Below are 72,089 nucleotides of genomic sequence, written 5' to 3'. Positions count from 1 at the left end.
TTTGGAGGTACTTTTCTATTTCAATGCTTTTTTATCCCAAAAAGGGAAATTACTTGCTTAATTTAATTTGTTTAATATTCCTGTTTAAAAAATGAGGTTCAATTAAGAGATCTAGAAAAACCATAATGTTCATTTAACAGGAGAATTGAATCTGAGTTCCATGAAGACTTTTTTCCTTTTCCTTTCTGTTATTTTTACCCCCTTTCCTAAATTCAGCTAAGTGAATTACTGATCTTTATTAGATGCTTTAATTACAGGTTGTTAATGGAAATATTACTGAAATTAAACTCAAATGAGTTAACCATGGAATAAACTTAATGTGTCACTGAAAAACCCAAATTTCAATGCACTGTCAATATGGTCAATTGAAAAAGCACCAGAAAATTAGTTCCTTAATTGTGATAGATTGACAAACCCTTTCACCTTTAGCTGGTCTATTTCTGTGGTTTGTATTGTACAAACAACACATGCATGAGTAGAAACCATGGAATTATGAGACTGTCAGAGATAGAAGAGCACATGTAACACAGAATGTTAGACAAGAAAGCATGAACTGTCAGCACTGATAGTGTTATTAGAACAATAGAATGTTGGAACACAGAATGTAGAATGTCAGCCATGAGTAGGACCCTAGAGATCAGCCCCTTCATTTTACAGAGGAGGAAACAGAGTCTCTAAAAGAAAATGAAACTTAGTAAAGGCCATTGGAGCTAGATAAGGAAATGACTGAGACTAGAACACAGGCCTAAAGTTTTTCAATACAATATTCTCTTTAAAAATAAGTGTTTTATTTAAATCTCTTGTAACAAAGCTGTTATTTTTCAATTCAACCCCTACACTCACTTTTAAACTTTTCCTTATGACAAAAAGGACAATAAAACAAATGAATTAACATGTTGGCCCCATACTGGCTTGACCAAGTCTCCTTCTGCCCATACAATCCAGGGTTGTTTCCACAATTCTATTTTGCTTCAAAACATTTTCCCTAAGACATAACAAACTGCATAAATATATGTGGACCAAGGAAACAAGCAAACAGTATTTATTAAGAATATACAATATATTGGGGCGGCTAGGTGGCACAGTGGATAAAGCACCAGCCTTGGAGTCAGGAGTACCTGGGTTCAAATCTGGTCTCAGACACTTAATAATTACCTAGCTGTGTGGCCTTGGGCAAGCCACTTAACCCCGTTTGCCTTGTGAAAACATATATATAAAACAGCACTGGTTAAGTACCATACCACACTATTTGATCTAAACTCACTTCATAAAAACCTTATCTTTGCAAAATACATAAATACCCATGAGTTTTAAAAACACAAGTCTTGAGCCCTACAAACACTCATCTGAAAATCCTAAAACCCTTGCTACATTTATTCATCAAAGGCTTTGTCAACTTCCTAGAAAAGACCACAAACAGCTAAGGAGATGCATAAATAATCTTGGGCTGGGACAAATAGTCCTGGGGAATGTCCAAACAGAAGGCTTTTAAGGTGCTCCATGCTGAGAACTTTCGACCTAATGGATCAAGTTCTTTTCCTACTAAGGCCTTAATCCTAGAACTGAGACCTTTTCCATGAACTCCTTCTTGCTAAAGTCTCATGAAGAGTTTACACAGTTAACTAGTTAATGTCCAAAATCATCATTGAAACCATTTGATTGTAGGTTAGGACAGGAACTTTATACAAACAACTACATTATAGCTACTCAGTCTCATGATGAAATACTACTGTGATTTTAAAAAATATGGATAAACAAGCAAAATTATGAAAAGTGAAATGAGAACATTGTATACAATAACAACAATATTGTTTTAAGAACAACTTTTAGAGACAAAGTTATTTCGACTATTTTAAATACCCAAATTAGCTAAAAAGGACCTATGAAGAAAGATATTATCTGCATTCAGAGAAAGAATAATAGAATATATATATATATATATATATATATATATATATATACATATATATGTGTGTGTGTGTGTGTGTGTGTGTGTGTATGCAATTTTTTATTATACTGTGCCATGGAAATGCTTCTTTTATTTCATAAATTTAAAAAATAAAATAAATAAGATTTAATAAAAAAAAGAATCATAGGATAGAATAGGAAGGTATATCAGAGAACATCTCTCCCAATAAGATAAGGGATCTGAGGCCAAAGGGAAGTTAAAGTGGCAAGAAAACACATAGTGTCAGTGATAAGGTTGGTATGACCAAGTCCTCTTACTTCAGAATTAACACTGTTTCTATTTGTCTGTTCTATTCTTAGGCTTATCAGCAAACTTTTCATTCATTCATCATTATTAGATTCTGGATATAAATACTTTGTTTTAAATGAATCTCTGCATCTACATGAGCCCTAAATTCATGGGGCTCAGAAGTTACAGATTTAGAGATAGAAGAGATCCAACTCTTTTATCCTTTTTTTAAATATGTAAAATCATGCAAAATATATTTCCATACTTTCAAATTTCCAAAAAAACAAGGAAAAAATGAGAAAATTATATTTCAGTATGTAGTCAGAATGTATCAGTTCCCCCCCCCCGGAGTGGGACAGTATTTTTTCATCATGAGTCCTTTGAAATTGCCTTGGATCATTATATTGGTTGGTGAAGCCAAATCTTTCACAGTTGATTATCATTACAACAATCCTATTATTGTACATTTATGATCCCCTTGTTCTTCTCTTTTCATTTTGTATCAATTCATATTGAACTTACCATGTTTTTCTAAAACTACCTGCCTTATCATTTCTCATAATATTTCATTATATCAATAATATTCCATCACAATCATATGCCACAACTTTGTTCAGCCATTCCTCAAGAGATGAGCATCACTTTGATTTCCAGTTTTTGCCACCACAAAAAAAGAGCTACTGTAATTATTCTTGGACATAAAGATGATTTTGTTCCCCTTTGATCCCTTTGGGATATCAGCCTGGGATTAATATTGCTGGGTCAAAAGATATACACAGTTTTATAACCCTTTGTGAATACTTCCAAAATTTTCTAAAGAATGGCAAGACCAATTCAAAGTTTCATCAACATTTGATTAGTACACATGTTTCTCCCTCATCCTGCCAAACATTTGTCATTTCTGAAAGAAAAAAGGTGGTACCTGAGAGTTGATTTAAATTTCATTTTTCTAATCTTTAGTGATTAGAGTATTTTTTGATGTTTTAGATAGCTTTACTTTCTTCTGAAAACTGCCTGTTCATAGCCTTTGACTATCAATTGAGAAATGACTCTTGTTTTTGTAAATTTGACTCAGTTCTACATTGAACTACATTTGTGAAATGAGGTCTCCATGAAAAATTTAGTTCCCCTAATTATTTGTTTTAATTAGGTCTATTTTTGCTTAATCAGATATTATGATAGTTACACCTGAATTTTTTTTAACATCAGCTGAGGCATGTTAGATTCTGCTCCAGAACTTTATTTTTTAACTTTGTGTGTTTCTTTCTGTTTCATATATGTCTTTTGTAAACAACATATTGTTGGATTCTGATTTGTTATCCATTCTATGGTCTGTGTCTATTTTATAGGTGACCTCATCCCATCATATTCATAATTATGATTATTTCTCTTAATCCAATTTCTTCTGTTTCTTCCTCTCTCTTTTTAATCTATCCATCCTAAAACTGACTGCTGTTGCCACTAGAAATTGAAGATCAGAGAGGTTAATTCTGTAAAGGTCACAGAAATAGAAAGTCAGGATTTGAATTTCTTTCTCTTGCTTTTAAACCCAGTATTGTTTCCCTTTAATCATACAGTCTTTCTAGTTTCTCTACTCCTTTGGACCAGTCTTAGAAGGTTATAGTATTTCTTTTTTTTTCCATTAAAGATTTTATTTATTTTGAGTTTTACAATTTTTCCCCTAATCTTACTTCCCTCCCCCACCCCCCACAGAAGGCAATTTGTCCATTTTCCATTGCTTCCATGTTATACATTGATCCAAATTGAGTGTGATGAGAGAGAAATCATATCCTTAAGGAAGAAACAAGGTATAAGAGATAACAAGATCAGTCAATTAGATATCAGGTTCTTTCCTAAATTAAAGGAAATAAAGGACTTTCTTCAAACTCCATGGTTCTTTAGCTGGATACAGATGGTATTCTCCATTGCAGTCAGCCCAGAATTGTCCCTGGTTGTTGCACTGTTGAAATGAGTGAGTCCATCAAGGTTGATCATCACCCCCATGTTGCTGTTAGGGTGTACAGTGTTTTTCTGGTTCTGCTCATCTCACTCAGCATCAGTTCATGCAAATCACTCCAGGCTTTCCTGAATTCCCATCCCTCCTGGTTTATAATAGAACAATAGTGTTCCATGACATATAAACCACAGTTTGCTAAGCCATTCCCCAAATGAAAGACATTTAGTTGATTTCCAGTTCTTTGCCAACACAAACATGGCTGCTATGAATATTTTTGTCCAAGTGATGTTTTTACCCTTTTTTTTCTCATCTCTTCAGGGTATAGACCCAGTAGTGGTATTGCTGGATCAAAGGGTATGCACATTTCTGGTGCCTTTTGGCCATAGTGCCAAATTTCTCTCTAGAAAGTTTGGATGAAGGGTGGAGCCAAGATGGCAACATGAAGGGATCGAGTCTTAGGAGCTCTCTGATAAAAACTCATAAACTAAGGCCTCTAACTAAACTTTCCAGAGACAGAACCCACAAAGGGACCCAGTGAGACAGTTCTCCTACTCAAGGTAACCTGGAAAAGAGCAGAAAGGCTCTGCTCCCCAGGGTCGGAGGGGTGGTCCACCGGAGGGGTGGCCCCCCAGAGCAAAAGAACTTCAGCCTCCCGGAGGCAGCCCCAGGGTGCTGGGAGCCACGGCTCACAGCACCGGGGGAGTCTCCTGAGCTGCACCCCGGGGAGCACCGGCACAAAGTGGGGGAACAGCGGGGGACCTCTGCCAGAGCGAGCATGTGGAGCCCAGCCCTCAGGGCACACAGCGAGCAGCTTGGTCTTTTGGCAGTCCAGACCGAGAAACAGAAGCAGGTGGAGCCAGTAAGCAAGAGTCCTCAGGGTATGAGCCCATTGAGCTGAGAGAGGGGAGTGAAGAGAGAGAGACTGCCAAACTCTGTCCTCTGACCCTGGAACAGGACTCTGGGGCTCTGACCACATTCAGATCCTGATCCCAGTCTAGGGCCCCAATAGAACAACAGCGCCCCCCCCCACCTCGGCCCCATGACAGAGAGGGTAGCTTATGGTCATTCACAGACCAGGAGGGAGGACAGAAACTCACACACTGAGACCCTTGTGGGAGTGTCCCAAAAGCTCAGGAAGCACCCCCAAAAAAGGCTTAGGCTGGGAAAATGAACAAGCAAAGAAACAAGAGGAACACTATTCAGAAATATTTTGCAAATGAGCCTAAGAAGGATCAAAATACTCAGTCTGAAGATGAGAAAGCACAAGCCCCTGCATCTAAAGACTCCAAGAAAAACAGAAATTGGGCTCAAGCTATGATAGAGCTCAAAAAAGACTTTGAAAATCAAATGAGGGAGTTGGAAGAAAAACTGGGAAAAGAAAGGAGAGAAATGCAGGAAAAACATGGAAAATGAAGTCAGCAGCTTAGTCAAGGAAATCCAAAAAAAAATGCTGAAGAAAATAGCATGCTAAAAAACAGCTTAGGTCAAATGGATAAAACAGTTCAAAAAGTTATTGAGGAGAAGAATGTTTTAAAAAGCAAAATTGGCCAGATGGAAAAAGAGATAAAAAAACTCTCTGAGGAGAACAAATCCTTCAGACAAAGAATAGAATTCAGGGAGACTGATGAATTTACCAGAAATCAGGAATCAATACTTCAAAACCAAAAAAATGAAAAATTTGAAGAAAATGTGAAATATCTCATTGAAAAAACAACTGATATGGAAAACAGACTTAGGAAAGATAATTTGAAAATTATTGGAATACCTGAAAGTCATGATCAGGAAAAGAACCTTGACATCATTTTCAAATAACTGCTACAGGAAAATTGCCCTGATATTCTAGAAGCAGAGGGCAAAATAGAAATGGAGAGAATCCACCGAGAGCCCCCCGAGAAAGTGATCCCAAAAAACCAACCCCCAGGAATATTATAGCCAAGTTCCAGAACTCCCAAGTCAAAGAGAAAATATTAGAAGCAGCCAGAAGGACACAGTTCAAATATCGTGGAGCTGCAGTCAGGATCACACAGGACTTAGAAGCAACTACACTGGAAGCTCGTAGGGCTTGGAATACAATATACCAGAAGGCAAAAGAGCTTAGAATGCAGCCAAGAATGAACTACCCAGCAAGGCTGAATGTCCTCTTCCAGGGAAAAAGATGGACTTTCAATGAACCAGGGGAATTTCAAATGTTGCTTTTGGAATGGCCAGAGCTGAACAGAAGGTTTGATCTTCAGATACAGGACTCAGGTGAAGCATGGAGATTGGAGGAGAGGGGAGAAACATGAGGGACTTAATGAGGATGAACTGCATATATAGAAAAATGACACTGATAATATTCATATGAACCATCTCAGTTAATAGAGCAGGTAGAGGGAGCTTTTATAGTTGAAGTACAGGAGAAAGCTGAATTCGAAGATAAAATATGGTGTAAAAATGGAGTCAATAGAAAAAAAGGGAAATGGAATGGGAGAAAGAAAAAGGAGAGGGGGGAATTAGTCCAAGATATTTCACATAATATTTTCTTTTATTACAATGAGCTATTGCAATGATATGGAAGGGGGGAGGCAAGGGGGAATGAGGGAACCTTTGCTCTCATCAGAGATGGCTAGGAGAGGAAACAGCAAATATACTCAATGGGGTATAGACAACTGGAGTAAGAAGGAGGGGGGATCAGGGGGAAGGGGTGGAGATGTGAATAAAGGAGGAGAGGATGGACCACGGTGGGAGAGTGGTCAGATATAACACATTTTCTTTTTGACTTCTTGCAAGGAGCTGGGATTGGATGGCCTGCCCAGGACCATAGGGCCAGGTGGATTCTGGGCCTAAGGGGTGGTATGGGGGCTCAGGGCTTCTTGGCCCCAGGACCAGGGATCTGTCTGCTGTGCCACTCAGCAACCCTACAGCAGAGTCAGAGTGAAAGGAGAGAGAAAATATAGTACATGGTAGTAGAGAAATAAGAAAGGAGGGAGTTGCGATCAGCAATGGAAATGTTGGAAAAATATGGAAGTAACTTTTGTGATGGACTTATCACAAAGAATGTGATCCACTCACGCCAGAGTTGATGGTGTTGGAACAAAGACTGAAGCACATTTTTTGCTATTATTATTTGGGGGAGGGTGCAGGGCAAGCGGGGCCAGGTGGCCTGCCTGGGGCCACATAGCATGGTGATCTTTGGGTGTCTGGAGCCGGATTCAGACCCAGGTGCTCCTGGCTTAAGGGCCAATGCTCTGTCTGCCACCCAGCCACCCCTACTATTATTACTATTTTATTTTATTTTGGGTCTTTTTTTTCTTCTTTTTGGTTTTTGCAGGGCAGTGGGGATCGGGTGGCTTGCATGTCACATGGCTGGGGGATTATTGGGTTTACGAGGCGGTGCTCATGGCTCCAGGGCTGGTGCTTCGTCCATTGCGCCACCTGGCCATACCTACAATTATTACTATTATTTTTTTTTAATTTTAATTTTTTTCTCTCCCCTTTACTTTTTCGCCCAAGCAAGTCTATCTATATTCAGGGGGGGAGGTATTTTGTTTACTTGTAAACAAGTATATTTTATTAATGTAAAAACATTTGTACAAAATGAGAATAAAAAATAAATTTAAAAAAAAGAAAAAAAAAGAAAGTTTGGATGAATTCATACCAGCAATGTAATTGTGTCCCAGATTTCACACAGCCCTTCCAACAAGGATCATTATCCCTTCTGGTCATATTGGCCAGTCTGAGAGGTGTGAGGTGGTACCTCATAAAAGCTTTAATTTGCATTTTTCTAATAAGTAATGATTTAGAGCAATTTTTCATATGACTATGGATTGCTATGATCTCATCTGTAAAGTAACTTTGCATTTCCTTTGACCATTTGTCAATTGGGGAATGGCTTTTTTTAAAAAAGCTATTATTCAGGCAAGGCTAGGCGGCACAGTGGATAAAGCACCAGCCCTGGAGACAGGAGTACCTGGGTTCAAATATGGTCTCAGACACTTAATAATTACCTAGCTGTGTGGCCTTGGGCAAGCCACTTAACCCCATTTGCCTTGAAAAAAAATATTACTCAGTTCTCTGTATATTTTAGAAATGAGTCCTTTGTCAGAAACATTAGTTTTAAAGACTGTTTCCCTGTTTACTACATTTCTTTTGCTCTTGATTACAGTGGTTTTGTCTGTGCAAAAGCTTTTTAATTTAATGTAATCAAAATCATCTAGTTTGTTTTTAGCGATGTTCTCCATCTCTTCCTTAAGTCATAAACTGCTTCGCTTTCCATAGATCTGACAGGTAAACTAGTCCTTGACCTTCTAATTTGCTTATATTATTGTTTTTTATGTCTAAATCTTATATCCATTTGGATCTTATCTTGGTATAGGGTGTGAGGTGTTGGTCTTATCAAAAATTCTTCCACACTAACTTCCAGTTTTCCCAGCAGTTTTTATCAAAGAGAGAGTTTTTATCCCAATAGCTGGACTCTTTGGGTTTATCAAACAGCAGATTACTATAATTGATTCCTGCTATTGCACGTAGTCTATTCCACTGGTCCACCACTATTTCTTAGCCAGTACCAGACAGTTTTAATGATTGATGCTTTATAATATAATTTTAGATCAGGTAGGCTAATCCCCGCTTCTTTTGTACTTTCTTTCATTGAATCCCTGGAAATTCTTGACTTTTTATTTCTCCATATGAATTTACTTACAACTTTTTCTAACTCATTAAAGTAATTTTTTGGAATTTTGATTGGTATGGCACTAAACAGGTAATTCAGTTTTGGTAGAATTGTCATTTTTATTATATTAGCTCTACCTATCCATGAGCAGTTGATCTTTGCCCAGTTATTTAAATCTGATTTAATTTATGTGAGAAGTGTATTATAATTGTTTTCAAAAAGTTTCTGACTCTGCCTTGGCATATAGACTCCCAGGTATTATATATTGTCTGAGGTTATTTTGAATGAAATTTCTCTTTCTAGCTCTTCTTGATGTATCTTGCTAGTCAAATATAGAAAAGTTGAGGATTTATGAAGGTTTATTTTATATCCTGCAACTTTGCTAAAATCGCTAATTGTTTCCAATAGTTTTTTGGATGATTTCTTGGGATTCTCTATGTATACCATCATGTCATCTGCAGATAAAAAGGTGTATTCCTTTTTATCCGCATTCAGGTTCATCCATAAGTCTATCATATCTAGTTTTTTCTAACTATCTATTTACCTCCTTAACTACTTTCTTCTATATTTTATGGTTCGATTTATATAGATCTGAGAGTGGGAGGTTGAAGTCTCCCACTAGTAGAGTTTTGCTGTCTATGTCTTCCTGTAGTTCTTTCAACCTCTCCTCTAACAATTTGGATGCTATTCCATTGGGTGCATATATATATATATATATATATATATATATATATATATATATATATATATGTGTGTGTGTGTGTGTGTGTGTGTATTCAATATTGAAATCACATTATTGTTTATGGTACCTTTTAGGAGGATATAGTTTCCTTCCTTATCTCTTTTAACGCTATCTATTTTTGCAGTTGCTTTGTCTGAGATAAGGATTGCTACCCCTGCTTTTTTCACTTCAACTGAAGCAAAATTTATTTTGTCCCAACCTTTTATCTTTACTCTATATGTATCTCTCTGCTTCAAATGAGTTTCTTGTAAGCAGCATATTGTAGGATTCTGGTTTTTAATCCACTCTGCTATTTGCTTACGTTTTAAGGGAGAGTTCATCCCATTCACATTCAAGGTTAAAATTACTGACTCTTTATTGCCCTCCATGCTATCTTCCCTCTGTCTGTATTTTTCTGCTTTCCCCCACCTTTCCCCATATTCCCTAGTATTTTGTTTCTGAATATCACCCCCTTCAGTGTGTTTGCCCTCCTATATCCACCCCTTCCCCTTTTGTTCCCTTTTCACTTTTTCCCTTTTCCCTTCCCTTCTTTCTGTTAGTTCCCCTTTTTTCTCACCCTCCCTTTCTTCCACCCCCCCTCCCCTTTTCTCCTTTTAATACATGAAAGTTTAGATGTTTTTAAGTTAACTGAGTATGTGTGTAAGTTACCTGTAAGCCAAGTCTGATGAGAAGAAGATTCAGGTATTTCTCATCTCCTCCCTTCTTCCCCTCTATTATCACAGGTATTCTGTACCTCTTAATGTAATGTGATTTACCCCATTCAATCCCCTCCCTCTTCCCTTCTCCTTCCTGTCCCCCTTTTTAAGGAAGAGGTATTTTTAAATCATTCTATCTGAGTCATAGAAAATTCTGAGTATCCAATACTTCTAGCTAAATGCATTCTATCTTATAGAGTTACAATTCTTGAGAGTTATTAGAGTCTTTCTCCCAAGTGGGGTTACAGCCAGTTACATCCCATTGGATAGAAGTCTCATAGATAAGTCATGAGTGTCCATCACTTCTGGCTAGGTATATTTTCTCTGTTATAGTTACAGTTCTCAAGAGTTATGAGAATCTTTTTCCCATGCTGGGATATAGCCACTTTCAACTTATTGGATCAAGCAGGTCTGGCTTTCAGGCCCTCAGGCTCCTGGGGCTTCAACCCTGGCACTAAACAGGCTGATCCACCTCTGATCCACCCTTTGAGCCTGGTCTTACCCCAGACCACAGAAAAGAAATCCTGAGATAGATGTTTTTTCTCCTGGCTTTTCTTTCTGGGTTTTGTGGATCAGATTTCTGTTAAAAGGTGTGTTTCATATCATAGATGGGGAAAGATGAGGAGACTTTAGAACTATGCCTGTCTTCTCTCTGCCATCTTGACCAGAAGTACCAAATCTTCTTTTTAAGGCAATACTTTCCTCATTTGCCTTTTGGGTTGCTTTTTCCATTTGGTCTAAACTGGTTTTTAACATATTATTTTCTTCAGTATTTCTGGTATTTCTTTCACCAAGCTGCTGACTTGGTTTTCATGATTTATCTGCATAGCTCTCATTTCTCCTCCCATTTTTTCCTCTACCTCCCTTAATTGCTTTTCAAAGTCTTTTTTGAGCTCAACCATAGCCTTAGCCCATTTTCTATTACTCTTGGAGGTTTTGGATACAGAAATTTCAACTTTGTCATCTTCTGAGAATGTATTTTGATCCTTCATGGGAGCAAAGTAATTTTCTGTGGAAATATTCTTCTTTTTCTATTGTCATATTTTCTTTTTTTCTGTTGTTTGCTCATTTCCTCAGCCTATGAGTGATATACTCCACTTCTAATGCTTTGGGGGTTTTTTGGGGACACCCCACAAGGATGTTAATTCATCCAGGTCTTATGAGTGGCTTTGACTGTTTTCCTGTATGTGGGTTACCACAAACCCTCCTCTCTGCCCTGGAGCTGTGAGGAAGATCTCTGCTTAGCTATGGTAGTATGAGGAGCCCAAACTGCAATCTGATTCTGAGTATGGGTATACAGCAGAGTCCTGCCCCAGAGAGAGAAGAGAGTCATCTGCAGTATCTCCCCATCCCCTTACCTTCTGTGGCCTGGGTGCTCTGGAAGTCCTAGTTGGCTTCACTGATTCCCACTGCAGATCCTCACCACAGGGCTGCTCTGAGGCTGGCACTATTCTCCACTCTTATACTGGTGTGGCAAAGGTCTCTCACCACCTCTTCAAGCTGTCCCCAGTGATCCCTGGGCCAAGAGGTCTGGAAACTGCCCCCTTTGCCACAGACCCAGGTGCCCCACTGGTTGCTCCTGGAACTGTGGCTCTTTCTAATCCCCCACTATTGGTGAAACAGACCTTTCATGCAGAATTTGTTAGTTGTCTTGGACTGGGAAATTATATCACTCAGTCTTTCTGTGGGTTCTGCCCCTATAAATTTTGGCTAGAGTCATAATTTGGTGGCTTTTGGAGTATTTTGGGGGGACAAGTTTCCAGGAATTCCTGCATTCATGCTTCCATCTTGGCTCCACCCCCTCAGAGGTGAGTTTTTAAAGAACTTCTAGTTTGAAGAATCTTTTTGCAAAATGAAGTATTCTAAAGTAATAATATAAATAGTCATAAACAGTAGATCTTATTCCTATCTACTCCCATATACTGTGTTAGTTGTTCTTATATGGAGTATACTTGTGTGCAAGATTATCAAATTTTAATCTGCAGTTTTTCATCTGTAAAATGAGGCGAGGTTTGTACAAGACTGCTTTTGAAATCTCTTCCAGTTCCAAAACTGATCCAGTAAATTCTAAATTTAACCTGAAATTGCAACCCTGACTGGGGCATTTTGCTTGAGACTCTCCTAATTAGTGGAAAGAATGTTGACATGACACTGTCTACCTATGTCACAAGCGGCATTGACATAAGGACTTTAGAGAGACTTTTTTCCATCCTTATTTGAGAGATGAGCATTTGCTTTCTTCAAAACTGACCCAAGGGAGATGAAAGAAAAATACTCCCTTGCAGATATGTAGGGGCAGCTGGCTCATCAACACATCTCTGATTTCCAGCTTTCCTCCCTAGAGACTTCCAGTGAAATCAGGACTGTTCTCCTGATTGAGATGAGATATCTGATACCCCAGAGGGAGAGCTAATTTACTTAGTTTACTATTCTCATCTGCATAACTTCTCCAATTTCTATGTGCTGTTCTTTGGGTAAATGGATTTGCTTGTTATTCACTATTTGTGATGTTTTTCTATGTAACCTGCACTTGAGAGGAAGGAATTAAGACAGTGACTTAAAGGGAGAGTGATCATGGAAGTTAGCAGCTTTATGTTCTGACCTCCCCCAGACCAGTAATATTTAGGAGGTAGAGAAATATAATTTTTTTTAATGTTCCATGATGTCCTAGAAGAGAAATCGACCAGGTCCATGATCAGCTGCTTCTCCTCTTCCCCAAGTCTGGAATCTCAAGATGGGATGGGAGTGGAGAAACAACATTCCAGAGAGATATGTTAATGCTTCCCCTTGAACTACCTGTGTATGTGTTTAGACAGTCTTTGTTGATATGTTCATATTATAAGGGTAGAAAATAGCTCACATGTATGACTTAACTTATGAATCTTAGGAAATTAGGGAGCAAAAGAAACGTTTTCAGACCCTTAGAAAGCAAAAGTGCCTGGAAATGACTGAAAAAATTGACAGCTAGGTGGATAGAGCACTGGCTTTGAAGTCAGGTGGATGGGAATTTTAATCCAATCCCAGACACTTGCCACTTACTAGTTGTGTGAGCTTGGGCCAGTCACTTAAGCCTGATTGCCTTGCATACAGGGCCATCTCCAGTTGTCCTGGTTCATATCTGGCCATTGGACCCAGATGGCTCTGGAGGAGAATGTGAGACTGCTGACTGAGCACAGTATCCCTCTCACTCCAATCCAGTTCATGTGCTTGTCATAGCATCATCTCCCTGATGTCATGGTCTTCAAAAATGAAGGACAAAAAAAAAAAAAACCATGGGAGCCTGATGGTAGAAGCCTATTAGGATATTCCTAGAAAGTTTTTCACTCTATATGAATCAGAAGATGGTACAGAAGGGGAGTAGTGTACTCAGACAAGTCATCTCATTAATCCTTGGCATCCCAAGGAGCATGCCCCCAGACTGGGCCCTGCTCCCAGGATGGAGTGAGTCAGGAAGGAGCATTTATCCTGCAAAACTGCCAAAGGAATGCTTGGCTGTTTAATGACCGACCTTGAGATCCAGGGAGAACCAATATTCCATCTGCTTTCCTTGCAGGGGCAACGCGCACACACACAAACACACACACACACACACACACACACACACACACACACACACACAAACAGAAACCCCTTTTGAGGAGACTGGGAGTGGGAGACAGTAAGCAGACTAAAACACAAAAGAAATTTTTCATAAAATATGGAGGGGTGGGGTGGGCTAGACAGCCAGGTCTTTAAACATTATGTGATAGAAATGGGATCCTCCTGGGAAGATGCAGAATAGAAAGCAAAGGAGGGAGCCTCACTCTATTTCTGCAGCCCCGGGGGCAGAGGGAAGGGACAGCAGGGAGGCACTTCACTTCCTTTGCCACTACTAAAAATATGTGATGCTTCTCCCTCTGACGGATTGCTGGATATTTAGTGTTCTAGAACTGCAACAGCTCCTTTCTTTTATAAATGGAAGTCAGATCTGGGTACCATGGGGATCAGGGGTGGGAGTGGTGGGGGAAGGGAGGGGGGAAAATGCAACACTAACCTCCCCCAGTCCATGGAGAAAGAGCCTCTATGGGTAGTCATTGTCCTTTTGCATAGTAATTCTGAACCCGGAATCTACAGTCTCTTCTACACTTGTCACTTTGGAGGAAAGCAGGCCACTCTCCTTAACTGGATGTGAAAAGTTAATTCAAGTATAAATGTAAAGGCTTAATGAAAGAAGAGAACCCTGGATTAATTATAGCTCTTTCTGCCAAGGTAGAGAGAGCCAACTCTTGGCCTGGCAGGGCTTTATAGTAGATATCATAACTCTATCTCTGTCTGTCTGTCTCTCCCTTCCTGGTTCCTTCCCTCCTACTCTCTCTTTTTTAAAAATTAAATTAAATTAACTTTTCCAATTACATGTAAAAATAGTTCTCAACATACATTTTTTGATTTTGAGTTACACATTTTCCCCTTTCCTTCCATTCCCACTTACGTGACAGCAAGTAATCTTATATTTTCTCTCTTTATCCCTCTCTCCTCTCATCTGTTTCTTTTTCCATTCTCTCTTTCTCATCTTCTCTCTGCTTTTGTCCCCTTCTCTCTGACTCTTATACACTTTCTGTTTTCTTCTGTATCATTTCTCCCATAATTGTTTCTCTCTTTTCTTTCCATTTCTTCCTTTTTTCTTGTCTCTCTTGTCTCCTTCCTTGTCTCTTCCTCCTTGATCTCTGTCTCTCTGTCTTTCTGTTTCTCTCTCCCTCCTTCCCTTTCACCCAGTCTCCCCTATCATTCTCTGTCTCTGTCTCTCTCTGTCTCTCTGTCTCTCTCTCTCTCTCTGTCTCTCTCTCTCTCCCCCCATTCCAATATTACAGTCTTTTTTTTTTAGGAGGGAGTTGGGTCAGAAACAGGCAATCAATTAATTATGGCAGCTTCTGGAATAGAATAACTGGGCAAAAGTTAATTTTATTAATGGCATCTGCTATTCATTTTACCAGCAGAGGAGACTCCACCACCACAAAAATGCTCTTCTCTTGCTTTTCTCAGAGGTCGTCTTTTGTTCCCCCTCCAATGAAATCAGCCATTTAGTGGGTCATAAGATTGAGAACTTGAAGGAACCTTGTATATCACCTAGTCCAAACCCCTCTTTTTAGGAAGGAGACCAAGGAGAACCAGAGAAGGGCAAGTAGAAATGATAAGTTATGGGACCAGGATTCCACTCAAGGAATAAGGATCAATATATTTAACAGTTAGATGAGATGGCTTCATTCTCATATTCCTAACAGCACTTTGCCTGGATCTTCATTATTACTTTACAATTTACCTGATATAGTACTTGTGTATCTTAATATCACCTAGATGGTTCAGGGAATAGAATGCTAGGCCTGGAGTCAGGAAACCCTGGGCAAATCACTTCATCTGTCTCAGTTTTCTCATCTGTAAAATGGGGATAATGGTAACACCTACCTCCCAAGGTTGTTGAGACAGTCAAATGATAGAGTAATTATAAAGAACTTGACTCAGCTCCAGCACATAGTATGTGCTATATAAATGTTAGATATTATCATTAGAGTTATTCAGCCTTCCCAGCTACTCCACATACTCTCTATTTAGATTGTAACTTCTTTGAAGGCAGGTGTTAATACCATTTCTCATCTTTCTATCCCTAGTAAAATGACTTAATCATAATAGATATTTAATAAAGGTAGTTTGAATTGAATCTAATTCAAACTTCTATTTTGTAAATGAGGAAACTGAGGCTCATAGAACCTAAAGGACTTATTCAAGGTCATGTAGTTTTAAAATATCTGAGGTAGGATTTCAATCCAGGTCCTCTGATTCTATATCTATTGTTCTTCCTAATATACACACTGCCCCATTCACAATACTGATTTATTGGTTGTGTAAAATGTGTCTAGTATTCAATGAATGCTTTTAGATATATGAAACAGAATCCCAGTGATTAAAATATAGCTAAGTAGACCAAAAAAATTAAACAATGGCAAAAATTTAAGGCATCCTAATGAGAGGCATCTTGATTCAATGGAAAGTACCCTGGATTTTGCATCAGAGGACACTGATCAGAGGTCACTACCTAATACTGATAATACCTTTTAAGAGCAATCAGGTGATTCAGAGGATAGAGAGATAACACCTGTGCTGAAGTCAGGAGGACCTAAGTTCAAATGTGACCTTAGAGGTTTACTAGTTGTGTGACCTTGGGCAAGTTACTTAACCACAACTGCATCAAAAAATATAGTTTTTCCATAGTACTTTAAGACTTGTAAATGGGTTTTTTTTTTATAAATATTATTTTATTTGATCCTTATAACACTCTTAGGAGGTAGATGTTTTTATTCTCCAAATTTTATAAAGAAACTGAGATAGACAGAGGTTAAGTAACAAGGATTACAGATAGTGATTATGTAAGGCCAGATTTGAACGTAGGTCTTCCTGCCTCCAAGACTAGCACTTTATACACTATGCCACCTGGCTTCCCTGCAGACAACTCATTTTCCTCTTTGAGTCTCAGTTTTCCTACCTGAAAAATTAAAGTTTTGACTAACTCAAGGGTTTTTAACATAAGGGTCAAAATTTTGATAATAATATTTTTGTATAATTGATTTCTATTGTAATAGTATATATTTTATTTCATCCATTTCAAAACATAATTTTGAGAAGGGGAACTCAACATTCACAAGACTACCAAGGGGGAAATCAATGAGTCCAAAAAGATTAAAAACCCCTGTCACTAGCTGATCTGTAAGGTTTCTTGCAACATTAAACCTATGATCTTATGAAGGGTTCAGCTCTATGGCAGAGATGATAAATCCTTTGGATTTCAGTATGAAAACTGAAGAAAAAATGGAAAATTCAGGGAAGGTGTCTTAGAGGAACTGTTAATAAGCCCAGGGTTAAAGGAACCTCTTGCTGTTTCAAAAGGGGAAACTATGAAGCTGGGGAGTCTTACTTATATATTTTCCCCTAAATCCAGTTCAACTCCCCCCACAAAAACATTCCAGCTTCTCTGTTAAGTAATGAATAGCTGTTTAGGTTTTACAAGGCATCAGGGAAAGATGTGCATCAGGGAACCTATAAACTGAGATTGAGTTAAGTTCTAATGACCATGATTATGTGATAATACACAAAAAGTAAGGGCAATGTAGTGGAAAGAGCCCTTGGGATTAGAATCAGAAAAACTGAGATTCAAGTCTCAATTGTCATTTGCTACTCATGTGATTTTGGGAATGAGTTTACCTCTCTGAGTCTCAATTTCTGCATCTGTAAAATAAGAGGACTTCATTAGTTCATGTATAAGGTCTCTCTTCAAGGTCTAAATTCCATGATTCTAATATGGAATTACAATAATTGTTAGCAAACTTGGTTTGAGTCACTTTCCTCTCAAAGATGACAAGGAATAGCGATTTGGGCTTCCATTCCATACATAGTAGCATTTTTCTCTGAGAGCATACCCTGAGGCTGGGTCCTACCTGTATCTGTGGACTGGATTTTCCTGTAAAGCAGAGTCAGCTTCCTTTTTCCTTCCTACTTTTCACTAGTCACTCTGGACCTTTCCTTCTGCTTAGCACATTGGGACCAGGTGAAATATCCTAGATCAAATGCCATCACAAACTGGAGAACAGTTTGACCATATGCTCAAGTGTAATTTCTAAAGTGTTTCTATCAATGGGTCAGCCAAATATTCAGGAATCGAAGATGAATTTTGAGGAAAAGAAGGGAATGATAAACAGAGATTTGAACAGAAATGCCAAGAATTATACAGCAAAGCAATGGGAGTCAGGACCAGAGTCCAGATTTTCCCTTGCTCAATCAATCAATCAATCAATTGGTTTATCAAGTGCTTACTATTTGCCAGGCACTATGCTAGATACTAAATGTTGGGGTTACAAAACAAATATGAAATAGCTTCTGCCCTCTAGGAGGGCAGTTTATATTTAATGATGAAAATATCATGTGTACATATGCACACATGCATGTACATTTCCATTTACCATTAAATATGCATGTGGGCACCTATGTATATGTACACACATGTATGAGTGTGAATAGATTCCCTGTTATGATCATGTATATAATATTGTACATATATATTATGTTACATGTATATGCTTATGTTGTTGTTCATCCTTCATTTTCAAAGAGGACAAATGGATGATATCTTGACTTTCAATTGAATTAAATTTAAGAGAACCATTGTTGCACAAAGTCTTCAGCTTCAGTCTTTCTTCTGGAGTTATTGAAGTCCAGTGGCAGGACAAAGTTAATATGACTGCTGGTGGCCCAGGATGAAGTCGATCAAGCTTAAGCACTCCAAAGCTTTTGAAACAAATTGTTCTCATCCACCAGTTCCACCAGGGAAAGTCTTCACATGTTTGGAGTAAGAATCCTATTAACTCACTAATAGGCTTGAGATATGTCCAATACCCCCAACCTGGTTTTACTGGGAGTGTGGTCAATGCCTATGCTACAGTTTCTTGGAGCCACAAGTGAGAGAGTTGAGTGACAGGTGGACTCCAAAGGTGGATGAGTAGGCCAGAAAAGAGCTGAGCAAGCTCTTAAACCAGAGGCACTAGTCCTTTCAGATCATCACATATACCCCTGAATAAATACAATTATAAATGTATAATTACATTATACATATGTATGCATGTATGTATATGCATGTACATATACATATTTTGTATATGAGGAAAATAAAGAGCTGTCCTATAGCTAATTCAAAATGTACATTGATTTCCATCCTACTCATTTTTGGGGAGATCCTAGACAGAACCAAACTTCAGGTGATTTTCCTTGGGGTTTATTAATGGAATTGTGAAAATAACCTGTTTAAATAGAACCTGATTTTTCTCTTTTTTAATTAAAAAACTTTTTTGACTTCTTTCTTAAAGATCTAGACTCTCAGGATTGAATCTTTTCTGTGTTTTGGGGCTGGGGGAGAAGAGGGACAGGGATTCATAGTTTGAGTCTCGTTTGGTGGGAGAGGGTGAATACTCCAGCCCATCTGGACCCAGCAGCTTAGGTATGTCTAAGGTTTTCCCCAAAGAGGAATAGAAAAGTGCTAAATACACACAGGCATAAGATAGTTATTTGATTCTTTTACACAAAAGAAATGGTTAAAACTATCTGAATAACTCCCTCAAGGTAAATGTATTCTGGCAAACTACACCAGAGTTGAATTTCTTTTACTGTTGGTATTCACACTTTCCAAGAAATGCTATAGTAGCTGATTGGGGGTCAGGGGAGAATAGGGAGCTCATCTTGAAATGCAGTTAACACCAACTGAACTGGTTAGGCATTCCAAGCCATTCAGGAAAAGTTCATCTCTCAGGAGCTGTGTTTAGAAAAAGAAATACAAATAAGAGAAAGTAGTACTAGATGTGTAGATATGAGCCATCTACATAAGGGTGGTAATTAAACCATTGAAGCTGAATAGGTCAGCGAGAGAGAGAGAGAGAGAGAGAGAGAGAGAGAGAGAGAGAGAGAGAGAGAGAGAGAGAGAGAGAAGGAAGGACTAGGACAGAACCTTGGGACAATTGACTCAAATAAGGGTCATTTGGTATATCACCAGAATTCCTTGATTGTCTTAATTGTCAATTAATGTCCATGAAATAGATGACAAATCAGCAGAGGAGACTGAGGAGTGCTGAGACAGGTAGCAAGAAAGAGCAGTGTCATGAAAATCCAGAGAGGAAAGAATATTAAGGAGAGGATGAACAATAGTGTCAAAGGCAGCAGAAACATCAAAAGGAATGGAGACTGAGCAAAGCCATTAGATCTATCAGTGAGGAGATCATTGGCAACTTTGAAGAAAGTACTTTCAGTTGAGTGAAAAGATTGGAATATGCATTGTAGAGAGTTCAGAAGAGGAAGAATATGAGTGGGGCTTCTCTATTCCTCAGTATAGTCTGGGAAATATCCAACTTTTTCTCTTAGGAAGTACTAGAAGCATGGTGGGTCTGCCCTGTCAAACAGTCAAATATACCAAGCGGAAAAAAATACCAGGATATTAGTGATAGGCACTGTGTTTAATACATAACTACATCAACAAAGAGCCATGGAGGGCAGGAGACCTGTGACTATCTAAATTTTCTATAAAGAAGTAAAGGATAAAATAAAGCCTTTGGGGATAGGGTTGAATAGAGGGGGGAAATGTGTTAATTACAGACACTGGGCCAGAAAGACAATCCAGAAACCCCTGTGGTTGTCCTTACCCTTACCAGAATGGCTCCAGTTTAAGTGCCTTGTCCCAAGGTGGTTGACCTGTCTTGTAAACTACACTGTATGTATTTATTTATTTATTCCAGTTTCTAAAGAGGGTTCTTTTGCTTGAATACTTCAGGATACAAGTGCAAATTTTAAAGTACTAATTAAAATACATAAAACATAGCACATTGGCAATTAGACTGTCAGGAAATGGCATGTGAGACTCATCAGCCTTCAAGTGGCAATTTACAGAGCAGGGCTTTGCCCCAGACACGGAAGGTTGGTTGGTATTGAAGGAGACCCACCCTCTCCCTACTTTTCTCATTTAGATTGGGGAAATGTAGATCCTATCCTCAGGGAGCTCCTACTCTGATGGGGCATGGTGGGGGTTGGGGGGGAGAGAGGACATACCCAAAGAACAGAAGCTTACAAAACTATAGAATAACAAGTGCAAAATAGAGAAGAATATTAAGTTTAAGCAGATTCAGTTTCCTGTGGGAGGAAGCAGTACCTTCCTAGAGAGAACCAAATCTTTTCACCACAGCTGGATGAGCCTTATATCAAGGGTTATTAACCTGGTCTACAGATAGATTTAAAGGGAATCTGAGAGCTCAGATAAAACATAAAATTTAGCTTCTGGGACATCTAGATAGTATGGTGAATAGAGCACTATCCTTGGAGTCAGAGGACCTGAGCTCAAGTCTACCTTCACATACTCACTTCCCAAATGATTATACATAAACACACACATTTATATATAGTTTCCCTAGTAATTCTATATGGTTTCTCTTATGCATGCAAAAATATTATACTAGAGCCTAGAAGTTTCACCAAGGGGTCCATGTCTCAAACAAATAAAAGGGTTCTAACATTTATTGAGTTTATTGAGTTTGTCCATTCCCAGAACAGAAAGGGACCTGCATACATTGGACCTATTTCTGTAGCCTGACCAGATGATTTACCCACCTAGCTTTGGTGCTAGGGTCAGTGCCTCTATGTTCAGGTGTGTGTCTGATATAGGAAGAAGTTCTGCTTATACATACACACACACACACACACACACACACACACACACACACACACACACCAATATGTGCCCCTTTATAAATATATGCATATATATATATATATATATATATATATATATATATAAATGTATATATATACACTCATGAAAATATCTGATATTGTGTTGGGGCAGGGTTTCTGTCAGTCATCTTATCAACCACTTTAAAATAACAAGCACTTTACAAAATATCGATAGCATATGTACCCAATTTGTTGGTGATTACATTGAACTCAGAAGACACAGTGATTAGAAAGCAGAGGGATGAGATGTGGAGAATCACAGGGTCCAATTGGGAACAGAAATAAGTGATCCTTGTTTTGTGTCAGCATCCTTGTGAAACATTGAAATCTAGATCACACTGTCCCTTCTTCTCTTCTCCCAATTTGCTATTTACTTCTTCTCTGACCTCCTCCTGCTTCTCCCTTCCTGCCTCTCTCCGATCCCCCATCCTCTTCCCTGTTCCCTTGGAGAAGGATTAGAGAGCCAGTCTCAAATCCCAGATGATCTGAGTTCAAATCTCTCCCTACCTATCTATAAGACTATGGGCATATGCCTCCTGGAAATTCTCTCAGACTTACAATAACTTATATAACTTTTCATAATGTATAAGTTATAATTGCTGTGCTTGTGTTCTGATAGAAGGAGTTTCATCACAGAAGAGTTCATTATCAGGTTGAGGTCACAAGTCTGGCCCAAAATAAATAGCAGGAACTAAAATTTTTGTTTTAGGTATGTTGAATTGTAAGGGATCCCCTGATGTGGGATGGGTAATAAGGCACCTGGAAATCACAGATGGGGAAAAATGGAGGTTAGGACTAGAGATAGAGATTTGGAAGTCTCTTTTTCTTTACTTTTAGAAACACTTTATTTTGAATTTTGCATTTTTCCCTTATTCTTGCTTCCCTCTCCCCATCCCCCACAGAAGGCAGTCTTTTAGTCTTTACATTGTTTCCATAGTATACATTGATCTAAGTTGAATGTGATGAGAGAGGAATCCTATCCTTAAGGAAGAAAAATAAAGTATAAGAGATAGCAAAATTCATAAGATAACTTTTTAAATTGAAGGTAACAGTCTTTGGTCTTTGTTCAAACTCCACAATTCTTTCTCTGGATACAGATGGTATTCTCAATTGCAGAAACCCTAAAATTGTGCCTGATTGTTGCACTTATGGAATGAGCAAGTCCATTAAGGTTGATCATCACCCCCATATTGCTATTAGGGTATACAATGTTTTTCTGGTTCTGCTCATCTCACTCAGCATCAGTTCATGCAAATCCCTCCAGGCTTCCTTGAAATCCCATCCCTCCTGGTTTCTAACAGAACAATAGTGTTCCATGACATACATATACCACAGTTTGCTAAGCCATTCCCTAATTGAAGGACATTAACTTAATTTCCAATTTTTTGCCAACACAGTGGTATGAGTATTTTTGTACAAATGATGTTTTTTACCCTTTTTCATAATCTCTTCTGGATATAGAACCAGTAGTGGCATTGCTGGATCAAAGGGTATGCACATTTTTTGTGGCCCTTTCAATGTAATATTTGGAAGTTTTTAATATTTTTTTAGGTAATCAAGATTAAGTGACTTGCCCAGGGTCACACACTTAATAAGTGTCTGAAGCCAAGTTCGAATTCTATGATCAGTGCTCTAACTACTGAGCCATCTGCTTCCCCTTTCCTATAGGTTTTTGAGGGTCCCAATATCCTCACTAGTGTGGCTCTCTTACATTACAATACATCAAATTAATCCTCTCTCCCTCCCTTCCCCAAGAAGCTGCTCAATTGGTTTTATTTTTGCTGAGCTATTAATTATTGAAAGGACCATTTGCTTGATTTTTCTGCATAGTTTGAAGGGGGAGGAAAAAAAATACAACCAAGATTCTGCTTAGGCTTGTCTGATTGCAAGATTAACTGGAGCCTTCTAATTTCTTTATCCTGCTTTAATCCTCATTTTGCTCCTTGATCAACCTAATTCTGTTTAAAACAATTGCACTTAGTAAATCTACTGGTTTCATTTGTAGGAGTTAAAGAGCTATATTATGTTTATCCTTTAATACAGTGAAATTACACACACACACACACACACACACACACACACACACATATATATTATACATATAATGGGGGAAGGGTATAGGTGCACAATATATGCTGTATTACCTAATACATGCTGTGTTATCTAATGTTTGTCCTTCATTCATGAAGAAAACTATGACATCAGGGAGGTGATTCCATGACAAGTACATGAATTGGATTTGAGTAAAGGGATGCTATGCTAAGTCACCAGTTTCACTTTCTCCTCCAGAGCCATCTGGGTTCAATGGGCAGATATGAATCAGGATGACTGGAGATGGCCCTGGATGCCAGGCAAGCATGGTTAGGTAACTTGCCCAAGGTCACACAGCTAGTAGCAAATGTCTGAGGCTGGATTCAAACTCCTGTCCTCCTGATGTGAAGGTCAGTGCTCTACTCACTGAGTCACCAAGCTGCCCTATTTATTATTTATTTTTAGTTATTGCTGTGTTACCTATACTGATCCTGAAGAACAAAGTCCAGTCTTTGAGATTGGAAAGGCCATTCTGGATGTGGAGAGCAGACATACTTGCTGGGAGTCCTTGTGTCAGTAATTTTACTATGTAAGCCTTACTTTCCTCAACTGAAAAAAAATGGGGATAACAGATTTTTCATTAGGTTGTGTTTTCTCCCAGGGCTAGGATTGTCTTTTTTCTTGCTTTTTATCCCCAGCACTCAGGAAATGTCTGCTACATAGAAGGTGTTTAATAAATATTTAGTGATGTTAACTGATCAATATATCCCAGGAAACTTAACCTTTTAGTTCTCTAGGTAACTCTCTCTAAAACTATAAGAGAAGGTGCCAGTCTTCATTAGTAGAGTCTTTCCCCTAGAGTGAATGTTAATGAAATCACACATCTTTCTTTTACACATGCTAAGAGAAGGTGCAAGACCAGGTGAATGATTCCTAATCTGTGGGTTATGGGTGAAAATGGGTCAGGGATAGCATTGTACTACTACCATTTTCTCAATCAATAGATATTAATAAACAATAACTATTTTTGGCATTAAAGAGGCATTCTCACACTTTACAATTTGGCAATTAAATGGATGAGTAGAGAACCTCAGAGTTAGAAGTCTAGTCAAGTAGCATAAATTAAGAACCAGGCACTGGGATTCGGAGAAAGGCAAAAAATAAATCTCTATTGGGATTCTGATAGATCTTATACAAAGTACAATGTACAAACAAGATATATACATGATGAATCAGAGCTAATCACAGAAGAAAAGTGTTATCATTATGGGATGGGATTTTGTCTGAGACCTAAACCTTCATAGAAGCTAGGAGGTAGGACTGAGGAGGGAGAGCTTTCCAGGCATGGCAGGCAGCCAGAGAAAATGTCCAGAATCAGGACTTATTTTCAGAATAAATTTGATCTGTGATAGTGAGGAGTGGAGAAAATCACCTAGATTGTGAAACTGAGGGTTTGGAGAATGGTGTTACTCTCTATAGTAATAGGGAAATTAGGAAGAGATGAGGGCTTGGAGTGGGGAAAAGATCATTGTAGTTCATCCTTCATTTTTGAAGAGGGCCATTTAGCATCATGGGTGATGTCTTGACTTACTTATGAATTGGATTTAAGTGAGGGAGAGCTGTGCAAAGTTGTCAGTCTCACTCTCTCTTCTTGAGTCATTGAAGTCCAATGTGGGTAGGACAAAAGTCAAGACAACTGGCGGTGGATGACCTTGGCATCTTTGAAGTCTGGCCAAGCTCTCTAAGCACCCCACAATGCCTGCTTCAGTCACCTTCATGGCTACTGGAGCAAATTGGTCTCACTTTTCCTTTCTGCTGGAGAAAGTCTTTATATGGTTGGGGTAGATACCCCCATAATTCATCAATGGATGTGAGGCTTGTCATTTGCCCTCTACTTGGTTTAGTCCATCTGCTGATATGGTACATCTGGGTGTAGCCACTGTTCACAGTTTCTTGGAACCACAGATGCAAATTGGGTGAAAGTGGACACCAAAGGTGATGAATAGCCCTAAAAAGGGTTTGGCAATCCCTCAAACAGAGGTCTTAGTCCTCCTTTCTGACTCAAGGCTCAGAGCCCTATCTTATCCATTGCAACACTTAGTTCCCTTATCATGATAAAAAAAATCATTGTTATCATTTTTACCCCCCCACCATCATTACCACCATTGTCATATTCACTACCATGAACTAAGAATAGTCAAAGGGCCAAGACTCTATGTTGTACACATGGATTTTTAAGACCTGAGTCAAGCCTAACTTCATAGGTTTCCTAATCTCAAAGCAATCTGAGAGCAAGAACTCAAAAAGGTATGAATGGCAGATCAATCAAAAGGAGTTATGGGACCAGAAGGGGCATTATGAAACTCTATCTAGACTCACATAGGCTCTGTCCCTATGTTCAGTATATTCCTTCTCTCTTTTTGCCCTGAATGTATGAAAACAACAATTTTCAAATTCTTACTTCCAAGTTCTTATCTAGATTATTTTCTCTACCCTGGATTCCATTTTAATTAGTCATTTTTAAGTCTTGTCCAACTCTGATATCCCATTTAAGGTTTTCTTGGCAAAGCTACTGAAGTGGTTTGCCATTACCCTCTCCAGATCATTGTACAGATGAGAAAACTGAGGCAAACTGGATTAAATTACTTGCCCATGGTCATACAGTTAGGAGTATCTGAAGTCAGATTTGTATTCAGGTCCTCCTGACTCCTGAGCCAGCACTGTATCCCATTGCTCCACTAAGCTGCCCATGTATTGTGTGCAATTTGGAGTTAAAATACCTGGGTTCAAATCCTAATAACCATTTAATAGTTGTCTGACCTTGTGAAAATTGAGCAAGTCATTTGTCTTCTGGTGAAGAGAGTTGAGATAAATGGTTCCTAAGTTCTCTTCCCACTTTTTATGATCCTATGATCTATAAATTATATTTGGGACTAATTATTAAACCTCTCTGGGCCTCAATTTCCTCAGCTATAAAGTGGGACTAATAATATGTATGTTAAACTAATAGAATAGTTGTTGTGAGGACCAAATGAGAAAATTTACAATATACTATTATGTTTCAATTCTGTAGCCCTGTGAAGGTTCTGAGACATGATTGGGTTGAGGAATCTGTGAAACTAGTCAGTTTGTTATAATTATCTCCAGTTTACAGATGAGAAAACTGTGGTTCATAGGAGTAAAATGACTTTTCCTTGGACACACATTTAATATCTGCTGGAACCTGAAGAACTGGATAGTGCCATATAAATATGAGTCATTTATATGGATGAAACACGTTGCAAATCTTATTAGCTATAACTATTATTAATAAAGAATCTTATTTTCATGGTGGTTTCCTATTTCCTGCCTACTTTCTGATCAGATAGTAATATGAATTGGTCATTGTTGAACTCTATGTATATAAATCAGACTCAACCATGAGAAGCCTAAGATATTGAGATCTCAGAGCAGAGCCCAAGGTAGACAGCAAACCCAGCCCTCTTAGTCTGGATGTAACAACTGAGCTAGTCAAAAAGCTGATTCTTGAGAGCACCTTCCAGATGCTGGAGCCTGGCCCTAAATCACCCCAGCTTCTTAAACTTGAATTGTCCAGTTGAGAAATGACCAGTTCCCAAGGGTTCAAAACTGGTTTCTCTCTCCTCCCTCTAGAAAATATGTTCTCCTCTCCTCTCCTCTGAGGACTTACTGGTGGGCTGACTCTCTGATGGCTCTGAAATCATGTGTGAAGTTCAATTAGCATTCCAGGGAAATACTCTCTGACTCTACATTTTATTTGCACAGGTTAAGTATTCCTGATAAGGCTTCTCAAATCAGAGGGCTGAAATGAACTTAATTAGAACTCAGAATACTTGTGGCAAAGATAAAAGGCTGCATGTCCAGGTCTCTGAAGAAGCAAAATGGAAGTTGGGAAGGGGAGGGGGAAAGAAAAAGAGAAAAAGGAGATGGTGAGGGAACTACTAACAAATCACTGCATAATCCTTCCTTTGTGCAAGGCAGAGAAAGGGTGGGGGTGGAGGTTTTCTTGATCCCAAGGATCAGAGCTTGCCTGAATACTCCCCATATTTAGACCCAGCAAGCCTGGAAGAATTGTTAAACCACCACCAATCCCTGCCCTTAATTCCCTTTTTTGGGGGTGGGGGTGGCTTTAATAGGGAGAAGGAAATATCCAGTACTGACAAGGAAGAAGGTCTGTTGCATAGGATAAATTCATAGATAGGAATCCAGGAGAGGTTTTAAGTATCATCTGCCCAGGAGTTCTTAACCTGGGGGCTATTACATTTTTAAAAAATATTTTGATAATTGTATTTCAATAAAATTAGTTTCTTTTGCAATTCTATGTATTTTTATTCTGTGCATTTATGGCATTATTCTCAGAAAGGGTCCATAAGCTTCACTAGCCTGCCAAAGGATACACTCACACACACACACACACACACACACACACACACACACACACACACACACAAAAGATTAAGAACTTCTGCCTTATTCTAACTTTCTTTTTGCAAATGTAGTACCTGGAACAATCCCTTGTATGACACTTCAAAAAAAGACTATTCCAGGCTTAAGGTACTCTTAATGGGGACAAGAGTCCCTATTGATATGTTTATTTTTTTCCCTAACCAGCCAGGGGTTACATTAGTTTAAGATAGAAGACATTTAATCAAAAATTTATAATGACTAAAACAAAAGGAAAACATAACTGCCTGCCATGAACAGTCTTCCACAGGTAACTACACTACTGATGGAAAAGTATACAAAAAGTGAACACACATTTTAAGTGTGTTTTAAATATATATATATGTACATATGTATATATATATATATATATATATATGTATGGTACATATGTGACAGGTACATGTGACTGGAGCTAGTCATACTCAGAGTAGTTAGATAGTTCAGTGACTAGAACCCTGAGCCTAAAGTCAGGAAGACTAATCTTCTTGAGTTCAAATCCAGTCTCAGATACTTACTACCAGTTGTATGACCCTGGGTAAATCACTTAACTCTATTTGCCCAGGAAAATGAACTTTACAAAGGAATGGCCAACCATTTCAGTATCTTGACAAGAAAATCCCCAAAAGGAGTCATGAAGTCAGACACAACTGAAAAATGCCTAAACAACAATATTCATATTTCTTATTGGGCAGAGCTAGTGATGTCCTTTCTTGATAATACATACTGATCTCTACATCATGGATCTCTGCTATCATTGACTGGACTTCAGTTATCTAGACTCTTAAGGACAAACTTTGACTTTCTCTACAATCAACTGTTAAGGGACAGCAGTTAGAAAATCTGCCCCCCAACAAGAAGAGAGTTTTTTTTTTTACTTCATAGGTGAAGATTATAAGCTGCATGCTTCAAAGAAGTCGATAGTCAACAGAAACTAGCAGAATGCCCCTAGCTAAGCTTAAGTATATTATTTTAAGGGTTGCTTCTGGTGTGGTGATTTATAGATCAGACAGCTATCTGATTCAGGATTATGGAATTCCTTGAAACTTGTGTTTAACCTCAGATTGCCAGTTGAAACCACCCTAAATCTAGTTAGGGGACTCTAATAAAAGTAATCTCACAAAATTTGTATAAGGATTCAGATGATGAGGTAAGTCTTCCTCCCCAAATCCTCTTTGACAGGTATGCAATAAGCTATGGGTCAGAATAAAAATTAAATGAGGAAGCCAGGGTTTTTACCTTTTATTCTCCTTATTCACATTCCTGAAGTTATTACGCAAATTTGCTAGGCATATCACCTAGATCCTTTTTTTTAAACCTCTGCCCAGTACAGAGTTGCTATCTCCTTACATGGATGAGGAAGCTAAAATCCAGATAGGAGAATGACTTAGCCTAGGGCCACACAGGTAGCAAGTAATAGTCCAGGATTGGAACTAGGTACTTTGCCCTTGAGTCTAGTGTTCTTTCTATTGACCACATTCTGTGGGAGCTTGGAATAGGAGAGGAGTTGATTTCTCTTACTGTGATGAGGTTTGGTGAATGTCCAGACAACCTTCAAAGGCTTGGAAGGAACTGGGGTCCTATTTTTGAGAGATAGGATTCTAAACCCAGTTACAATAACGTTAGAACTGATCAGTCAATTCATTTTTTAATAGCTGAGTCATATTTCTCTTAGATATTAGGAATGAATTTAGTTAAGGAGACACTTTGTTCAAAGATAGCCCCACATCAATGTCCTCATGAACTCTCACATTAAGAAGATTCAAAACAAATATTGTCATCTCCCCTACCCACCTCCACTCAATCTTATACATAATAAGAGGAATAGAGACTAGGTCTACGATTTCATTATGGAGAATTCTGTGGACAAGAAAACATCCCTACCAAAGCAAGGTAGTTCCTTCTCTCAAACATATAATATTAAAGAATTGTATTAAGAAAATAATTCACACTAAATATTTGTCCAAGTTAGGACCTGAATGCAAGTTTTTTGATTCTGAGGGCACCATTCAATCAGCTCCACCATGCTGTCTCTCACTGTACAATATTCTAGACACTTGATATATTATGATTCAGAGATTTTAAGAGACTTACAAGCAGTCACATAGATAATAAATAACTGAGAAAAGATACAAACTCAAGTCTTCTTCATCCCAAGTCCAACACTCTATTTGCTATGTACATTGCCTTCTCTATTAATAAACATATAAATAAGTATTAATAATTTAATTAATAAACATTCGTAAATGCTTATCGTCTGAGTGATGGATTGGGAGCTGTAACACTTTGAGACAGTGATAACAGACAAAACAGTAATGCAGTGGTTTAAAGTCAGAGGACCTGTAGTCAGATTTCAGTTCTGGTCTTAAAAATCTGAGTGACCTCATAAAAGTGACTTTCTCTCCCTTAGTTTCTTTATCTGTAAAATGAGAATGTAGGACAAGAAAATCTTCCAAGTCCTTTCAAGCACTAAATCTTACTGTCACTGACTGTCAGAATTTGTCCAATAATCTTACTTCCAGCTTCTGATGGTAAAGAGGGGATTCTAATAAGGACCAAACAGGAAGGATATTAATTTATTTATCTGTCACATGGTATAGTAAGAATTCTGAATTAGAAGTCAGGAGGCCCTGGGTTCAAATCCTATCTCTTCCATTTATTACCAGTGAGACTTTGAATGAATTATTCTATCTCTCCTGGTCTCAGGTTCCTCAACTGTAAAATGAAAAGATGAATTAATGACCCTTAGGTTCTTTCTAGCTCTGAATGTACCATCTTAATATCTATTATCTAACTTGCACCTTTGCATTCATTTTCGTGTTTCTAATATATACTCAAATTCATATCATAAAGTGTGCATCTGTAGAACCTTTTTCTACAGCCTGGGAGCCTGCATCCTCCTTTGTTTCCAGTCTGTTTCTTAGCTTGCACCTTCATGTACTTTGCTTGCTTAATTAGAAAGAAACAGCATGGAAGGGTTCATGCTCAGACTGGTGGAGCCAACCTCAACCTGCTGCATTTGTCATCATCAGAGATGCATCTTGTTCAGAGCTGAGAAGGACACTATCCCTGATAGGCCCTAGCAGCTGGAGAGGAAAGGAGACGAATAAAAATAGCCCTGAGCCCCATACAAACCACAGGAGTCTCAGAGACAGGCACCATATAAATCACCACCTGGGATTAAGAAACATAATTCCATTGTGGGAACATCCCTTGAGCAGTCATGCCCTGAATCATTCATAAGGTTTCTGCCTGTGACTGGTGACTGGCAAGTAGATTCCAATAAAAGGAAAGAATTGGCAAGGATTAGGTCACAGCCTTGTAATCAGGTAGACTCATTTTTATTTTTTGATTTTTGGGGGCAAGGCAATGAGGTTAAATGACTTGCCCAGGGTCACACAGCTAAGCAAGTATTAAATGTCTGAGGCTGGATTTGAACTCAGATCCTCCTGACCCTCCACTGTACCACCTAGCTGCCTCAGGAAGATTCATTTTAATGACTTCAAATCTGGCTTCAAATATTTACTAGCTATTTGACCCTGGTCAAGTTACTCAGTTTCCTCAATCTGCAAAATGAGTTGGAGAAGGAAATGGCAAACTACTCCATTATCTTTTCAAAAAGAAACTTCAAATGGGGCCATGAAGAGTCAGAGAGGCAAATCTGAAATGAATGAATAGCACCAACAAGGGAGTATAACATAGTCTAGTGGAAAGATGCCAGACTTTCATTTGAATCTTGATTCTGACCCTACTTCATTCTCCTAATCTCTAAAATAAAGATTTTTATCCTACTTCACAAACTTTCTGGGAAGAAAGATTTTGAGGATCCATCATCCACAATCCCCCTGCTCTCCTTTGAATTTCTTCAACATTCTCCCCATCCCTACCTTTCCTCTCTGCCTACTATGGATTTTCAGTTTCCTTTTGTCTCTTATTTTATCCAATTAGAATATAAGCTCCTCAGAGGCAGGAACTTCCCCCAGCCCTTTTCCTCTTGCTTTAACTGTGTCTTTGTATCCCTAATGCTGACACATAGTAAGTGCATAATAAATATTTATTGGCTGATTGACTAGACCTTGAAATATTATATAAATATGAGTCCATGGTTCTACCAGACTGAGACCCAACCCCTTTCCTTGATCAAATGTTGAAAGTGCATGTGCATTCTTCTCAGAGGAGGATCCCATTCTCTGAGAAGGCAATATCTTCTACTGATAAGGATATCACTAGTGGGAAGGTTGGAGTTGTAATTCAGGAAGACCATTTCACAGTCTTCATAATCATACTCATTGCCATTTCCATCAGCATCAACTACAATGGGATTAGTATGAGGTCATTAGCATTTTATGACACCATACTAAGTATTTTACAAAGAGAGCCACACTGAGAGTATATATATATGTATGTATATATATATATATATATATATATATATATATATATATATATATATATATATATTTGTTGTTGGCAATAGGGTAAAGGGCAGTCAGGATCCAAGGAGATGATCTTCTTTTCCAGTCTAGTCCATCCCATTTCCATCCAAAAATATCAGCCAAAAACATTCTTAAAGTCTGAGTAGGTTGTTTTTCTATAGCTGTGTTTAGTCATGTTTGATGCAACCACTTGCCCTTGCTGTCTCAGGAACCAAGATATTGTGGCTTCACCCCCAGTCCTGTGATATTGAACATTAATGTTCTCTGAAACAATCAGGGAACTCACCTCTGTTCAATACATTCTCAGGTGCTGTATGCTTTTAGTCATGTCAACTTAGGATAGTTGTAGAGGCTAATTACTCCTGTTAGGGTTGGTTATAACCATGATAGGGCAGCTTAAGGAAGAAATTGATAAAGGTGACTTGTGGTGCTATGTGTAACAAAATCAGTAAAGATAGAGATCTACTCTAATAGAACTACAGAGCATAAAGAAAACCTCAAAGGTTTCAGCTGTGTATAGATAGGTGGCACAGTGGATTGAGTGCTGGGTCTGGGTTCAAGGAAGATCATCTTTGAGTCATATCTGAACTTAGACTCTTACTAGCCATGTGTTTCTGGGCAAGTCACTTATCCCCTCAATTTCTTCATCTGTAAAATGAACTAGAGAAGGATGTAGCAAACCATTCCAATATCTTTGTTAAGAAAACTCCAAATGTAGTCACAAAAAATCAGATACAACTGAAAAATGACCAAACAACAACAACAACAACAACAACAACAATGTATTTTGACAATATTAATGACACATTACAAACCTTGCTACATTTTTTACAGACTTTCACTGTAATGTTTGACTGATCACAGTTTTATAATATTGTTCCCATGGAATTAACTGTCTCCTCAAAATATTGTCTCTCCTATCATTCAGGTTTTATAGAACCAATAAAGATGGAAATGCCTATATTTCATATACAATAGCTTAAAGAAATATTACAGATTAACTCCTAGTTCTACAGATGAGAGAATTGGGGCCTAAGGAGGTGAAATGATTTGGTTGAGATCACTTCTTTGGTAAATGGAAGAACTGAAATTAGAATTAAGATACTCTTCTTGCAGATTTTTTTTTACTCTTTTTGCTTTACTAATTGCTTCTCTCCCATTTCAATCCATTCAGCTCCAAACTGGAGATACAATAAGCAAAAGGTATGTTCTCTCTTTTTTATCCCCCAAACTTAGCACAGTATCTGGAACATTATAAATGTGGTACTGACCACACAGTTGGGATGTATTATGATAACTTGAAGTTAATATGACTCTGAACCTCAGTTTCCTCACCTGTAAAATAAAAAATGATAATAGAATGAATCTGTAAGGTCAGGAATACATCTCCTAGAGAGACCAGATAGAGGGTGAAAAATTAAGGAGGAGATTGATGATACTGAGTGTAACAAAATCAGCAAAGAGAATCTGCTTTAACAGCTCTATAGAAGCCCATCAGAGAATAAAGAATACCTCAAAGGTTTCAGCTGTGTATGTTGTCCATCTCCTATTCTGGAGCATTTCTTTCCAGGAGGGGGCTTGGTAGAACTTATTTAACACAAAACTTATTTGACGGTGTAGTTGGCCTTGAAAGAGTCCTATTCACACCTAACAAGCTTAGAGCTTGATCATACATAGAAGATGCCAAGGTCATCTACTGTATCCTGAATCATCAACACTCATCTAGACTTTTGTCTTGCCACTGGACTTTATTAACTCTGAAAGAGAATGAGACTGATGACTTTCCTCAACCCTGCCTCACCTTAAATCCAATTTACCTGAAAGTCAAGACATGACTCCGTGATATTATTGGTCTCCTTTAAAATGAAATGAAATCATTATCAAAAAAATAACAGGCTTCTTTGAGCAGGTCCTTCCTCCTCATATTGTGGGGTTCCATGGAGAAACTTCACAGAGTTTGAGTGTCTATTAGCCAGTGGTCTATAAGACCCAAAGTACTGGTCTGCCGAAAGTGACCATTTCATATAAAGATAGGGATATCTATGGATGGAGATCTTAGTTATGAATGTATAGGTAAATCAAGGACTGATTCAAATTTTATGTAAAGTATGGGGAAACTCCAGAGCAAGGGTGAGAAACACAACTGGTCCAGCTGAAAAGGCCTGCAAAATCCTTTACTCTAACCCTATCATGGCACCTGGAGGCAGGACTCAAAATTCAATAAATCTAGGAGCTTTCTAAGGGTAAATTAATTAAATGTTTGACTAAATATAGCAGAATAATTTTAAGGTGATAATTTTGTATTGCCCATGGATGATGCTTTAAATATCCAAATGACCCTTGGCAGAAAACTGGTTCCTCACTACTCTAGAGAAAACCTAGTGATAAAGGTCACCCATATCTTCTTGTCTTCAATAAAAGTCAGATACTGACCAAATGTTAAATCATATTTTTAGGGGTGGGGCTAATCTTTGGTGTCTTAGGGAGGAGGGAGTTATTTCTCTTGCCTTTTCAATGTCTCTACTATCAGTCATAAAACTGTCCTTTGTTTAATGTTTCATGAGCTTTGGTGCCTAAGAGCCCTAAAGAGAAATGAGCCAAATTCTAATGTTTCCAAGAGTTTACCCTAGGTAGGAGTTGGAACATAAAGATTATTATGAAATGAAAGCTCTTAAGCCTAAAACATGTCCATGGGCTGGCTCTCAAACGTGAATCAGTGGTGTGTTGGAGTCAACTCAGAATGGCTTGCAAAGACATTTGTTAAATTTTCAGACATTCAGACCTCAGAAATCACCAAATACTACAAATGAGGATTTGATGTAGTGTTGTTTGTCTAGACTTAACAATGGATGATAAAAATGTTAGTAGTGCAGTTTAAATTTAAAGGTGTCTCCTATGTACATGTATTTTTTCTTGGATAGTTGTTGAACATTTACCAAGACACCTGTGGCTGAGACTCCCTGCCTCAGTTATAACAAATAATCCAGAATAAGCCCAGTAGGAGTGGAGGGGTTACATGGAACAGCCTATGAGAAGGGCCTAAGAGCAAAGATCAGGGAGAGGAGCTTGAGAGAAGCGAAGATCCTTAGGGGAACAGGGATACACTGGTAGCGATGCAGAAGGAAGAGGGTGAGGATGAGAAATCAAAAGAGACATACGTGGTTCCAAAATAAGATAGGAACTTATTCTTCCTGAGAACAAAATAAGACTCAAAGAAAATTTGTTCTTGGCCTGGGTGATAGGAGTAAGGAATAACAGTGATAAAAAAGAAACTTGGAAGCCTAAAGAAAGGAGCTTCAGATTAAAAAGAGCAAACTGGGATATCTTGCCAAGTCAAAGACTTGGGGCCCTTAATGACTTCTCTCTTTCCTACTTCAGGAATATCAAGTTACCCAAAATCCCTCATATTAAGAGGAAAGCCTTTTGTATATCATGAACATTTTAGTATGAATTAGCCTTATTCAATCCAAAAGGATTCATGATTATTTATATCTTCAGAGAGAACTGACTGATGAATACTGGTGCAGCTTAAAACATATTGTTTTTTCACTCTTTTCGAAACATAGCTAATGAGAAAATAAGTTTTGTATGACTTCACATATGTATAATGGCTATCATTGCTTTCCTTCTCAATGGGTGTGGTAGGGATGAGGAAAGAGAATTTTTAATTTTTTTTAAAAAATGAATGTTATAATAGCACATGTAGAAATTTTAACAGCCACCTATTATTTTCAGAAGAAGGGAGAGGAAAAGAAAGCAAAAGGATTGCAATACAAAATTTGCAAAATGAATGCTAAAAATTTTCTTGATATGTAATTGGGGAAAAAATAAAATACTATTAAAAATTACCCCCTCCAAAAAAATGTCAAAAATAAAATATAAGCACTAAATTTCATGAAGAATAAAACAAATTAATTACTTGTATGGGCATTTTTGGAGAAAAAAAATTCAAAGGATATATCTCTATAAGTAAATTTCAGATACTGCAGTGCTTGAATGGGGAAGAGATCGGCAGGGCTTCCTTTGGATCATAACATCAAGTATGTTAGAATTACAGGGTTTAAAGTTGGAAGTGACTGTAGAGGTCATCTGGTCTCACTCTTTCAATTTACAGAGGAGAAAGTCAAGAACCAGAAAACTGAAGTCATTGGCCCAGGATTGTAAATAGCAGTGTCTGATGCAAATATAGACAACTTTCTTTATCATTAGATCAGGTATCTCTGACCTTTATATGAAGGAGGTGCTGCTTTTCATTTCCTTCTGAATCTCAAAGTCATCAACAAAGGTGGGATGGGGTACACAGAGACTATAAGACAATTGACAAAAGTTTCTGGGGAAAGGACACTATCCTCTTCCATTAGGAAAGAATAAAATGGAAGGAAGGCAGTGGCAATTACCTTTGTGTGTAGGATTAGCATATGTTTTTGGAAACCTATATTTTATTTATGCATTACTAAAATAGTCTCACTGTAAAAGTAAACATAATCCTCCCCCACACACACACACACATGCACACACAAATCTCATGAGAAATAAAGTGAATGAAAGCAGAAAAAAAGTGTGCTTCAGGCTGTGTTCCAATACCATCAGCTCTATTTCTGTGTTGGATTGCATTCTTTAACATAAGTCCATCAGAGAAGTTACTTCGACAGTTGATGCTGCTGAAGTAATTCCCTCCATCCATTTCTCCCCACTATCAGTTATTATATTTTCTCACTCCTTTCACTCTGCCTTTCATCAAATGTGTGCTGTGGCACACCTGAGTATCACAGCAGACACTGCACTGGCCTTGGGATCAAAAGACCCCAAGCCAAAATCCCACCCCCAGAACCCAGCACCCACCCATTCCAGTGGTTCCTGACAGGTCATCCAATCCCACCACCTTGCAAAAAGTAAAAAAGAAAATGCATTATATATAACTATCCTCTTCCATGATCTATCCTCTCCTCCTCTATCCCCTACTTCCCCCATCCCCTTTATCCCATCCCCTTTCTCTCCTTTTTCTTCTACATTTCCATTTCTAGTATATATATATATATATATATATATATATATATATATATATATATATATATGTTGTTTCCTTTCTGATCCATTCATTTTCATTAAGAATAAAGCTCCCTCATTCCCCCTCACCTTCCCCCCTTCTCTACCATTGAAAAAGCTATTTCTTTACTCTTTTACATGAAATATTTTAGTCTATTCTACCTCTCCTTTTAAAAATATATATATTATACCTTCAAATTTGGCTTTCTCCTGTGTCACAAATATAAATGAAGTTCATATGAATATTATCTGTAGCATCTTCTCATGTAGGAATACTTGCAGCTCATCATCATTAAATCCCTCATAATTTACCCTTCTCATCCACTCCCTCTATGCTTCACCTGAGTCCTGCACATGAAGATCAAACTTTCTGTTCAGCTCTTGTCATTTCAACAAGAACATCTGAAATTTCCATTTCTTGAATGTCCATCTTTTCCCCTAGAAGAGGATGTTCAGTTTTGCTGGGTAGTTGATTCTGTAATTCAAGATCTTTTCCCTTCAGGAATATTATATTCCAACCCCTACAAGCCCTTAATGTGGATGCTGCTAAGTCCTGGGTAATCCTGACTGCTACACCACAATATTTGAATTGTTTTTTCTGGCTGCTTTGTAGAATTTTACCTTTGACTTTGGGAGTTCTGGAACTTGGCTATAATATTCCTGGGGGCTATTTTTTTATCTCTTTCAGTAGGAGATTGGTGGATTCTCTCAATTTTTATTTTGCTCTCTGCTGCTAGGATATCAAGACAAATTTCCTGTAGAAATTGTTTAAAAATGAAGTCAAGGATCTTTCCTGAGCATGACTTTCAGGTAGCCCAATATTTTTTTAAAATTGTCTCTTCTAGATCTGTTTTCCAGCTCTGTTGTTTTTTCAGTAAGATATTTCATTTTTCTTTTAGTTTTTCATTCTTTTGATATTGTTTGATTGGGTCTTGATTCCTTGCAAAGTCATCAGTTTCTTTTAGCCCCATTATACATTTGAAAGATTTATTTTCCTCAGAGAACTTTTCTTCTTTTCCATCTGTTCAATTCTGCTTTTTTAAGGTATTTTTCTCCTCGTCTTTTTGAACTTTTTTTTTCCATTTGACCTAAACTAGTTTTTAAATGTGTTATCTTCAGCATTTTTTTGGGATCTCCTTTACTATTGTGTTTAATTGTTTTTCATGTTTATTTTTTAATTTATTTAAGGCAATGGGGTTAAGAGTGACTTGCTTAGGGGCAGCTAGATGGCATAGTGGATAAAGCACTGACCCTAGAGTCAGGAGTACCTGGGTTCAAATCTGGTCTCAGACACTTAATAATTACCTAGCTGTGTGGCCTTGGGCAAGCCACTTAATCACCGTTTGCCTTGTAAAACAAAAAAACAAAAAAAAAAAGAGTGACTTGCCTAATGTCACACAGCTATGGAATTATTAAGTGCCTGAGGTTGGATTTGAACTCAGGTCCTCCTGAATCCAGGGTTGGTACTCTATCCACTATAACACCTAGCTGGCCTAGTTTTCATATTTTTCCTGTATTTCCCTCATTTATCTTCCCAACCTTTCCTCTACCTCCCTCACTTGATTGTCAAAATCTTTTTTGAGTTCTGAAATAGCCTGACATCAACTTCTATATTTCTTGGAGGATTTAGATGCAGAAGCTAGAACTTTCTTGTCTTCTGATTGTGTGTTTTGGACCTCCATCGCACCAAAGTAATTATCTATGGTCAGATTCTTTTTTTTTTTCTGTTTACTCATTTCCCCAGTCTGTGCCCTGGTTTTGGGGTGCTTCCTGAGCTTTCAAGTATTATTGGGACACCCCTTCAAGGACTTCAGTATGTGAGGTTTTGACTGCTCTCCTGCCTGTGAATGGTCATGGGGTCTCCCAGGCTGCGACCAGAGTCTAATTATGGACAAAGCACAAGAGTACTATCCCAGGCCAGAGGAGAGACCTCAACAGTCTCTCCTCACTCCCTCACCTTCTGTGAACTGAGTGCTCAGGGAGCAGCTACTGAGCAGCTCTGCATGCCTGCTTCCTTTTCCTGGGATCTGGGTTGCACTGATGGCTGGAGCTGCACTGAGGGCTACACTGGCTCCCACTCACTCTGGCAGAGGTTCCTCTGCTGATCTTCCAAGTTGTGCTTGGTGTTCCCTGGGTTGCCAGGTCAGGAAACTGCTTCTGCTGCCGGGAGCCAATGCTCCCCCTGATCCAGGTGACTAGGCCCTCAGCAGGCTATTCCCAGAATACTGGAGCTCCTTTGCTCTATCTCAATAATCCTGGATGCACTGGCACCCCCTCCCACAATTTTCCAGGTTAACTGGGGCTGGAGAATTGCCTCACTGGATCTTTCTGTGGGCTGTCTCTCAAAAATTTAATTAGAGCCATAATTTTAAGGTTTTTGGAATATATATATATATATATATATATATATATATATACATATATATATATACTCATACATTCTCTCTCTCCATATATATACATGTACACATACATATATACATAGACTCTTTCTATATATATATATATATATATATGAGATATATATATATCTAAATGTAGATATAGATATATATCTCATATATAGATATATAGATATCACTTATATTCCTCTCTAGGTTATATTCCTGCTTCCCTGAACCTTCTCTACCATGCTATAGAACCTGGAGACTGGGAAAACAAGTAGAAAATTATTTCATATCTAGATAAGAAGTGGTGAGAATGATGGCATTGTGAGTAGAGAGAAGCAGATAGACATGGCAAGTGTGGTGGTTCAGTCAGCATGGCAGAAATTATAGAAGTTGAATTGACATGACTTAGCTACTAATTAGGCATGGGTAGAGAGGTGTGATAGACTGGGAAACATAAGGATAACTCAATATATACACTTGGGTAACTACAAAAATACTGATATTCTCTACAAAAATAGGGAAACTTGGAGGTGAGCAAGACTTAAAAGGTATAATGATGAGTTCATCATGCTCTAAGTTTAAGAGCAATTAGATGTTTAGAATTAGTTGAGGAAAATAAGGTTGGATATACATGTATGAACTTGGTTGTCATATAGGGAGGCAGGAGTGAGTCAACTGGGTTTTGAACTCTGGTTTTCGCTGTGTGTTCTTGGTCAAGTCACTCAAGCAAGTCACCTGATTATCTCACATCCAGAGCCATCTTGAGTTGTCCTGATTCATATCTGACTGGATGACTCTGGAGAAGAAAGTGAGGCTGGTGACTTAGCAAACCCAATTCACTTGCTTTCCATGGCATCACTCCCCTGATCTTCTTCAAGAGCAAAGGACAAACATCAAAGAATGACAACTCATATAACTTAGACATGGGGCCAACAAGATGTAGGCAGCCCTTACAACCCCCTCTTCCTCAATTTCTGACCTTCTCTTCCTTCTGGCTATACATTCACTCCAGTCTGCTGCCCATGGTTATTGTTTCCTCCTCTGCCTATCATCCACTTGAAACCAAAGTTAATCACTTTCTATTCAACTCCTGACTTCTGCACTGCGATAAATAGTGGCTGTATGAGTCTGAGGGGGAAAAAATCAGTATTTAAAATATTGAGACTCTCAGAAATAATTATTCATGAGTTTTTTGTGCATGCATTAGCATTTCCCCTGGAGGCCCAGGGCTGTCTGCTGGAACAATCTCAGACACAGTTTGGCCTTTCTTTTCCCATTTTTCCTTTTTTTCCCCTCATTCCATTATTGAATCTTCAATATGCTTGTGAAGGAAATATTAAGCACACCCATTAAGGAGATATGAACAGTTCAAGAACTACTCAGCACCAGAGCAGGAGTCCTTAACCAAGAAACTCATGTTTCTATGGTGTTTTCCCTCATATAAAAACCTTGTAAAGTATAGTAGGAGGAGCACAGACTCTTCAATGTGAGGATCCGAGTTCAGATCCTGATTCTGGTACTCTCTAGACTTTTGTGAATTCAGATAAGTCATTTAATCTTACTAGACCACAATTTATTATCTGTGAAATGAAGGGGTTCGATCAGCTGACCTTGGAAAAAAGACTCTAAAGATATATGATTCTGTATAGGCAATGTTAAACTTTGCAAATTCCATTTTATAGATGAGGGAACTGAGGTCATGAGAAGTCATCATTTGATCTTGCTCACCCAACTAGAAAGGGGAAGAGCTAAGATTTGAACCCATATCTTCCTAACTGATTCAAATGTTCTTCTCCTGAAAGAATATTACATAGCACCTTACACCATGCTGTCTTGAAAAAGAGAGTTATTACATGTGCTTCCATGCCCATGAACTATCTGGAGAGTCATAATCTGGATTCTGCTAAGTGCTCCTAGAAAACCATTTTTCTGAGTATCCCAGCTCTACATTTTCTTTAAAGCTGTTTGCCCTGTTAGATTTAAAAGTTCAAGTCTTTTCAACCCATCTCCAAAGTCTCTGATCTTATGAGATATAGTCCCTGGTATCTGCAAGCTTCCACATTCCTAGAGAACTCCACATATCCCAAAGTCATTCAACATAGGAAAATGGATCATTTTTCATTATCCATTCCCATTTTCTCATTATAGTTTCCTATGGTGAAAAGAGTCTTGAATTTGATACTACTTCCCCCAATTTGGATTTGAATTCTGGCTGAAATACTTATTAACTGTGTTACTTTGGGCAAAACTCCTTTCTGAGCTTCAGTTTCCTCTTCTTCAAAACAGCTATAAACTATACTTGCTCTCAACTCCAAGTTATGAAGAAAGCAGATTGTAAAATTTAAGGTACCATGGAGATATATTCTTCTTCTAAGATGTCCTTCTTTACCTTCAGTTTTAACATCAAAAAATGTACTCTGAATTCTCCCAGAGAGAAAGCAGACTGACAAAAGAGGGGGGAGGGGTGGAACAGCAATAATGTCAATAACTTGTCTCCCCAAAGCAGTTTCCAGGCAGCTTCTTTTTATAATGTAGAGTTTTGGAATTCAGGAAGTGGCATGACAGATGACTAGGATTCTTAGTTGTGTAAATTTGGTCAATTCATCTAACCTCTCTGAAGCCTCAGTTTCCTCTTATGGATATAAGTGAAAACTCAAAGCTTCTTCAGGTTTTTCTTATCCAAAATTTGCATATGATAGATGATGTCCTGGTTAGGCAATTTCCCAAATCAGTGACCTAGACCCCTAGTTTTAACATTGTTTACTTTTCTTTATCCACTCATCTATAAAAGGATTTGAAATAGACAACTGATTTCCAGAGATGTTTGGTAGTATTAATTGGGCTAAAAGTTCCTTTGTGGATAATGATTAGTAATTATTTAAACTTCAGAGATTTATGCTGCATAGGGAATACTCACCAAAACCTAGGTTGAGGCATCTAACTAAATGATTCAATACTTTGCACCCTGTAGCTGAGATCTTAGAAAAGACTGATAAGTTTGTGAGCATTAGTTATTTAGCTAAAAGCATCTTTGCTATTTGTTTTAAAAAGCTTAGTGATCAGGGGAAGAGAATCTCAGGAGAATGATGAGACCTCTTAAACCAGACTCTAAGGAGTAGAAAACAGGTCACTACATTAGGGGGGAAAGCAAATTTTGTATTTAGGGTTAGTGCTAGTTCTTTGGTATTAGCTGCTTTCCTTTAAAAAAAACTATTAAAAACTTGGGTTTTGAACTGAAAGAGAATTTCAGAACCCATTCTTCTCAAGAGGAAGAGAGAATCAAAGAATTTAGTGGAATTCAGAAGCATATAGCGGAGAAAAGATTCATAGTAATATGTTCAACGCAGTCATTTCTACATGTGTGCCTCTCAACATGTTTCCTCTTCCATATCTGTCCACTTTTCCCATCTATGAAGTGTATAGAATACATATTTGTGAGAGAAGAGGAATCATCAAGAGAAATGTTTTATTGCTACCTTTCTTATAATGTTATTTCATTAAATGCCTTTATTTGATTTGTACCAATTGTGTCCTTTGGCTATTAAATGTAAATACATCAGTGGGGGCTAATAAACTATTATTTTTAGTGACTGTAGACCTACAGATTACCTTAACTGTAGAGTAGCTGTCTCTGGAGGGCTTGGACTTTTAACTGATGGAGGGTGGTGTGTGTGAAGGGAATGAAAGTGGCAGTGCTCATTGGTCTGGCAGGTAAAATGAGGGCTCTTAATTTATGAGCCTATATTTTAAGAAATGAGTAATGAATAAAATGATAAAAAGATATGGGTCTTCCAGTTTAGTTTCACTAACCTAGGCAAGAAGGCAGAGGTTTGAGAGGAAGAAAAATCCATGACCATCCTCTCTATCTGATTCCAATCGTTAAAATCCTTACTTGGAGAGTCCTTAATATTTCTCTTGCTATATAAAAGTCAAATCTATTTGCTTTGCTTCTATCCATGGTCAAAAAATAATTTTTCAGAAATCTGGAAAATAGTTATTGGAGATGAGGGGCCAGGGAAACAAGGGGCATTTGTTTACCTATACATCTTCTTCATTTGTTTCCATCATGCTTTAATGGGAAAAAAGACCAAACCTGGAGTGGAATTAGAAGACCCAAGTTCAAAACCCAACTTCACCCTTTATTTGCTCTTCAATCTAGTACAAGTTCCTTTATGTCAGAGTCTCAGTTTACTCATTTGTAAGATGACAATGATATGTACTTTACCTCCTAGAGGGACTCTAAAAAACAAAGTGAGATAAGAGATGCAAAGTCCTTTGCAAACTTTCAAGTCTCTACATAAATGAAGTCTGTTTTTATTTTAAATTATGTTTTACTTTTTAAAAAAATACTTTTCCTCAACCAACTTGAATAAGCCATTCATTTTCAGAGTTTTACTAAATGAAAAAACTTAGATAAATTAAGTTTGGGTTCAATTCAGCTCCCAAACTTGAATGATTAGGATATTCACAGAGGAGTATACAAGGAATGCAAAAAGTACCCCAGGAATATCTTGGGTGAAGTCATGTCACTTTTGAGACAGGACAAATGAAAAGGAGAAATGGATAGATGTTTGGTTGAGCAGTCTTCTTCTGTTGGGAATGTGAGTCAACAGCCACTTGTCTAAAGCTAGACATATTTTCTCAGTGTGAAAACCACAGTCCTTAAAACACAAGGAGCTGTAGTTCTTAGAGATCTCTTAGTCTTTCCCCCCCATTATGCAGAGAAAGGAAACTAAGGCACAAAGGTAAGAAGTGAATGAATGAACTTAACAAAAATAAAAATTACTAATTAATTAATTACTATCAATCAATAATCAACAAGCTTTGGTATATGCCTAGCATCTGTTAGCGCTACACATGAGGATACATGTTTAAAGGAAACAGTTCCTATGATAATGAGGAAGAAAATATATATATATATTATATCCATGTTCAGGCATACACATGTAAACAATCATATCCCACATATATATATAGTAATCTAATATGTGTTGCACACATGTGTATATTCATGTGTACACATATGCATGTGTGCAGTTTTTGCTTTATATAAATGGACCATTCTTTAGATCTATAAATAAAATTATTTTTTTTAGGTTGTTGCCAGACAAATGGGGTTAAGTGGCTTGCCCCAGGCCACACAGCTAGGAAATTATTAAGTGTCTGAGACCGGATTTGAACCCAGGTACTCCTGACTCCAAGGCCAGTGCTTTATCCACTACACCACTGAGCCACCCCTAAAATTATTTTTTAACGTGAATTTTTAAAATGTGAATTTGCCTATGGATGTGGGGAAGAGAGGGAGGGAAGGAGGCATGAAGGGGGTCAGCATGGGGTTCAAGGACATTTTGGAATCAGGGACAGAGAAGTGAGAACAAGATAGGAACACCTAATGAGGCCAGACACCTGAGGGCCTGGTAAGGAAGAGCAATTATTAGGGGAGACCCTATGCGATATGCAAATATAGGCTAATTTCTCAATGCAGGATGTCTCAAGTCAAGCCCAGAATCAGGCTCCAAGAGCAGGAATGGTGGTAGTCTCCTTTTAGTTATTCTTCTGCTTTCACTTGGAGAGGCTTGTTTCTTTGTTTGTTTTCTTTTTTGATGGGTTGGGGTGGAAGTCTTGGTTGGGATGATGGGAAAGAATGGAGAGAGAAAACTCAGTACAATATAATAAATTTAATATAGGTGGGATTTTTTGAAATGTGGATTTCTTTTAGAATTCTTTATGTAAAGTAGAAATTGTGTAATGCATATTTACAAAAAGCAAGAACTATATTACAAACATATACACACATGCTATGTATACAAATGTACATATAATATGCACACACATGAATGCACATATACAATGCAACCTACATATGCACATGGTGTGCATATAATCATGTGTGTAATTAATTACATGCATGCATTGATCTATGTATATGCATACACATGTATACCTAATGTGTAGGCTATACATATATATATACACTACACATTTTTACATCATAAGCAATAATTATAAGGTAAATAAATGTCAACATATGAATCTATATACAAAGAAGTTAAATAAAAAAGTAGCTTGGGAAGGGGTCCAAAGCAATTAGATGGAATGAGCAGATATTTCATGCTGAAGATAATGACTGAGATGCACCTCCAAAGAAGAAGATTCTCTCTGAGGGAAAGGTAAAGAATATGTGCATTCCAGACATGACTAGTGCAAAGCCACAAACATAAGTTGAAGGGTTCTATGCCATGAACAAAGAGAGGTTCTTTTCAGCTGAATAGCAGAATATGGGAGGGTGGTGAAATAATTAGGGAATTATTCACTAACTTCTAAGTATTTGATTACTTGGAGTGAGGTGGGGGTCAGGTCATTTAAATTTTTAAAAGCTAAACAGAAGAATTTGATTCTGAAGACAATGGGAAACCACTTGGGAGAATGATCATAACTGGGGATTAAGAAAATTACTTTCACAGTAGTGTGTGGGATGGAAAAGAGTGATAAGAGACTTGAGGTTGGGAGACTAGTTAGGAGGCTGCTATAATAATCTAGGTAAGAAGGGAGGAGGTTATGAACTAAGGTGAAAGATTTGGAAGTGGAGAGAAGAGTTGGATTTGAAAGATTTAGCAACTGATTGCCTTTGTTGAATGAGGGAGAATCAAGGAGTTCAGGATAATCTGGAAATTACAAACCTGGAAGATGGGGAAAATGCCTTTCTTAAAAAAATATGGAAGCTTAGATGAGAAGAAGGCTTTTTGGGGGTATAGTAAATTCAACTTTTGGACATTGGAGTATAAGATATTTCTATGATAATGAGTTTGAAGTCTCAAATAGGTAATTGATTATAGAAGAGTGAAGACTATATAGATTTTTTGACTATATATATCTAAATAGAGATAATTAGAAGCACAGTAACTAATAAGATTCTCAAAAGAGAAAGAGAATCTAGAAGGAGAAGAGAAGAAAACCTAGGATGGAAACTTGGGTAACACTCAAAGCGTTGTTACTCACTGGGGATACAAAAAGAAAAGCAATAAAGGCTTCTAAAGTGCATTATTCCAGATTATACAATTAGTAAGTAACCAAATCCAAGCCTCCTGCCTTCTACTTAAAGGGAAAAACTCCTATATATTGCACAATAACATAGATTTAGAAGGACCTTAGAATTTGGTGAGTTCACCCATCCTGTTCATTTTCTAGATGTAGAAAAGGAAGCTGTTGCAAATGTTAAATGATGTTCTCAAGTTCTATACAGTTAGAAAGGAAGAAGGACAAAATTTGAAGCTGGATCTTTTGAATTCCAAATGTAGCCTCTTTTCACCATATCATACAAACTCCCATTTCTGATAGAAGAGGTGAGAACCTGTTCAACAGGCCATTTCTTCTATAGTACCAAGGGAATTCCATCAATAGGAAAAACCTGGAATCCACACTGCTCAGAAGAATCCATGCTCAACACATTCTCAACAAAGCTTTAACATTTAATGCAGAAACTGAAAAGGGACTTTCCTTCAGTGAAGGCCTAAAGAGTTGGAATGTTGCCCTATTCCATCAAAGACACTGAATTATGTGGGAGGGGAAGGAGCCTTTGGGTGAAGAGAGAGGAATCCTGGAATAATGGAAAGAGGACTGTGAGAAGCAGTAAAATCATGACCCTTCATTATTAATTTTCTAAATCTAACAGATTTGTGGATATGGAAGCTGAGATAACCAGGATTCCATCAACTATTCTAAGAGCCCAACCCACTGTATGAGATATAGGTGGAAGAGCATGGAGCCACTGGGGATAATGTCCAAGGTGCTGATATTGCAGGAACAGCATTTTTCCTTCCTTGGGAGTGGGTTGTTTTACCTCACCCTACGGTATGATACCCCTATTCCAGTGGCTCTGTCATCTCCAGAACCAAATTCAAAAGCCTCTGTTTGGTTTTTCAGTCTTCTTTCATCTTAATCCCCCTCCATGTACACTGTGATCCAGTGACTCTGGCATCTTTGTGCTTCCTTACACAAGGCATTATATTTCTCTTACCTGTGAATTTTTATTAGCTGTCTTTCTCCTCCAGCCTGGAGCTCTCCTATCTATATTTCCTAAATTCTTTGGCTACCCTTGAATCTCAGCTGACATACCATCTTAGGCAAGAAGCTCTTCCCAATTTCCCTTAATGCTAGAGCCTTCTCTTTCAGATCAGTTCCAATTTACAAATCTCTAAATTTTTTTTTTTACATAGGTATTTGGAAGGTTTTTTTTTGCATGTTTGGGGTAGCTAGGTGGTACATGGATAGCATGCAAGCCCTGAAATCAGGGAGACTCATCTTTCTGTGTTCAAATCTGGCTTCAGCTATATACTATCTATGTGACCTTGGTCACTTAACTGTTTGTCTACAGTTCCTTTTCCATAAAATGAAGTGGAGAAGGAAATGGCAAACCACTCCAATACCTCTGACAAGAAAACCCCAATTAGGGTCATGAAGAGTCAAACACAATCAAGTAACAATGTGCATTTTGTTTCCCATGTTAAACTGGGAGGTCTTTGTGAGAAGGGACTGTCTTGTGCCTTATTTTTGTATTCCCAATTTTTCTCATTGGACCTGATACATAGTAGGGGCTTAATAAATGTTTATTGATTCAATAAAAGAAGTACAAATGACTATGAATGGACAAAGGAAGGTTAGTGTATCCAGCTCAAACTAAAATTGATTTTGTTTTTGTTCATGTCCCTAGAACTTAGTATAATGTTTCCCATAGAGTCAGTGCTTAATAAATTCTTGTGGATTGACATCTACCCACATCCTTGCCCATGGATCTGTGCCCTTCATGTTGCTTTCCTGGATCACCTTTCCACCATACCCACCATTCCCAATCTGAAACATTACAAATGAGTTGCTGCATCTTGAACTAAGAGGCAGATTGATGATATAGTGGATAGGGGGCTAGTCAAATACAGCCTCAGATACTAGTAGCTGTATGACCTTGGGAAAGTCACTTAACCTATGTTTGCCTCAAGTGAAAACTGGGGATAATAATAATATCTACACCCCAAGAATAAAAAATCAAATGGTATTTTATTTGTTAAGTCCTTAGTATGATAACTGATACAAAAAAGTTCCTGAATAAATGCTTGTTTCTTTCCTTCATTTAAGGAATCAGCTACCAAGGTCATCCTTCTTCCCCTTCCCCAACAGTAACTTCAGCCCTAGACTTTCTAGTCACTTCCCCTATGCCTTCTAGAAACTCCTCTGGATTTATAGTCTAGAGGTCCTGACTTCAAAACTTGGCTCTGCTACTTATTAGCTATGTGACTCTGGGCAAATGACTTTGGCTTCAGTTTTCTTATCTATAAAATGAGTGAAACATCTCTTCCATCTCAAAAACTATGATCATCCTATAGAACCTCTTCCTCTCAGATTCCATCTATCTTTCAATACTCACTGAAACTTAGTTTTATTTTGAAAACAAAACTCTTAGCACCTTTTCCAAGGTTAATTGTGATTTACTTTATTCTGCCAACCAGCACTATTCTGAAAACATAGAATCAGAAATATCTCAGGGTTATAGATTAGACCTAGAAGGAATCTTAGAAGGGACCAATTCTCATTTTACAGGTGAAACTACAGTGGTCCTAAGAGGTGAATTAATTTATCCAAGGGCACACAATGATTAAACGCCTGAGATGGGATTAGAACCCAGGTTTTCCCTATTCTATGTCCAAGGTATACCACACTGACATATTCCTCCTTCTTGACTGTCATTTTCAGGCCTCTCCTTTAAAATTTATTCTTTTTTTAGGTTTTTTTGGAAGGCAAACAGGGTTAAGTGGCTTGCCCAAGGTCACACAGCTAGGTAATTATTAAGTGTCTGAGACCAGATTTGAACCCAGGTACTCCTAACTCCAGGGTCGGTGCTTTATCCACTACACCACCTAGATGCCCCATGAAATTTATTCTTTCATAAGTAAATTCTTAAAAGTGTCATTTATGCTTCCAGGATATTCTCTGTAGTACCAAATAATTTTAGTATTCAGTCCCTCATTTTTTTCTCCATCCTACCCCTTCCTTTTTTGAACATTCTGGCCTCCCATTCTTCAACTCCCATCAGTTCTGTTTCCAGTTGATCTAGATCATGTGAGGAAATTGTCTTTCTTCTCCTTTGCCTTTTGTTCTTCTGAATGCTCTGCACAAAGACCTCCTAAGATTTCTTGGTCTTATAAACCCCAAATTACTCTGACTCTCCTTCCTTTACCAACAATGGTTCTCAAACTATGCCCATTTTGGGCCCTCATTGGTTCATAATGAATTCAAACAGCAATTGTTTCTATTTTAGTCTAAAATCCTGAGGGTCTTCACCTCTCGTCCTTATTTATATTTAGCACTGGATTTATATGGTTCCAGGGGAGAAAGTGAGACTAGTGACTTAGCACAGTACCACTCATGTAAATCCAATTCATTTGCTTATCATAGCATTCTGCCTGATGGTTATGGTCTTCTTCACGGATAAAGGACAAATATCATTATTGCATATATAATCTTTCTGGAACTCCTTGGCCTCTTTCTTTAGAATTAGATTGGATACCTTGTTTGGGGGTCCTTGAATATCCCACTGCAGGGGGGATTTGGGGGCAAAATACTCCCTCATCTGACCCCTGAAAAACAAGTGAATTTTTCCCAAGTATTGAATTCCTAGATAAGGTACATTCATATGTGATTCCTTCATCCTGAAATCTCTGTCTGCTTGATCTCTTCTATTGTGGTGAGTAAATGATGAAGTCACTACCACTACCTGCTCTTTTCTCAGTTCCTTTACCATACCCAAACCAATTATGAAATAGTGGATAAAGAACTGCCCTTAGAAACCAGAGGTTCAGTGTTCAGTTTCTATCTCTGGCACATGCTGATTATATAATTCTGAGGAACTTAGTCTCTCAAGATTCTGGGCAACTCTCTAAGACTGAGCTTCAGCAGAGACTATTAGCCTTCATCAGTAGAGCAAGGTTTCTTAGCTGGGAGTTTAGTATCCCAATGACATCAGCAGTCTAATCTATATCTCCACCCCTTTTCTCAGAAAAAGAAGTGGATTGGTCACGTAGCAAGGACAGAGGACCCCAGATGCTAAGCCTCAGTGCTTCATGGATTCTCATGGAATGCTAAAAGAGCTGTGGAAAGGATTTCATCAGGTAGATTTTAAGGGGGAATGGGTAAAAATTGCAGAACAAGTATTTATTAAGATCCTACAACATGCTAAGTGCTGGAGATACAAAGAAAAGAAGAGACAGTCCCTGATATCAAGGAACTCGTGGTCTGATGGGGAAGACAATGTACAAATAATCATGTAGATCAAATATCTACAAAAAGTGGATGTAAAGTAATCTCAAAAGGTAGACTCTAGTAGTGGCATAGGGATCTGAAGAATGTGGGATTTGAACTGAATATTAAAGAGTTCATGGAATCCAGGAGGCAGAAATGAGAAGGGAGAGCATTGCTAACTTAGGGAAAAATCAAAGGGTGAGAAGATGTAATGTTATATGAGGGAAAACCAGCAAAGAGATCAGTGATGCTAGATTAGATTTCATGGAGGAAGCTAAAGTGTAAGAAGACTAGAACAGTAGAAAGGAGTCAGGTTCTGAATAGTTTTAAATGCCAAACAGAAGACTTTATATTTGATCTTGGAAGGGAAAAGGAAGACACATAATGAGAAGGAATGAATGGTTTGGGATGTGCATCACTGGTGAACATATACATATCAGTGAGATCACAAGTCTGTTTAGGTATCAAAGTCTCAAGAGGGCTGGGATAAAAAGTCCTTTGAGTGACTGTGGAGTTTTTTTGAGGAGGCTCTGTGGCATTCTGGGATTTCTATGTAATTGACACAACATCATCAATAAAAGGGAACATATAAGTACATACATATAGTACATATATTTTCATTTATTATATTTATGCAATGCATATTATTATATGTTCTTGTCTCCCCAAATAAAATGTATGTTTCTTGTGAGTAGGAGATGTTTCATTTTTTTGACTTTTATCCCCAATCCACTGCATAATACCTGATCTTGGGGCTAACTCCAATTTTTCTGATCTATATATCTTTCCACTGGATCCAGATGTCTCTAGATGATATAGTGGGGCTGGTGACACTTCCCTCCTTCACTTAAATCCAGTTCATTTGCAAGTCATATTATCACCTTCCTGATGTCATGGTCCTCTTCAGGAATGAAGGTGTGAATAGTAGGAGCTGCCGTTCTGGCACCTAAATGCCAACACATTTCTTTCTTTCCTTCCTTGCAAGCCTCACTTGGTCATTTTTTTTGGATCCTGATGGCTCAGAGTGAGTATGAATAGCAATTGTTTTTCTTTTGACCAGAAACCTTGAGAATCTTGTCCTCCCAGATAGATTTTTTTACTAGATAAATGAGACCATTCTTTGACTCAATTCTTACCTAGTTTTAATCATTGAATGGATATTGCCCCAGTCAAAATGAGACCTGGGAAAGGCCTTAGCTGAGAAAGGCCAAAAGGTCTCCCAGTGCATGCAGGGCCATTTCCAGTCATATTGAAATATATCTTGCCACTGGACCTAGATGGCTCTGTACAAGAGTGGCTGGTGACTTGCACAGCCCTCTCCCACTTAAATCCAATTTACTTGTAGGTTTATGTCTTCACCTTCCTGTTGGCATAGTCCTCTTCAAAAATGAAGGACAAACAGCACTTGACCCAATGTAAGAGTTTAATAAATACATGTTGATTGATTGCCACAGATGAAAGAAATGAAGCAGTGAGAAGCAAAGCCAGGGTTATAGGTCAGGTCCTCTGATTACAAAACCAGTATTCCTTCCACTAAGTTATATCATTTTTGAAAGGTAAGACAGAGAGAAAGCTCCTTGTGAGTTCCTCCTCTATGATGATTTATTTTGAAATCTTTAGGACCCAATAGAGTGCTTTGCACATGCTCACTTTAAGTAGCACACATTTAGCATTTCTGCTATTGGGGAAGTTGAAGCTGGTAGATTGAGGTCATGAGTTCTGAGCTAACCCATATTTATAACCATTGGTCATGTATACTAAGTAAAACATGCTTATGGTGAGTGCAAGAGCCCCACTAGTCTTCCTCAGGTGGTACCAACTGGCCCAAGTCAGAAAAATGAAACTGGGTTAAAGCTTTTATGCTTTATTGGAAATGGGCTTGTTAATTGCTATTGTACATTCAACTTGGTGAAATAGGGAGACCTAGTCTCAAAAAAAAATTCTTGATCACTTTTGTTTGTACTTTTGCATATAGTAAGAGTTTAATACATGTTTGTTGAATTACATAAACTTTATTTATCTTGGAAGCACCAGAAAAACACACAGCATAGGAGTAAGAATTGAGGAGTTTCTCTGAATTCTAGGCACCTAGAGATACACAGTTTTTCAAAGACCCTCTTAAATCTTGTATACCTGGAGCAGGTTATAGTGGGGAGCAGGGAAGGGGTGTTCTGTAGAATGTTGTTGGTTTCTAAGTCCAGATGTCCTTTCTTTCAATACCTTTTTCTCTTATCATCTTCTCAATCTGCCTCTTCCAATAGGTTCATCCTCTTGTAATAATTTTCAAAACATCCTTCCCCTCTATAAACCCTGGGTCCCCATCTATATGTAAATCTGATGTCTGAGCCCATAAGGCCATGCTGTTGATCAAATCTGGCTTTCAAATTTAAAGAAGGAAAATTAAATGCCACCACCCCCAGAAAGATGTAATTTCCACCCGGAATGAATCCTCTTTCCCCTTGTGCCCCCTGCCAACCTTCTCAAAATAGGTAGTGACCAGAACTGAGAGGAAGCAATTTTCCAATCCCAAAGTGGGTCTGTGAAATGCTGTTCTCTCAGAGTCTCACTTAACATGGGTGACTCCTATCAGTTCCTCTCTCTGGGATACCCTGGACATCAGGAGTAGAAGTAGAGACTTCCCCCTTGGTATGAATTATGCCACATCTACAGGTGCTCTCCATGGGAAGTGTGAGGGCCAGTCTAGCTTCCTTCATCTATGCCCTTAACCATCCCTGCTGAAACCACTTAACCTTCTTTCACTCACCACCACCACCACCACCACCACCACCAGGGGTTTACCCTTCCCCAGGCTCTAGGACTAATTTGGGTTCTAAATGGGAAGAAATAAGAAGTCTTAAGATAGTAGTTTTCTAGTTCAGAATTACATCAGTTGGTCAGTATACTGGCCCTTTCTTGCTCTTGACAAGGAAGCAAGTTTTTCTTTATATCCCTGGTGCCTTCCACATTAATATATGTTTACCAACATACCTAGTTACCTCACATTAAATTCCTGACATTCCTTTTTAAATTTTTTTTAAAATTTTTCTTTTGAGGGCAATTAGGACTAAGGGATTTACCCAGGGGGGCTTATTAAGCAACTGAGACCAGGTTTGAATTCAGGTATTCTTAACTCCATGCTCATCACTCTATCTACTAGGATAATTGTCATTCTTTTATAACTATATTGTCTTCCATTAATTCCTTTACTAGATTCCTCCTTATTTTCTTATAGCTGAGGCTCATCACCCAGGAGTGGGTTCCCTATTCCTGAAACCTGGTCTTACTTTCCAGAAGCAATTTCCTTCTCATGATTCCCAACTTTATCTCATAGAATAGATTTAGAGCTGGATGAAACTTCAGAAGTCAGTCTCCTCATTTTACTAGATGAGGAAACTGAAGCCAAGGTCACATAGGAATTAAGAGACTGAGTTGGGATTTGAACCCAGACCCTCAGACTCTACCATGAAATACTTACACAGCAGTTTTCACAGACCTTTTCAACATTTAGTGACAAGTCTGGACATCAGTCTTTGCTTTTTAAAGTTGGCGGATCACTTTGTCCTCCAATCCCTGGATGGGGAAAAAGTTGAATTCTTTGGGGGGGGGGGATTGCCTTTTCTCTTTGTATGGTTATACCAGTCAATAGCAGATTGCCTCTGTTTCACTCAATTAATTGCTACTCTCACTCCTCATTTTGTGCAGGAGAAAGAATTCCTGATCTCCAAGAGGCTTCTGATTCCAAACCCAGTTTCAAGCTTTTGGTTTGATGCCATATCCCTCCTTAGACTCCATAACTGAAAGACTAATTTATGTTTGGCATTTCTTTCTCTTGTTTTTGCCTTCATTCCCCATCTCCCCCAAATTGCCAGATGAACAATAGTCCAAGAACTTGTTTTATGCCCTTCAGATTAATAATGAAATAATAATAATGTTCATCATTAGCACTTAAGTGGCATTTTACATCTCTAGACCACTTCACCAGTATTAATTAAGTTTTCTCTTTCCCTAGAGAAGGAGAAAGAGGGGCTATTAAAAAACCCTTGGGGCTAGGGAGAAAATAATATTTCTGTTAGGAAAGTCTATAGATTGTGGTGAGGAATAAAAAGAGGTTGTAGCAGGGATAGACATATACAGGAGACCCTTGGAGTTCCAGAGTCTCACATCAGTTTGGATTCTTATTTGGAGGGCCTCCAAGCTTTCTATAAAAGCAAGTTCATAGTATTTAGAGATAACACCAACTCTTTCTCTCATATTCCAATCCTAATCTAATTCTTATTCCATTCCTAAACTCATGCTTCCAAATAAAACAGAATTGGAAACGAGGTCATTTCAATCTTGATATTTTACAGATAAGCAAACTTAGACCCAGAGAAATTAAGTGACATATTTAGGATCACAATGTCATATATCTTATGTAATAAATATTATATATCATAAATTTAGAACTATAAGGAACTTGGTAAGTCATTCAATTGAATATATTTTTTGATAAATGAGGAAATAAGCTTAGGATTCATTCAAGTATTAAGTACTAAGTGACAGAATCAGGATTCAAACTCAGAATCTAAGCTCAGAACTCTATTATGTAACAATGACTTTACAATGAAGAAGTAATTTAGATACCAGTTGAATTGACTCAGATATGCTGAACTTAGTTAACTGAACCCTACTTGGGTTGATCCTACAATTGAGAGATCTTCAGACTTAAAATAAGTTCAGAAGGTCAGGGAGGGGCAGCTAGTTGACTCAGTGAATAGAACACAGGCACTGAAGTCAGGAGGACCTGAGTTCAAATACAAACTAGGGTAATTCCTGGCTGTAAAACACTTGAGCAAGGCACTTAACCTCAGTTACACACCTGAAATTTTTTTAAAAAGGAAGAAGATCAGAGAGGGAATTACAGACTCAAGAAGAGAAGAAAAAGCAAGCTTTTAAGTGCCCATTATATATTGGTACTACGATAGGCTCTAGGGATGCAAAGACAAAAAATAATGAGAGTCCTGTCCTCAAGGAGTTCATGCTCAACTGAAAATTACATTCTACTAACATTACTATTACTCCAAGCATTTGGTTTCCAATTAAAGTTGCTTTCTAGCTAAGTTGCAGCAGGATGAATGATATAGGGATTTCATGGAAAGATTGTTCTTAGTTCTTTTGGATTTGCTTTCTAAATGAGGAACCCCCATTTAACTGAGATCTGTATGTAGAGGTCTTTATATGATCTTTGCATCCTCCGCAATAAGATTCCCTTTGCAGCTTCAATAGGTGTCTCCTATGTTTCCCTCTCTTAATGAGTCTATCTTAGTCACCTTCTACCCTAGTCTCAGTTCTTTTCTTTGTGTGTCTCCCATTTCCTCTCCTTGTCAATCTTTGCCATCCTCTGTCGCCATATTTTCTATCTTTACTGCTTTCCATCTGCCTATCATCTCTATCTCTGCCACTCCCTACATCCACATTTCCTGATATCTCTTTTCTTTTGTCTCGTTCCCCCACTCTGTTTGCATCCATTTTCATTTCTCTTTCCCTTAGCTTGAGTGCTTTCTGTCTGCATGTCTTCCTCTAATCCATTTTATATTTCTGACTCTTCTATCTTTTTTTCTGTTTTTTTTTGTCACTCTCTCCTGCCCCTATCTCTACTTCTCTGGCATCCTTGCTTTCTGTCTCTAACAATGCCTATCTGTCTTTTCATTCAGATCTTCCAAATTTCCTTGTTGACTGGATCATACATGACAATGACTCCTTGTCTTGTGACTGTCACCATAATCTGGTGGGTAGGGTGACAGAACCAGGATTAAATTTATCCTGGTTCAGCTTAGGGTCTTTCTTAGGAAAGAATATTAACAAACTACACTTTAATGAAAGTTTGTGTTTGAACATGCACATATGGTGTGTATGTATAAACACATGTGTATATACAAAATTTTGTGTAGAAGAGAGAATGCAGCTACCATTGAAGGAATAAATGACTGAGTTTATTTCATTTTTCTCTCTAGCAGGTACTTAATAAACATTTTTTGATCCATTAGCTGGTTGGTTATCCCCCTAATCGCTATGGATATGTATATAACTCTGTTCATGAACAGGAAAATGTCCTGCTGGGCTGCTAAGGGTCTTCTTTACGCTAAATTTTGATGCTGTGAAAGCACTCTTTGGTCTAAGTAAAAATTCCTCCACTAGATTGTCAGTACCGAAAGCTGAGAGGAGCTGAGTTGCCAAGCAACTGCTATTAAGAGGAAATTAGTAGCTCACCATTTCTACTCATCTCCCCTTCCTCTCTTATTCCACCCTCAACAACTCAAATTCAAACACAGAAAGATATTAATCAGTACAAGCTATGCCTAGCACCTCCAGGAGTGACCTGGAGAAGGGTAAGCTGACATTGTTTCACTCAAGTTGGGTATGGGGTGGGAGGCACAAGCTACCACTTAAAGATCTTCTCCACCTCCCCATCCATGGCCTATCTCTCTTTATAAAAACCTGCTGAAACCTTGCCTCTTCTGCACAACCATCCCTCATGACTTCCACTGAGTCTTAATTATATCTATTCTCTATATCATTTTATCATTCATGCTTGCTGATGTGTTTGTTGTGTTGTGACTATTTCCACCTCCACTATCAATCTTGGGACTTTATGAGGGAAAGGATGGAGTTTTCCCCATTGGACACCATACCTAAAATCAAAATTTTTGTCTCTCTCATTAGACTGGAAGCTTTGTATGAAAAGGTGCTGTATCTCCTCCTCAACCTATGTGTTCCATAAACTCAAGGACTGATTTCATCCCAATCAGATTGGAATAACCCTAAAATCAGGGACTGTATCTATCACATAAGGTAGGAAGAAAACAAACATTTATTGAGGGTCTTCTATAGCTCAGGCACTATTCCAAGTATTTTACAAATACTGTTTCATTTGACCCTCACAACAATCTTGGGGGTAGATGGGTACTTTTATCATCCTCATTTTACATGTGAAAAAAACTGAGGAAGGTCTAGGTTAAGGGGCTTGCCTACAGTCACACAGCTAGTCAGTGTCTGAGATCACATTTGAACTCAGGAATTTCTGATTCCTAAATCCATGTTCTTTCCTTTATACCACTTAGCTGCCTAAATAAGGTTAGTATCTCTGAGGACAGGGTCTATTCCTTCTTCATCAGACTAGGGAAATCCTAGGCATGAGAATCTTGTCTCTCCCACCATCAGAGTAGAGACTTCAGAAGAGTGAGAAATTTTATCTCTCCTCCCACCATCACCCTTATCACTGTGAACATTCCCATAAAATAAAGACAATCATTTTAACCCTAATTAAAATCTTACATGTAACATTAAATTCTTATCCTAAACATAGTTGAAATTTAAATGAGGAAGGTGGTGATCCTTTTGCATTCCTCACTCCTGGTCTGAGCCAGAATCTGAAGGACTCTTGAAATAGGAGAATCAATTTGGCTTTGGAGTCAGGAGTTTGAATCCAGTCTCAGACACTTGATTCTTTTTTTTTTAAGATTTTATTTATTTTGAGTCTTACAATTTTTCCCCACTCCCACTTCCCTCCCCCCACCCTCCACAGAAGGCAATCTGCCAGTCTTTACACTGTTTCCATGGTATACATAGATCCAAATTGAATGTGATGAAAGAGAAATCACATCCCCCAGGAAGAAACATAGACCTTGATTTGTATTAACTGTGTGATCTTGGCAAATTACTTAGCCATGATTTCCTCAATCTCCAGGGTCATCTCCAGTTGTCCTGATTCATATCTGGCCACTGGACCCAGATGGCTCTGGAGGAGAAAGTAAGGCTTGTGACTTAGAACAGCATCCCCTTCACTCATATCCAATCCATGTGCTTGCCATGGCATCACCTCCATGATGTTGTGGTCTTCTTGGAAAATGAAGGACAAACATTAATCTTCTCTCTTTGGTGGAACATGAATTGATCATCTATAGCAGAAAACATTGTTCCACATCCATAAAAAGAGTGCTGTTACTTTTAACTGGAGCAGGCTGGGCTCTTCTTCAATAAGGCAGATCATGAAATAGAGAATCCAAGGGCTCAAACAATTGCTTTACCATTTCTTCCTCCCATGTTGGAGATATAACAGGCTCAGGAACTTATTCTATTTATCTTTGGCTATTCTATTCACATATGGAGTGAATCACAGACACAGAAAATGAGTCCTTTGATGTGCAATCATAATTTCTATAAACATATTTAGAAACTGGACATTCTATTGAAGTATCTGACCTCAGTGCCTTTCCTAATTATTCAATTTCCCCATACTAGGATCATGAGATCATTGATTTAAATGCAGAATGGACCTCAGAGGCCATCTGGCACCACTCCTCATTTTACAGATGAGGAAACTGAGATCCAAGGAAGATAAATGATTTATCCTTTTAGAATCCCTTGTCTCTATGAAATAATATTTAAATAGTATAGTAGTTGTAGGGGTTTCATAAATCCTTATTCCTTCCTTTCCTTCCCTGGATTCCCTTTGAAACTTTTTCTAATACCTCCCAAAGACACCAAAAACTTTCTGTATAGACTTGGTGTATCTCTCACAACATGGAAAAAACCTTGACCTAAATTTATAGTGCCTGGCACCCAGTAGTGCTTAAATATTGCTTGATTTCCCAAAGTTACATGGGAACTAAACCACAGAGGGAAGATTTGAACCATATTCTCTGATTCCAGAATGAGGACTAATTCTATTCTATCATAATTGCTTCAAGGGAAGGTGCCTAATAAGAACCAACAATTGCTATTGAGGGTGAGGAGAATCAGCAAGTCAGGTGTCTTTCCTGAGTTCTAGGAAGCTCCTAGGATATTAATTAAAAACTATATTTTATATTACTTTAATGCATCAGGTAGTGAGGTTGTTGGTCTTCCATTCTTATACAAACAAATACATAGACTTCTCAAAGGTGACTTGATCAGTCCATAATCATTGAGCCTGTAACAGTCAATAGTAGAATTGGAACCAGTCCCTTGATACAAGGTTCAAGGCTCTCTTCAGTGAGCAGAGATCAGGAGGGAAATATGAATGGTTTGACAAAGGTTGACAAAAGCAACAAAGGTTGCCCCTCCACTCTCATCCCTCCTCCTGACACCCCCCCTTGCCTCCAGTCTCATTATCCCCATCCCATTCCTTGGTTGGATGCTTCCAATCATCTTTCTCTGAAGCGACAGAGTAGCTCAGATTGCTCAGGGCTCTGGAATGACCTTTGCTGAAAATTGGCCATTTTGAAAGATTTAACTGCATTTAAAATCAATATGGAAGGGTGTTATATTTTTTTCCTTCTGCAGGGATGCAGCTGGGATCCTGAACTCAGGTGTATAGGCTAGAGAGAAGTCTCAGAGACTGGCCACAGTATAGAAAACTGCCTTCTGCCAAGGAGTTTACAGTTTAATAATGACTTGGGCTGTGAGAGCAGGGTCTCTCAAGGAGTTAGTGAGTACTCATTCCCTTAGAGAGATAGCTTGTAAGGAGCATTAGTAATGCTTAGGAGCAAGCCTGGTCTGCTGGTCAGCACAAGACAGGGAAAACAAAGGTCTTTGTAGAAATATAACCTATTTAGAACCATGTGAATTCCCAAGCTCCTGAATCCACAGGCAGGCTCAGCCCTAAGGAATAAGTAAAACCTATTGTGTGTGATAGGATAGGTGTGGGGAGAGAGAGATAAAGTTGGGCCCTAGGAATGTTATTCTTACCCTCCAAAAATTTCTCACTCTATCTTACATAGTGTCTAAAATTCTGAAATTCCACTATTAAATTATAATGTTTCATCTCCAATGGGCCTTCATTACCATAAAGCAAATCTTTCATCCATCTCTGATTCTATAATTTTCGCACTGTCTTCTTTCAAATTCTAACTTCATTTCGACCCCTCTCCCTTTCAAAAGACATTCTTTCTCTTATTGCCCTGAGATTAAGGACTAAATTCCCAAACTAGCCCCTTCAACTCTTCCCATGACATTGAGGGAAGAATAATGGTTTGAAGTCAACATATCTGAATTCAATTTTTGTGGGTTATTTTTTGTGCGCCTCACTTTCCTCACTTAGTAAAAGAAGGGGTTCTTCTCAATAATCTGAGGTTATTTCTAGTTTTGAATGTATGATCCCACGATTAATCTCTAAGTAACATCTTAATGTTTTCACTTATTCTTTCCCTCTTTCCAACTTTGAGCAGCTAGTAGGTGGGAAAGTGGATAGAATAGTGGGGTTTGGAGTTAGGAAGAAATAAATTTGAATGTGATCCAGCTGTGTGACCTGGCCCCGAGGAAATCACTTAATCTCTGTTTTTCTCAGTTTCCTCAACTGTAAAATGGGTATAAAAACTCTACCTACTTCCTAGGGTTGCTGTGAAGAACAAATAAGATATTTGTTAAGTGCTTGACCCTTAGTAGGCATTTAGTAAATATTTATTCCCTTCACCTCAAGGTGAAGGATGCTAAACCTTGAGTTGGAAGGGATATCAGAAGCAAATAAAATCAACTTCACCCCTTTGTTTTATAGAACGAACTGAGGTTAGAAGCATAAATAACTTGTCCAGTGTCACACAGATACATCCTCTGACTCCAAACTCAGTCTTCTTTCCACTATGTCAAGTTGCCCTCCTCCTTGTTCAGTATATCTCTATCACTTAAACCACTTTCTCTCTCACCCTCAACTTTGGTGATCTTGTTATTGTCTGATCATTTCAGTAGTGTTGACTCGTCTTGATCCCATTTGGGAAGTGGTTTGCCATTTTTCCTTCAGTTTATTTTATCTATGAGGAAACTAAGGCAAACACAGTTAAGTGATTTACCTCAGATTACACAGATAGTAAGTAATTGAGGCCAGATTTGAACTCAAAGGATGAGCATTCCTGATTCTGGCATTCCATCCACTATATCACCTAACTGTGCTTGATCTTCTCCTAATCTTTATCCCCCTTTATTTCATGAATTATGCTTTTTTAATCTTACTTTATGGTTCCTTCCCCTCAAGCTGCAAACATTCCAAGTCCTGTCCTCTTTTTTTTTTTAAAATACTTTAATAGTATTTTTTCCAATTACATTTCAAGACAATTTTCAACATTAATTTTCAAAATTCTCTCTTTCCTCTCTCCTTAGAAAAGGTGAAAATTTTAAATAGAATATATATGTGCAATCATGGGAAACATATTTGCGTATTTTCATGAATTGAAAGAAGAAACAGACCAAAAGCAAAAAAAAAAAACAAAACCCAAGAAAAAGATAAAGTACTTCCATCTGCATTCAGACTCTATCAGGTTTTTTCTCTGGATTGGACAGAATGTTTCATTGTGAATTCTTTAAAATTTTATCAGTCATTATCCAATTGATAAATGGTCAAGGAAAGCAGACGCAGTTTTCATATAAAGAAATTAAAGCTATTTGTAGTCATATAAAAATGTTCTAAATCATTATTGATTATAGAAATGAAAATTAAAACAACTCTGTGGAACCACCTCACATCTATCAGATTAGCCAAAATGACCAAAAAAGGAAAATGATCATTGTCAGAGAGGAAGCAAGCCTCCTGCTTGAAGGCACCTGCTGATTGTCTACCCTATTTTTTTGTAGTCCTCAATTTTCTTTGTATGCTAATCTTAACTCTCGCATTTAGTACTTATGTGATCTGGTGTATATCACTTCATCTCAATAGGTCTCAAGTTTCTTAGCTTTTTTAATCATGTCATAAACAGTTTATTAAAAATTGGTTATTTTAATGGCAATACACTGTTCCCATGTCCAATACACCAGGAAATAAAAGTATTATCTTTTTAAAAATATTTATTTATTAATTTTTCCAACTACATGCAATTGTGGTTTTCAACATCATTTTTGTAAGATTTTCAGTTTTACATTTTTCTCCCTCCCCTCTCTTCCTTCCTTCCTTCCTTCCTTCCTTCCTTCCTTCCTTCCTTCCTTCCTTCCTTCCTTCCTTCCCTCCTTCCCTCCTTCCCTCCTTCCTTCCCTCCTTCCTTCTTTCCTTCCATTATAGAAGAGCAGTGCTTTGCACCTAGAAGGTACCTAATAGATGTTTGTTGAATTGCCTGAGGACATCCCAGGTTCTAGTTCAGACACCAGAGATCATAATTTAGGATGCCTTCAATGAGAAGCATGACCCTCTAGGGCTCTGGAGAGGAGAAGTGCCCTTTATTCTGTCCATTCTTGATCACTGTTTCCTGGCCTGAGGCATTGAATCTTCAAAAAGATTGTTTTTAAGTTAAAAAAATGTAATTTATTTGTCAAATCAAAGGGCTCTTTGCTATGTATAGTCTGCTAAATCCTAAGGGCTACAACCATATCTGCTTGGGGTTGGGCAGGAAACACTGTAGCTATTTCTGTATTTGCATGATAGATGTCTTCTTATCAATACAAAGGTATCATCACCACCACCACCATCACAAGAATTTAAATAGGATTTTAAGATTTACAGAACACTTTAAAATATTATCTCATGTTATCCTTATAATAAGCCTGGGTTTATTATAAGTGTTATTATTAATCTCATTTTAGATACAAAGAAACTGAAATAGGCAGAGGTTAAATGCTTTCCCATCTGACATAGAAGATACTTTATCCACCATTTAGCTATGTGTGTGAACATATGATCTCCATATATGTATGTATAGATGTTTATAAATGTGAGTGTCTATGTGTATTCCTCTGCATGCTGAAATCAGAAAATTCAGACAATTTACATTCACTTAAGCTCTATTTATGTCAGACTCCTCACCTATGGATAGTAATAATATATTTATTTATATGGCACTTTAAGGATTGCAAAGCCCTTTAAATAGATCACTACACTTAATATTGAAACCATTGTGATTTAGATGAGAAAACTGAGGCAAGAAGATATCAAGTGACTCTCCCAGGATTAGTATGGGACTGAGGCAGGATTCTTTCTGATTCTAAGGTCAACACTTTATTCATTTTCTGGTTTGGTGGCTACAATGAGGAAATTGGATTCTATGATCCCTTGATCTTACTAATTATAAATGTTGGTGCTCTACACTTGAAGGTGAGGAAGGGAGGACTTGATAAAGCTACTGCAGTCAAAGGCTAAATATAGAAATATACTTCTATGTATTCATAGATGTATATATAAATATGTGTATACATATGCCTATCTATTATATTCTAACAGTATTTTTCCCAATTACATGTCAAAATAATTTTTAGCATTTTTACAAAATTATGAATTCTAAGTTTTTCTCTATCTCCCCTCTCCTCTTTCAAAAATGGTAAGCAATTTGATAGAAGTTATATATATATATATATATATATGTATGTATATATACTATCATATAAATAAAAATATAAAACATATTTCTATGCTAGTCAAAGTGAAAAATGAAACAGAGCAAAAAAAACATAAAAAAGAAAAAAGTGAAAATAGTATACTTAGAACTGATCTGCATTCAGAGTTCATTAGTTTTATATCTGGATATGGATAGCATTTTCTTTCCTTAATCATTTATACTTATCTTGGATCATTGTGCTGTTAAAAACTGAATCATTTATAGTTGATCATCACACAATATTTCTGATACTGAGTACAATTTGTATCAGTTCACACAAGTGCTTTCAGATTTGTTTGTTTTTTTTTCCTGAAATCTGCCTGTTCATCATTTCTCATAGCACAATAGTATTCCATTGCATTCTTATAACCACAACTTGTTTAGCTGTTCCCCAAAATTTGGGCATCCCCTCAATTTCTACCATTTTTTCACCACAAAAAGGGTTGCCATAAATAATTTTGCATATGTAGGTACTTTTTCCTTTTTTAATGATCTCTTTGAGATACAGACCTAGTAGTAGTATTGCTGGGTGTAAAAGTATGCCCATTTGAATTATACTTTGGGCATAGTTCCAAATTTTTCTCCAGAATGATCTCGCAACTCTACCAACATTGCATTAGCGTCAGTTTTCCCATATCCTCTCTAATTTTTGTCATTTTCCTTTTTTTAATTGTATTAGTCTAACTAACCTTTGAGTTGCTTTAAATTTCATTTCTCTAATCAATAGTGATTTAAAGTACTTTTATGTCTGTAGATAGCTTTGATTTCTTCATTTGAAAATTGCCTATTCTTACCCTTTAACCATTTATCAATTGGGGAATGACTTGTTTTCTTATAAATTATAGTTCTCTGTATGGTCTAGAAATGAGATCTTTATCAAAAAGAAACCCAGGATGTAAAAATTATTTCCCACCTTTCGGATTTCCTTCTAATGTTGGTTATATTGGTTTTCTTTGTGCATAACCTTTTAATTTAATGTAATTAAAATTATTCATTTTGCTTTCTGCCTCTTATTTGGTCATGAAACTGTAATTCACTTAACTTCTTTAAGAATTTGGTTGCTCATCAGTGCAACAATCAGGGACAATCTGGGGTTGTCTACAATGGAGAATGCCATCTGTATCCAGAGAAAGAAATGTGGAGTTTGAACAAAGACCAAGGACTATTAACTTTACTTTAGTAAAAGAAACTGATATCTTATTGTCTGATCTTGCAATCTCTTTTACTTTATGTTTCTTCCTTAAGAATATTATTTCTCTCTCATCACATTCAATTTGGATCAATATATATCATGGAAACAATATAAAGACTGGCAAATTGCCTTCTATAGGGGATGGAGAAAAATTGTAAAACTCAAAATAAATAAATAAAATCTTTAAAAAAAAGAATTTGGTTGCTATATTCCTTGGCATGTATATGTTTAATATTTGCATTACTTCATTGTCTATAGTACCTTTTTAGCAATATGTAGTTTCCTTCCTCAACTCTTTTAATTAAATCTATTATTGCTTGTGTTTTGTCTGAGATCAGGATTGTTACTCCTGCTTTTTGTTTTAATAAATTCTGCTCTAGTCCTTTACCTTTACTCTCTATATGTCTCTCTTCATCAAGTGTGTTTCTTGTAATCAATGTATTGTAGGACTTTGGCTTTTGATTCAGTCTGCTGTCTGCTTCCATTTTACGAAAGAGTTCATCCCCTTCACATTCACAGTTATGATTATTTTTCCTCCTGCTTTCCTCTCTTTTCAGATTTTCCTTCCTCAACAGTGTTTTACTTTTGTCTGCCACCTCCCTTAATCTGCCCTCCCTTCTGTCCATCACTCCCTTTATTTAATTTCCTTCCTTTCTACTTTCCTGATGGGTAAGATAGATTCTATATAAAACTGATTGTGTATATTATTCCCTCTTTGAGCTACTACTAATGAGAGTAAATTTCATGCAATGTCCATTGCCTAACCTTCCATATTTCTGTCTATTCTAATAGGTTTTTTTGCACCTCTTTATGTGAAATAATTTATCTAATTCTACCTCTCTCTTCTGTACCCAGTGTACTCCTTTTCCTTATTCCTTAGGTTTTTTAATATCATTCCCTCAAATTTACCTTATACCTGAATGTTCTGCCTTTGTATATTCCTTCTAGGTATACTATTAGTGGTATAATTTTTAAGAATTACAAATATCATCTTCCCACGTAGGGAGATAAACATTCAATTTCCCTTTCTTTCTTTTCTTTTTTTTTCATTTTAGGCCTCCCTTAGGTTTTGATATTGGAGAGTAGATCTTTTGCGGGAGGAGGGTTCAATTCTGTTCTCCTTTTACTTAAAAAGCTTGAAATCCTTCTATTTCATTCAATGACCACTTTTTTCCCCTGGAAGTATTATGTTTAATTTCATGAAGTAGGTGATTCTTGCTTGTAGTCCTTCCTCCTTTGCCTTCTAGAATATCATGTTCTGTGACCTCTGATCCTTTAATTTTGTTGTTGCTAAATTCTGTGTAATCCTGATTGTGGCTCCTCAATATTTGACTTGTTTCTTTCTGGCTATTTGCAGTACAATTTCCTTGACCTGGTAGTTCTGTAATTTGGCTATAATATTCCTTAGAGTTTTTATTTTGGGAACTATTTCCTGAGGTGATCAGTGTATTCTTTCAATTTCCTCTGGTTCCAGATAAACAGATATTTTATAGGCAAGGACAGCTTGCTGAGGAAGGGAACAGAGTGAATAGAGAACTGGGCTTACAGTCAGAAAGCACTGATTTTAAATCTAGCCCAGAAAATTACTTTATGGGGGGGCACTCAACTTGCCTCAATTTCCTCTTTTCTGAAAAGGGGATATTTAATAGCACCTATTTCCAAGCATACTATCTGGAAAAATTTCAAGTTCACTTTAAATGTTACTTATTGTTATTATTATGGGAAAATGAAGGTATTGGAGCCTTTTTCAGTCTTATTCTCTATAATCCCACCAAGACATCAGGCTGTCACCCAGTTCCTTATATGACTTTCATCCTTAAAGTGTCCTATTTCCTAGTCTCTTTTCTTTAGAACAAAGAACATTTCAAGATAGGTCAACAAACATATATTGAAAGTTTACTATGTACCAGTTCCTATGCTAAATACAAATACAAGACCTAAAAGAAGACAAGGTGATGCTCCCTAGGAGTTTCAGCTCTAATAGGGGGAGGTGACATATGGGACAAAACTGAAAAGAAAGGGAAAAGGGAAGAATGAGCCAAGATAGTGGCTGGGTTCTCCCCAAATTTCCTTCCAAGCAACTGTAAAGTAATGTCTCAAATTCAATTCTGGAACAAAATTTGTAAAAGTTAAAAAAGAGTTAAAAAGTCAAAGAGAGATATTCTTCCAGTCCAAACAACATAGGAGGTTAGAAAGATAGCTCTGTGACTAAAAGATAGATCTGTGGTGGCTGGTTTGAAGTCCACAAGGATGCAGCATCAGTGGTGGGACTATATGGAGGTGACAGAAGAATCAGCAGCTTTGTGAGTTTTCAAGCCAGAAGCAGTAAATGCAACTGGAAACTAATCAGAAAGAGATTATAGGGGACCCCTGTGTCAACAATGAACATAGGACCAGTGTTCAATGGCAGCTTCCCTGCCTATATTCATTTTTTAAAATACCTATAACTTGATATTTATTATAATCATATTAACATAACAAGGATTTGTGATGCCAACAATATGGGAATTCTCTCCACTGTTGCAGATTGCTATCTCTTTAACCCAAACCATAAGCCTATCAATCAATGAACTTTATTAAGTTTGAAGTGACTGCACCAGATGCTAGGGATAAATACAAAGTAAAAAGTGAAGTAGTTCTTGCCATCAAGGAGATTACATTATAAGAACACAGACAGCATGCATATCCAGTATGTAACCTATACTCACTTTTGAGTCAAAGTTCAAAGACAGAGAGAAGTACTTTTGATCAAGAGTGAGCTTAAGTCCTGAGAAGCAGTATTATTTTGGTCATAAGGAATTAGGGACCCTGAAGAGAAATATAATTTCTTGTCCCAAGGGGTCAGGACCCTTCTGAGTAAGTATCAGAGCACAAACAAAGAAAGCAGTGACCACACATCTTTCCAGATTACACTATTTTAGAAGCATTGAAAACTTCAAAAATTTCAGAACTAGTTCCAAAAATAGCAGTTTGAAAAAGTCCAAAATTTGAGACAATGCATCTTCCTCCACACAGTCGACAGAGTCCAACTTTAACATAAATGTGAATGAAATGGGGGAAAATATGCAACAAAATAACAAGAAAAGAATCTGACCTTTAAAATCTATTACTGGGACTAAGACTCAAGCTCAGTTAGAAGACAATGAAGTCAAAAGAGCTAAAAGCAAAGTCTCAAAAATGTGAATTGAACAAGTTCAGTAAGAATTTCTAAGAAAAGTTAAACTATCATTGTTTTTTATTTTTAGTTTTTTCAAGGTAATAGGGTTAAGTGATTTGCCCAAGATCACACAGCTTAGGTAATTATTAAATGTCTGAGTTCGGATTAGAACTCAGGTCTTGCTGACTCCAGGGTCAGTGCTTTATTCATTGAGCCACCTAGCTGCCCCTAAACTATCATTATTAAATATAAATAGAAGTGGTAGAGGAAAAATTAAGTATTATAAGCAAAGGAAGAAAAATATGAAAAAGATAATAAACAATTTGATAAAAAGAGATAAAAATTTGAAGAAAAACAAAATCAAAACTGAATTGGTCAAATGGAAAAAAGCATCAACATTCACTGAAGAAATTAACCCCTTAAAAAGAAGATTAGGTCAAATGGAAAAAAGAGGTACAAAAGTTTAAATTAGAATAGGAAAAAAATGGAAGCTACTCATTTCATGAGACATCAAGAAACAGTAAAACAAAAATCAAAAGAATGAAAACAGAACAAAATGTGAAACAACTGAACCTGAAAATAGATTAAGAAGAGATCATTTAAGATTTATTGAACCTGAAAGTCATAATGAAAAGAAAAGTCTAGATGTCATCTTTCAAAAATTATCTAGGAAAACTATCCTAGATATACTAGAATCAGAACATTAAATACAAATTGAAGGAATTGAGCTATCAATGCCTGAAAGAAATCCCAAATTGAAAATTCCCAGGAATATTATAGCAAAATAATATATTTCCAAGATCACAGAGAAAATATCTCAAGGAGCTAGGAAAAAACAAACAAACAAACTTCAAAGACTATAAAGCAATAGTAAGGATCATATAAGGCATAACAGCTAAAAAATTATACAGAGCTTGGAACAACAATATTTTACTAAGTGGATAGGTGAGAAAGAAGGATGCCCTGGGAGAAGGGAAGAGAGGGAAAGAATACAGAAAATCATCTCATACAAGAGATGTGCACAAGGAAAAGATTTTTCAGAAGAGGAGTAAGTGGTGTGAAGAGAGGCAATGTTTAAAATTCAATACTATCTAAATTGGTTCAAAGAGGGATACCACAGTCAATTGGTAATAGAAAACTATTATGCAATAGGGAAGTAGGAAGGGAAAGGGATAAGATAAAGGGGGTGTGTGATGAAAAGGAGTGCAGATAAAAAGAGTTAAGCTAAAAAGAGAGAAAGAAAGATAAACAGAAAAATAGATTGGAAAGAAATGAACTAGAAACTCATAACTGTGATCACACCTGTGAGGAATGTAGGGCATTGTTGATTTTCACAGGGTGTGTGTGTGTGGGGGGGTCCCCTAGGGTATCCATTACAAAAAGGGGAATGACCCCAGACAATCACAAAACTGGAAGAGTTCTCCTAATCCCATTCCAAAAATGACAAACCCAAGATTAGAAGAAAATAGTCCTTAGCCAGTCAAGAGTGACCTAAATGTCTTGACCAATGCAACTGAGTTTGAGCAATTCAGTAATTGAATATTATCCCACATACCCGCTGTGACAATTGGTGTTCATCAGCATATCATGTGTCCAATTTTGGGGGAATCATATTAGGGACATGTCATGGGATGGGCAGACCTCTTAGATTGTAACTCAAACTTTGAGAGCCTATGAAAACCCAAGAGGGGGAAGAGTTTCTGAAGACAATAAATTACCTGATGTTCAAATGCTACCTTGTACCTCATGCTAGGTGAGGTGCCTGTATCCTGCAGGATTTGTGAATAAAATCTACAATTTTCTCTCACTCTAGCAGGTTTTTATTTCATTCATTTAATAACAATATCTGAATGTGAAGGTGATGAACTCAACCATCAAAAGGAAGGACATAGCATAATGGATTAGAAACCAGAATCCAATAATAGTCTTAAAAGAAACACATTTGAAACAAAGAGACCTGGGGCATAGAGGTAGTGCAGTGGAGAGAGCACTGGCCCTGGAGTCAGTTGGAGCTAAGTTCAAATCTGGATTCAGACACTTTAATAATTACCTAGCTGTGTGACCTTGGGTAGGTCACAACTCCATTGCCTTAAATAACAAAAAAGAAGGGAAAAAAAAGCAGAGACCCACCTAGCATTAAAATAAAGAACTGGAGCAGAAGCTATTATGATGAAGCTAATTTTAAAAAAGTCAGAGGTAGCAGTCATGAACACAGACAAAGAAAAAGCAAAAATAGACCTAATTAAAAGGGATAAGCAAGGAAACCACATCTTGCTAAAAGGTACAATAAAGAATGAAATAAAAAGCAATAAATAAACATGTTTATACTAAATGGCATTGTATCAAATTTCTTTTTTTCTTTTTGTTATTGCAACTGTAATTTTTTTTATTTGTACGGGTTACTTCAAGCACAGGAAAAGAATATTCTCACACAGACAAAACACCTGTATATAAAATATAAAGCAGTATTATAGTTACTGAAAAGGACATGCCTTGTTTTTTACATAATATATTGTATCATAAATTGTTTTGAGAATTCATTTGCATAAATTATTTGAGTTTGAGAAATATTCACACATTTTTATCCTATGATATTTAAAACAATTTTATAAATATGTCTCTATTAAAAGAGAATAAAAATGTCATCTTGCAATTTTTTTAGGTCAGAAACAGGTTTGCACCTTTTTAAATATGCTATTTTTGTATTTACTTGCACTATAAAATCTGCTGTTTTTAATTAAAATTTAAGATTTTTATTTGAGGGTTCTCAAGCTGTTTGTTAGATTGTGAAAGTATCACTAACTAAAGAATTATGAAACACAGTCTAGAGAAGAAAAAATTTTCTTGGTCCCTTCCATTGAAAGACAACACCTGGTTGCAATTTGGAATCGAATGAATTTGATATTTCAAAGCTGTTTCCCAAAAGGAAAGCCATGTTGCTGCAACAACTTTTCACTGGGTATGACCTTATTTGTAAAGGTGTATGTAGCTAATTTGCATCATTTGTATAATTTTATTTTTTACTAAAGTGTTTTCTACTTTTTAAAAATATAAACCAGAAAATCCCTAAATTCTAACTGACTGCCAGTCATGGCTGCAGGTAAGGATGACAAGCTCAGTAGCACAATCAAAAGCATACTTGACTTTTAGTTCAGTTCACAGATACAGCCATAATCAAGGCAAAAAGATCCACAAATATTTTCTTCAACAAAGTTGAATAATATTACATTTTACAGTTTATATAAT

The sequence above is a fragment of the Macrotis lagotis genome, chromosome 5, assembly GCF_037893015.1.
Source record: "Macrotis lagotis isolate mMagLag1 chromosome 5, bilby.v1.9.chrom.fasta, whole genome shotgun sequence".
In the NCBI taxonomy this organism is placed as follows: Eukaryota; Metazoa; Chordata; class Mammalia; order Peramelemorphia; family Peramelidae; genus Macrotis; species Macrotis lagotis.
This window is presented reverse-complemented; position numbering follows the sequence as displayed.